This window comes from Gracilinanus agilis, chromosome 5 (genome assembly GCF_016433145.1).
Source record: "Gracilinanus agilis isolate LMUSP501 chromosome 5, AgileGrace, whole genome shotgun sequence".
NCBI classification, from domain to species: domain Eukaryota; kingdom Metazoa; phylum Chordata; class Mammalia; order Didelphimorphia; family Didelphidae; genus Gracilinanus; species Gracilinanus agilis.
This window is the reverse complement of record NC_058134.1, coordinates 143,357,056-143,429,144: the sequence shown is the minus strand read 5'-3', so window position 1 is coordinate 143,429,144 and position 72,089 is coordinate 143,357,056.

Sequence of the window (72,089 nt, the reverse complement as noted above, 5' to 3'; positions counted from 1 at the left end):
TGATTAACCGGTTGTCAATCCAAGCTTTCTTCGACTTTGTATTCATTTCCTATTAATTAGTTTCATAGGCATTTTTCCTAAGATCTTTTAGGTGTTTTGGACTATCTGCTCCATTATCAATTCAACATTTCTTTATAGAACACACCCATTTTGTAGTTTAAAAAAAAACCCAAACTCTTTTTGTTTTAGAATTGATACTAAGTATTGGCTCTAAGTCAGAATAGTGGAAAAAGGATAGGCAACTGGAGTTAAGTGACTTGTCCAGAATCACACAGCTAGAAAGTGTCTAGGGCCACATTTGAACTCAGGACCTCCCTCCCATCATCTCCAGGTCTGACTCTTTATCCTCTGAGCCATCTAGCTGCCCCTATGTAGCTGGTTCTTAAGAGCATTGCAAAAAAGGATAAGATTTCATCCTTGCCCTCAAGGAGCCCTCAATCTAGCTGAAGAAATGAGCTCTAAAGCAGGAATTAATAATACAAACATCAGCTGTTGAAATGAGTGATGCAGAGAAGTACCTCCAAAAGGAATTCAGAGAAGAGAGAAATTAATGTGTGTGAACATAGTCAGGAAGATTTCATGGAGGAGGAATGATCTGAGTTCTGCACTGAATGGGTTGGTTCAGGGAAGGAAGGAAGGCATCCCAGGAGAAAGAGATTTATGCAAAGGTACAAGATTGGGAATTAGCAGAGCATTTTTTCTTTTTAAATGTTTCAAAGGTACACTTATTTTTTCACAGTATTGTCACTTCCCAGTGATTCCTCCCCTTTCCCTCTTCCCCCCTAAACCCTACCTTGAAACAAATCAGTATAGTCAAGGCAAACAAATGATTACACTGGCCATGTTTGAAAACGCCATACCTGTTGCTCCACCACCTCTCTCAAGAGATTTCTGGAGGAATTATAATGGAGCAGTGACAGCAAAGAGTCTTTGCTGGTACATGAACAGGTTTTGTTTTAGGGATCAGGCTGGCTAGGAAAGGCAGTGAGAAGATTGCTGAACATTCTAAATACCAGATTAATTTCGCAAATTATACATTATTTGCACTGAGACATATATTTAATGACTTGAAAGTCCATTATATTCTTGTCTTATTTTATATATATCCTTAGCATCAGATTTACATAATGGCTGTTTTCACCCTATCAATTAATCTTCCCTTGTTTCAGGCAACTTTTTGCATGTTTTTGACCTTGCTATATTTATTCAGAAGTGACAATACTTAGGGAAAGCTGGGTGGCTCAGTAGATAGAGAACCACGCCCAGAGACCAGAAGTCTTGGATCCAAATCTGGCCTCAGATTCTTCCTAGCTTCATCACCTTGAGCAAGTCACTTACCTCCCACCTCCCAATTACATAGCCCTCATTCCTCCTCCTTCTGCCTTGGAACCAATATAAACTATTGATTCTAAGACAGAAGGTAAGAGTTTTTAAAAAAAGTGATAGTGCCTGCTCCAGGAAGCATGCTAGTCAATTCTGGCATCATCCTAGGATATCTTAATTTGGCTGCTTGTAGTGACTTCCAAATATTCTTTTTTTCGATGTTCTATCGGAATACCTCTTTTTTGCAATGATACCTGTTTTAGTCAAGAAATTTATTTTATTTAGCTTCATTTTCTTTTTCCCCATCAAAAGGTAATTTTAAAAATTAATACAGTTTTGGAGATACAAAAATATCTAAGGTATTGTATTTTTTATTATTAAAGCATTTCCCTATCTGCTTAGACTCCTCAAGATTTATGGTTCTGTGCCTCATCCTCAAATATTCATTGAGCTGCAACTGCTTTTGTCCATAGGCATCCTGAGGGTGGCAGCAAAATTGCAATTGATGAAGCCCATAGCCAAAGGTTTATACATTAGTCTCTGATAATTTGAATAGAGGAAGTGATGGGAACAAAGAGCTTATGACATTGACAGGCACTGTGCTAAGCACTTTACAAATACTACCTCATTTGATCCTCATAACAATCCTGGGAGGTAGGTGCTATTATGACCCCTTTTCCTCTTCTTTTGCAGTTGAGGAAACTCTCTGCCATGACCTCCATTTACTATAGAATTTTTATTTTAGCCCAAGTTTTGTTTTCATTTTTATTTTAATCTTGGTCCTCTGACTCAACTTTCAGTGTTGTTTTCATTAAATCACACAAGTTGACTGAATTAGTAATATTTAATCTAAATTATAACATGTTAAATTAAAGGTTTGCAATTATTTGATTCTCCCCTCAAAAAATATTTGAAGTAGGTGCTGTTATTTTCCCTACATCCTAGATGGGGAAACTGAGGCTCAGAAAGGCCATGCAATTTCTAAGGGTCAGAGGATGGATTCAAATCCAGTTCTTCCTGACTCCAAGGACAGTTCTCTTCCCATCTTTACTAGACTTCTTCCAATTTGTGAATGAGTTAATTGATAAGGCGAAGGACTGGGTACTACATAGATGAATAGGGAAATTGAAAACTCATTATAAACATGTAAATATTTTAAAAATCAGTTCTATAATTTGATAAAGTAATTTTCAATCCAAACCTTAAATTTCATATGCGCACTCATATACATAATGAAAGATATGTTTTCGTATTAATCCTAATGCCACATACTGAGCCTAGAAATCTCAAGTTATACAAATGGCAAAGAAAGAAAAAACAACCCAAGTCTTTTTTAATGGTCAATGTTAATAAAATACATTAACAGAACCTATGACCAAGGACTAGAAGGAATAAAGTTTGGCTTAGTTGCTACCCTTTAAAAAGTTTAAAGCAAATAATTTAGCAACTAATTCATGAAGACTTTCATGTACCTGATCAAAAATGAAAACTACTACCATGACTTCCTCTATAGAGATACATTGATTTTATTTCTGCAAAAAGCTTTTCACTTTGACAAAATTAATCTTTTTTTTTATATGGTTTGTTGAATAGAGTCATCAGAAGGAGCCACCTTACCCTGACCTCACCTGATTCTGCCTTACCACCCACGGTTGGGGCAGATCTTATGTTGTGTCTCTGAAAACTTTTGATGTTAAACCTGGAGTCTGCTGTTCTGATCAAATGTCACCACTTTCCAGGGTTTATGAATTTTGTAAAAATTTCTGCCATACTGTTTTCTCAGAAATTCTCATCAAATAGGGAATTCTTTACCAAATAATTGATAGTCTCATCTTTTTTCCATATACTGAATTATGAGTAGTTCAATTGTTTCTGATTCTTCTTTATCTACTATGTTTCACAGATCTTTCCTACATTTTAGTTATTATATTTTATTTACTGTGCTCCATTGATACTTTTCTAATTATTAACCAGTACCAAATAATTGCGATTACCTTACAGTATAATTTGAGATATGGAAATGTTACTCCTGCTTCATTCCTTTTATATTTCTTAATTATTTCCCTTGAGATTCTAGACTTTTTGTTCCTCCAAATGAATTCTTAAAATTGTTTTGTCTTCTTATATAAAATTTTCCCTTGGTACTAGTATCTTCATTTTTATTTTATCATCAGATCCTTGAGAATATTTTCTCTCTAGTGCCTAACACAGGGCCTGGAAAATAATAGACATATGTTAAGTGCTTATTGATAGATCCAAGCAGGAGAAATTCTTCATTTCTTTGAGGAGTGTTTTGTAATTGCAACTATAGAAGTCTTGGGATGCCTGGGTAGATGGACTCTCAGATATTTTTTGTTATTTTGTGGTTAATTTGAATGGAACTTCCTTTTCTATGATTTCCCTCAAGGCTTTTGTTATGGCCACTATAAAAGGGGTACTCCAGTGAGGTTTCAGCAAAAACTGAAGACAGAGAAAGGCAAAGAGAAATGCTTTCAGATGCAAAATAGTTTCTTCCCCTAAAAATAGGGGTAGGTTTGAATATCTTGATTGAATTTCAGATGATCTGAAAACCAATTAATATTTCTCCCAAGCCTAAACTCTATTTACACAGTTGTCCCTAGCCACTCATCTATATAAGAGCCTCCAAAGGAGTTTGGAAGGTTAAAAAAATAAAAAACTAGTTACTCCCAGTGGAACCGACTTGCTGATGGAAGGAAGGGACTTTTGATTAAGGAAGAATTTGTCACAAGCAAAGGTAAATCTTCTCCCATCTCCCGTGTGAGATGACAGACAACCCTAATCCTCAGGTTCTGAGGAAATCAAAGGTAAGCGGTTGTCTAACTAAGGTAAGACATTTCTGTAGGCTGAAAGAACTTTTCTAGTACTCCACCTGAAAAGATCAAGGTCCATACTCCAACCAAAAAAGCACAGTACTCTCCTTAGCCCAAACAGTAAAGGCAGGTGCCCATTAAAGAACAAGCCCATGAGTCCAGGAGAATAACCAGCCCAGCAGAGATGTAATGTCCTAAGAAGAGACCAGTGGCATAATGGCCTGTCTGATCCAGTCTGGCAACATCTGCCCCTAATGGACTGGCACACCTTTCATTGTGTCCAGGGCACTACTCAGCATTATTTGGGAACAACTGCCCTGTGACTGCCCAATCCAATCCAGCAGTAGAGAAGCCTGGTCAGTGAACAAGTGCCCTGCTTGACCCAGAACACCTACAGAATAAATTAGCCTATCTAGCTGAGACACTGACCCTATACATTCCAAGTTTCACTGAGCCACTACCAGTCCAGAGGAGACTTTGCACCTTAGGAATAGCCCAACTGAATAGTGGAGCAACTTATAGTGAACTTGAGGAGGACCTTCTGGAGAGAGAAAGGACATTAAAATCCTACTCCAGAATTATGAGTGTTCTTGGCCATTTGGGATTCTCCTTTAAATGTGCCTCACTTTGGGATTTTCCTGACCACTTTTCCTCTTCTTGGACCTTGAGTATATTTGTCAAAGACTGCCTCTGGCATTGAGGAGAAGAGATGTTTTATGATTACTCTTGTTGCTATGCCATTTGAGTAAATGCTTTTATAAAAGAGCTATCTGAGTCTAGGGAAGGACATCCACCACTAGAGGTTCATGAATTATTATTTGGAAAGATCCCAAGAACCCTTGGAATAATAACAGCAACCCCTCTGGAAACCCAACTGGTCAATAGATGAGTTGGGTGAATGAGGAGAAAGCAAACACTATGTAGAAATGCTATTGATTGTTGTGGAATGGCTTTGTATCCTGTTTTATTACTGAAGTTAATTGTCTCAATTCACTTCTGCTTTTCCTGGAATTTTCTCAATAAACCATCATGTCAACAAATAGTTATAGTTTTGTCTCCTTTTTGCCTATTCAAACGCCTATACTTTACTTCTATTGTTTTATTGCTATCACTTGCATTTTGAGAGCCATGTCAAATAACACTGGGGAGTGGAGATATTCTTGTTTTATTCTTGCTTTTATGGGGAGAGGCTTCTAGTATTTTCCCATTGCAAGTTATGCTACATTTTTGTGTGTGTGCATACATATATGTGTAGACAATTCTTGCTTTTCATAAGCTGACTGTTCTGTAGATCATTACCTAAAATAATTTTTACATAATGCAAATTTTCCCCTGCCCACTCACTTCACTTAGCCTATATAAAGAAGACAACATACATAAAATAATACAAAAATCATAAAATGTGCTAAAAATGAAGAAACATTGGGTACTATTATAATAGTTCCTCTTCTCCATGGATATGACTTTCTGTGGTTTCAGTTATCCATGGTTACTCCAGGGGAAGGAGGAAAGCAGGAAGGGGTTGCTGTTGGATGAGAGAAGGGACTAGCACATAGTTCAAGGACATGTAGAGGCCAGGACCAAATGCACAAAGGTTCCTTTTCTCTATGCTGGAGGTCTTCCCTGGGCAGCAGTTTGCTCTTAGTAGCAGATCAAGTCTTTTGTATTCCCTTGGTGGTATTTTTTTTAGTTTTGTTTTTTTTTTGGAGGGGGGGCAGGGAGATGAGAGGCTGCAGAGCTCTAAGCTAAGGGCAGGTGGGGGAGAGATAACAGTACTATACAGGAAAGTTCACATAGATATTAAAAGCAAGAACTATCTGTGGTTATAGATATCCACTGGGGCTATTATCCCCCCACAGATAAATGGGGGACTACTGTATAGTACTATATAATAATGCATGATGTACTTTATTATTACTATAACACTAGTAATGTCTTCCTCTGTTTAATTTATTAATTAAACTTTATTATACATATGTATGTTCAAGAAAATCACATTATATATAGTATCAAAAGGTATTTGCCTATATCTGTGGTTTTAGCCATCCATGGTAGGTCTTGGGATATATCTCCTATAAATATGGGCCCTACTATACCATGATATAAACAGAATTGTGAAATGAAGGGTAAAGTTAATGATAAAATTTGCACAGTACTGTACAGTAAACAACATAGATGTGCAGTTTTGTTGCACCCAGGTCCCACCCACAGCACCAAGTCTTTATAAATGGAAGTTGGTTGCACAACTCTGAAGCTATGGAGAAATGTTTGGACAGTGACTCTCTTTTTTTCCTTATGTATCTGAGAAAAGCAAGCAACATTATCCTCAAATAATCTTTGAACTTTAAAAAATCTTGAGTTATTTGAATTCATCTTTTCAATACTAGAAAAAAAATTCACTTGAGCAATGAAATGCTTCCATTGTTTTGCTGTGAACCCTTTTGGTTTGATCTCAGGTCCTGAAACTTCCCTTTCTGCTATAATTTTTGCAGCTAGCAGCTCAATCAAATTCTCATTTGACAAATTTTCACCATAACTCAATCAACTCTTCATCATTCTCATCTACACGAAGCTCCAATTCTTGTGCTAATTTTATAATCTTGTTACTCACTTCAAAAATTTCTTTTGTCAAATTCCCCAAAGTAGGTACTGCTGGCACACTTTCCCCCAAGCTCTCTTCATACATAGTTCTATTACATCTTCCCATACCTTGGGCCACTACGTCCCAGACTGCATGGGACATAATAGAGGATTTCCAAAAATCTCTCAATGTCAAGTCCTTATTTCTTTCCAAATCTGTATTCACATGTGCACCACACCTTGAAATTTGCAATCATTCTTTGACCCATAGATTGTAATAATGAGATAGTGTTAGGTTAGAGGGAAGATAAAATACTTTCCCCTTTTCATTAAAATTATCCAGATAGGAGGGTGACCTGGGCCATTATCCAATATTGGTAGAATCTTGAAAGGGATGTCATGATCATTACAAAACTTCTTGTTCAAGGAATGAAACAGTGCATAAACCATTGTTCAAAGATCATAAGGGTTATCCATGCCGTTGGATTAGTAAAATAATACACAGATAATGTTGTCTCCCAGATTCCTTTCAGTGCTCTTGGGATTTTCTAAGTGGAGCACAAGAACAGGTTTTTAATGTCCAAATCCCAGATTCATTCCCTCCAAGTAGAAGAGCATTTTTTGAAGCTTTGTGTCCCAATCATAGTTTTTTCCTCCTCCAAGATGTAGGTTCGAGATTACATTATTTGACAAAATAGGTCAGCTACATTAAAGATTTGCCCTGGAAATTTAATAACCTTTATCTATTATTACTATTTTTAAACCCTTATCTCCCATCTTAAAATCTATATTGTATATTGGTGCTAAGGCAGAAGAGCAGTAAAGGCTAGGCAATGGGTGTTAAGTGACTTGCCCAGGATCGCACAGTTAGAAAATGTCTGAGGCCAACTTTGAGTCTAGGACCTCTAGCTTCCAGGCCAGACCAGCAATCCTCTGAGTCCCCCCATTGTAGGAAAATATATGTAAGGTAATGGGGTCACCAGGGATATTACAATAAACTAAGTGGTTTGTGGGAACACACTCTAGGATTTATGAGAGACTGGATCAGGGTGAAGAGACCAGAGTTTTTCTGGATCTCCACAGGAATGGCAGTTGATCTTAACTGTCACCCAGCTTCCACTAGACCAGAGTATAGTAACAGGCTAACAAGGTAAAAGGGACTTAACAGCTTTAATTATGTTAGACTAAAAGGTGGGAAAGGATTTCTGTACTTAAAATCTAAGGGATAAAACCACAGGGCAATGGGAGGACTTATTCTACTCTTATCTAAGTGATCTAAACTAATAGGGCCCAAGGAGCTATAAATGGAGTCTCTGGGTTTTTGCCTCAAACCTGAAACCTGCCAGGCTTGAGTACAGCTAGGGCTTTTGTGGCTTTGGGATTCTCACTGCAATCCACTGATGATCTCTGGATGCCAGGAGTCAAGATGATCTCAGGTACCAAGTAGAGAGGGTTCTGCTTGAAGCACTGTCCTCCAGTTTTCAAACTTCTCCTCCTCTCTTGGCTCTGTAGATATGGCCTTTTCTTAGATGCCACACCACACAGGATCCCAGGGGAAATCAGGATGCAGGGTGTCCTTTGCTCTGAGGTCTCCCAGGCTGGCAACAATTTTGCCCACCACTAATGGAGTCCACACACAGAGCACAGACAGACTTCCTCCTCCTTCATTCCAACCTGGAATTCCCAGCTCCAGCTCCTTCCTGCTAGGTACTTCCTAATCAATACATAATCAATACCTAATAACCAGCTAATTTAATCTTACTCATAACACCATCTATTATTTTTTTCAGGAACTCTGGGAATTTCTTTATTGCTTCAATATCTGTACCTGCAGCCTCTCCTGACACTTGCATATTATGAAATTCTGCATGATTTTTTAAAATTTATTTTAATTTTGTTGATTAATTATGAAAAATTTTCCATGGTTCCATGATTCATATTCTTTCCCTCCCCTTCTCCCACCCCACCCCCCTTCATAGCCAACATGCAATTCCACTGGGTTTTACATGTGTCATTGATCAAGATCTATTTCCATATAATTGATATTTGCAGTAGGGTGATCGCTTAGAGTCAACATCCCCAATAATATCTTCATCGACCCATGTGGTCAAGCAATTGTTTTTCTTCTGTGTTTCTGCTCCCACAGTTCTTTCTTTGGATGTGGATAGTGCTCTTTCTTATAAGTTCCTCAGAAATATTTTGGATCATTGCATTGTTGCTAGTGGAGAAGTCCATTACAATCAATTGTGCCACAGTGTATCAGTCTCTGTGTATATGGTTCTCCTGGTTTCTGCATGATTTTTAAATTAAGTAAAACCACTGCTTGTCGTAAATACCTGGTTCCCTTTGGTGTAACTTTACTGTCAAATCTTCAGAGGCTTTAAACCTTGAATCAAGCTTAAAAGAACATTCATTTGAGTCTGGTCTTCTGTCCACATTGTTCATTGTTTCTCCATTTCTGGAATAACACTTTCTCTTTGTTTTGATAGATAAGTTGACTTCATGTAAGCACTGTCTTTCGTGTGCTGGATTGGGTCATTTATCATGGTATTTACAATCAACAGTGCAAAATCAACTTCATATGCTATCTGTGATGATTTTCCCCCCTCATCCACCTTTACTAATTATTTTCATTTTTGTTTCCAAGTCTATTGGCTTACGTTTATAACATGGTTTATATTTCCCTCCTTGAGAGCACACTTGTGGTGAGTCATGGTAATATAAGTATAACTAATATATATATATGATAAATATAAAATAAAAAGCACTATTGAACACATTAAGAAGCATAGTATCACCTATTGCAGACATGAGAGAATTGTCTTAGAGATATTTTCACAACTTCCCACCATCATTAAGCAGCCCACATTGTACATCAGAGGAGGGAATTTTCTTCTCTTTTCTTTTCTTTTTTTGGAATGAAGATTTCTTTCAGAATATTTTTACATAGTCAAATTTGCATAATGTGAATTCGTGAAAGATGAGAAATACATATATATACACACATATACTTTTATCACATTAAAATGATATTTTTATATTTATTCTTTGTAGGATTTTTAGCATAAATGTTATACTGTGACAAAGATAATTTCTGTATCTATTGATATAATCATGTGGTTTGGGTTATTTTTGTATTTAATAAGTTGAATCCAATTTGATTATAATGAATTATTTTTTGAAAGTATTGCTTTAGTCTTTTTGATAGGATTTTATTAAAAAATTTTAAAATGGCCTACATATGGGTTATTTAATTTATATTTCTCTTTCTTTGCTTCATTCACTTTTTTTTAAACTCTTAACTTCTGTGTATTGGCTCCTAGGTGGAAGAGTGGTAAGGGTGGGCAATGGGGGTAAAGTGACTTGCCCAGGGTCACACAGCTGGGAAGTGTCTGAGGTCAGATTTGAACCTAGGACCTCCTGTCTCTAGGCCTGACTCTCAATCCACTGAACTACCCAGCTGCCCCCCTGCTTCATTCACTTTTGACTTAAGTATGTCTCAAAAAGCATTAAAGCATTTTCTTTCTCAGTTCTTTGAGAATAACTTACATAGTAAATGTTCTTTAAACATTGACAGAATTAACCTGTAAATCCATTAGAGCAAGGTTTTGTTTGTTTTTTTCTCCTTTTGATCTTCTTTTGCGAGAATTTCAAATTCTTTTCCTGAAATTGTACAGTTTAAGATATCTATGTATATTTTGTTAATTTCTTGTCATACATAGAATACATATTTGATATATATACACAATACTTACCCAAATATTTTAGATAAACTGCCATTTCTTTTAAATAATTCTAAGATTTGCTGCTTTATAATTATGAATAATGGCTCTAATATTTCTTTTTGTTCCTTCTCTGTTAATTGTGATTTTACCTGGTTCATTTTTATTTGGGTGATTGTATTTTCTTCCTATTGAAAGTGTTATGTATATGTAAGCTGTTTTATATATATATATTCCTTATCAAGTGGAGCTGAAGAAAAATGTGGAAGCCGAGAAGAGTAGGGGGTGTCTTGCTGAGACAACTAGAAGGAAACGGTTAAAAATCAACTTGCAAAGTTTCTAAAGCAACTCTTTCCATGAGTTAAAGGGAGGCCCAATCTCTTTCGTATTAAATAATAATCAGCAGCTCATTATTAACACAACCCCCCCAAAAACCCCAAGATTAAACCACAAAAAATGATTAGACAGCCCATAGCCTGTGATATTGCCTTCTTAGCAGCCACCTAAGTACAAAAATGGCCTCCTCTGATTTTGATGCTTCTATACAAGTGGAGAGAAAAGTCTTCATGCTCCTTTTCCTCCTGATTTAGACATCTGTACATCTGATAAGTGGGTACTTATCAGTCTAGTTTTCTCCATTCTTTCCTATTCTATGTTTCAATCAGCAGTTATCAAGATGAACTCTAATTAATACACTGGGAGGTTGTGGTTCTAAAAATAGGCTCCCAATCTCCCAGAAGGAGGGGGACAGAGAAATTTGAGGAATCAGGGGACATCAGCAAACCTCTCATCAGCAGAGTGGTTCTTCAATCATCTTGGATGTAGCAAATTTGTTCTTGGGGAAAAAAATAGATCATGTCTCCAAGCTGAGGCTGTCTCCTGGGTGTTCTAGATTTCAGGGATCCTGCATTTCAACACTACTTAGTCCTTGTGCATAAGTCTAATGATTCCTCAGTTCAAGTATCTATAAATTATTAAGGTCAGTTAATTAACACATTTTTCTTCTGCAGAGGTAATTAGACAAATAGCACATTTGCCCCGCCTTTTTTTCCCCAAGATCCCCTGGCTGTGGCTTGGGGTGGAGTAGAGGCAAACAACATATTGTGGTACAGATGCTAAAGGAGAAAGTTATTGTTCTCTTCCCATTTGCTTTCTGAAGCATCACCCTGTAACTGAAGACTGTATTGAGGAGGGAAGTAATGGAGATAGAAGTTGGAAGAGAGGTGGTGCAGGGAGGGCAAAGAACTACATGCCTACATTCTACAGCCATTCAGATGTCCCTTCTAAGGATTCATTTTTTCATTAGTCATTTCATCTAATTTTAGACTTTTTTTTTTGCAATTTCTGCTTTGGTCTTAAATCACTATATCATTTATGCAAAGGTTACCCTAGATCACACTTATTCATATGAACACTCCGAGGCCATTTCCTCACCACACTAAATATTGCCTACATCAAAATATTGCTAGAATTCAGAAGTCATTTCATTTAAGACAGCTTATTTATCAGCAATGAGTCCTGGTAAGGCAATATTTTGTTTCCAAATTCTTGAGGTTAACACAAATAGCCATCCTTTGCTTTTCTGAGAGTCTGCTCATGTGTCATCTTCTACCTTGGACAGCCTAAAACTCCAGGCACTGCCTACATTAATCAGGTGTTTCTCAGACCATGAAAACCTATTTGGTCAATTAAGGTAAGCCTGCCAAGTAATACTAGTGGCATGGCATGTGGTGCTATTAGGCCAGGATCTTGGGCAAACCTAGCTTCTGCCTTCATAGATTGTCTGTGGCCTATCAACTTAATTATCTCTCTGCTTTCTTTTCACATGTGAAGAAACCAGCACTTCTGAGAAGGCCAGAATGTAAAAATAACTAGGAATTTTGTTGTAGCCAAGTCTTTACCATAAAAGCAAGGAGGCAGAACAAAGGAGCGAGAGAGAGGCACATCAGATACCATGGTGATGTAAGAAACAGAAAATATCAATACAAGCTTCCTTAAAAAAAAAACAAACCCTTACCTTCTGTCTTAGAATCAATACTGTATATTGGTTCCAAGGCAGAAGAGTGGTAAGGGCTAAGCAATAGGTGTTAGGAGACTTCCCCAGAGTCATACAGTTAGGAATCTGAGGGAAAGAAAGAAAGAAAGAAAGAAAGAAAGAAAGAAAGAAAGAAAGAAAGAAAGAAAGAAAGAAAGAAAGGAAGGAAGGAAGGAAGGAAGGAAGGAAGGAAGGAAGGAAGGGAGAGAGGAAGAGGAAGAGAAAGAAAGAAAGAAAGAAAGAAAGACAGGAAGAAAAGAGAAGTCCTGCTAAGCTCATATAAACTTTTGGTTTTGTCCCTAAATTTATTCACATACCTATTCAGAAAAGCCTCGTAGACCCAGATAAAATACAGCTTGTGTGAGGTTTTGTTAGACAGGCTACCCTAAGTGTTTTGGGGTATAATTTACAAGAAGGGATTAACAGGGAATTTTCTAATCGTGAGTTAAATAGTTGTTTGGGGCTATTGATTTAAACACAGCACAGAAGGCAGGTTTAATCCTTGTCCAAGGACTTCTCTTGGCCTTATCTCACTTTCTGGCTAAGTACAGTGGATCTTAAACCAAGGCAATGCACTGAAAATGTCAGGGAAAAGCCACTTGCACCCCTTGCAAATGGCAGGGTAAAAACTCCTGATGAGGATGAGTAGTTGAAGCCCAGAAGATGGTAGCAGAGAGCAGCTTGACAATGATGAGATCAGTGGAGACACCTATGGGAGATGATGTAATACATACAGAGACAACATGGCTTCTATCAGAGAAAAGAGATGCAGACAAAAGAGATCCAATAAAGCCTCACAGATGTTGTGTAGGATCTTCGCCTATGAGGCTCTTCTGAATAGTATGTAAATAAACTGAGGGGAAAAAAACCAAGAAAGCTACATGAGCCTAGCAGGGCTATGCCTTTGCTTTTTTTTTTTCTTTTTAAATATGATTTTATGCCCATCAGAAAACAATATATGACCAAAGGTCACCAAATTCTGCAACATATGTGGCCATGAGTAAAGTCATATTACCCATCAGTATCCTCATCAGATATTAATCTGGATTGGTAGAGAGTGTTCCCAGATAGAAGTCCCTGATATGAATGAAATTTAAAAATCCAGCCCCAAAACCCCCAAATTCTCTGAGGTGCATAATAGGTGAAAAATAAATACCTTGAGTCCTTCTTAAGTAAAAAAGAGATTTAAAAATTTTTTGTTTAATTTTTTTAAATATGCATGTATGTATATATATATGAATAGCCTTATAGATTGAGGGAATTGAGGAGATTAGAACAGCAAGTGGTAGTGTGAGATTTGAGTGAATTATACTGACTCCACGTTGTGACTCAATTCTGGACCAGCTCAATTCTCTTTCTATTCAGCTATGGGTCTGGTCTAATTTCTCGTTTGTGAGAAAACTTTATTCAATTGTTGGAACTGTGGGGAAATTCTTACTGCATTGTTTGAAACTAGCCCTGCTTGACTGGGAAGCTTGACCATCTATCCCTGATGCTTTGGGATCTTTAACTCAGGACCTAGGTTATGCTGATTATAAACCTGGTGAGATCCAAAGATTGATTCAAGGAGTTTTCTCACAATTGCACATCATGTCTTATCTGAAAACGATCCTGTACTGGTCTATAAGTTATTGTTTCTATGTTCCTTTGATTGAACAGAATCTTGGGGGGAGTGGGACATCTCTTTCCAATTTCAGGGATATCTAATTTTAGTATATGTTTACTCTCCCCTTCCAAACATGAAAAGCCTTTGATCTTTCCTCCAATTAGAAATCGGATTACCTAATTTTGTATCCTGGTTATTTGCTTTTTAAAAATATAATTGACTAATTTAATTATTTTAATGTAAAAAAGTTTGTCTCCTCCCTTTATTTGGAGTCCAGTGCCAAAGCCGAGGTGGTCTGGTCCTGATTTTGGAGCAACTAGCATGTATTGCTTAACAATATGCTTGGAAGCTCAAACTATATTTCAGAACTCTTCTAAACCTCCCTATTATGAAGGATAACACCATCTTCTCAGTAGCTTAGCTTCACAGCCTCAGTGTCATCCTGAAATTCTCATTCTTACTCATTCCATATTTTGAATCCGTTGTCAAATTTTGTCATTTCTACCTCTCCAACATCTATTGTGTATGCATCTCCTCTTCCCTCACACATTCATACGCTCAGAACTTCTTGCAATTGCCTCTTAATTGAGTTTCCTGCCTCAAACTTCTTCCTACTCTAAATCATCTTCCACACCACTGCCAAAATTATTTCTTTAAAGCTAACGTCTGGCCATATCACCTCGTTTCAAAAAACCTCCAGTGGTTCTACTACCTCTGTGATCAAATATAAATTCCTCTGGCATTTAAATCTCTTCACATCCTGGCCCCAAGACTCTCTCTAGCCTTATTATATATTATTCTCCTTCATGTATTCTTAGTGCCCATCCAATTTAGCTTTGTTGCTCCTCATGACATTCTCTTTTGCATCTCCTTGCCTTTATATTGGCTGACCTTCATGTTAAGGATGCACTCCCTCCTGATTGCGTGGCTCTTGAAATCCATGGTTTTCTTCAAAACTCAGCTCATCAACTTCTGCATGAGACCTTTCCTGGTTTATCCAGCTACTGATGTCTTCCTTTCTCCCCCAGAGTTTATCTTATATCTTGTGTTTACCTAGAATTATCTCCTTTTAGAATGTTAGCTCTTTTAAAGCTGACTTGTCTTGGTACCCTCAGGACCTAGCATGGGTATTTGTCCTAGAGAAGATGCTTAATAAATTCTCACTGATCCATTTATTATCATGGGGAATTCATCACCTATATTTCAGTCCTCCCTCCTTTTTTAAAGAGTTTGAAGGGACTTTAAAGATCATAGTGCTGTATCTTCAGCTTTCTTTTTAAAAGTCTTATTTTGGTATTGATGTCTTTTGTCATTACATGGTAATTATTTCTAAAAAAATAACAATTTTTGTTTCTCTTGAGTAACTCCCTCCCTTGTAACAAGGATTCATGAGGCCAAAAAAAAATTCCAAACCTCAAATAGTGATTATGTCTGACACTAAGTATAGCAGTCTATCCTAATAGACACATAGCCTTTATGTCATGCCAAGGAGGCATGTTTTATTACTTGTTCTCTAGGACTCTTATTTCTTTTTCAATTATTCAGAGTTTTCCTTCTTTTAGTGAGCTTTTCATTTACCTCAGTGAAGTCATGCTACATAATATTCTTTGGTTGTCTGCTTATTTCACTCTGAATCAGTTTATTTAAATCTTCCCCACATTTCTTTGAATTCCTAATATCTGTCATTTCTTGTACAATAAGGTTTCCTAACAGAGACTATATATATATTTTCAGCTACATTAAGGAAACTCATTTTGTTTTTATTTCTTGGTTGTTTCATAAATCAGTCACTGGGAGGATAGATCTGAGCTAAAGCTTAAGAAAGAAAAGGATTTAAGTAGACAGATATGTGGAAAGAATTCATTTTCAGGAATGAGGAATGGTCTATGTAAATGTATAAAGATCTAAGAGCAGAGTGTTAGCAATATAATTAGAGAAATCCCTCAATCAGTCAGTAAATAAGCACTTATTAAGTGCCTATCAAATACCACAGGTATTGTGCTAGCACTAAGTGCTAGAGATATAAAAAAGGCAAAAGACAATTCTAGCCCACAAGAAGTTCACAGTCTTAGGGGAAAGACACCAAACAAACACATAAAAATAAATAAGCTATGCACAGGATGAATGGGGTAAATTAATGAAGGAAAGCACTAGACTTAAGAAGGATAAGGAAAGGTTTCCTGTGAAAGATAAGATTTTAGTTAGAACTTTGAGGAAGCCAGGGAAGCCGAGAGGCAGAGATAAGTAAGGAGAGCATTCTGCCATTGGGGACTGACAAAGAAAATGGCAGGAGCTGAGAGTCTAAGTGTCTTGTTTGTGGAATTGTAAGGAGGTCATTATCCCTGGACTAAGAGCATATAAGGGGTTTTAAGATGAAAGAGAGCTCTGTTTGTCGATGCTTCCCAGTGAATGTTGTCCTGGTTAGGATGTTAACTGGTTTCCACGTGCTTTAGGCATGGTTCTTGGGCTTGTGCAGTCATCTGACACATTCGAGGGTTCTGTGATGAGGCTTATTGCACAGATAACAGTCTGGGAACCTGGGAGATTAAGTTTGAGATTCTGTATCCTATGAGATAGCCCTGAGATCCTAACATTTAAAGTAGACTGGAATTCTGTCACAACATGACCAATATGGAATTATGTTTTGCATTGATCGTACATGTATAATCCAGATCAAATTGCTTACCATTTCAGGGAGGGGGGAGGAAAGGGAGGGAGAAATACAAATTGGATCCTATAATTTCAGAAATGTATGTTAAAAATTTTTACATGTAATTGGGCAAATAAAATACTATAAATAACTAAATATAATAGACTGGAGTAGGGAAGCAAGGTAGCTTAGTGAATAGAATGCCAGACTTAGAATTAGGAGGATCTGGGTTCAAATCTGACTTTCCTAGCTATGTGACCCTGAACAAGTTACTATACTGCTCTCTCTTGCCTTGGATCTGATAGATTCTAAGATAGAAGGTCAGTGTTTAAAAATAAACAAATCAAGTAAAGTAAACTGGAGGATAATAGAAAAGTTTGGATGAAGGTGGACAACTGAATAAAGAGATTCACTATTATCCCCAAATCTCTGACTTTTGCAAACATTCTGACATAATTTTTTGTCTGTTATTTTGAATAGTTTTATCATTCTCTGCCTCTCTACTTTTCTTTCAAATCCCTACCTTGCACCTGTTCTTGTGTTGACATCTTTGATTGCCTGATTAAGGTTTAATAGGGGCGCATCTTGTACCCCCCAAATATGGTCTTCTTTATCACTAATGCATATTATATTAATAAGTAATGATATTTAAATGTTTCCAAATAAAAATCTTAAGGAATTGTTGCTTCTTAGCAAGCTTCATACATTCCATTTAGAACTGTATTTGTTTTCCAGAAGACTATTAAAAATTAATTGACCTTCTACGTCATTCATAATATAGATAGACATGACTCTTCAGCTTTATTGAACATATTATTTATATTTTCCTAATTGAATTTTCATTGTTACTTTTTATTGCTAATAATAGTATAAGGATGTGGTTAGAAACATTAAAACAAATTCACTTAGAGATACTTCTAGTCTTCCCATTTACTTAAATAATAAAGTATTCATAAATGTGTTTAAAAAACTAATTGGCCTAATAATTTATTATTACAGTGGCAAGAATAATGGATTTAGAGTCAGAGGACCTGAGTTTGAATTCTGGCTCTGACACTACATGGTAACCTGGGGCTAAGTTATTGAACTTCTCTGAACTTCAGAACAAATCTCTTTTCTCTGAATGTTACTTCCTTATGTGTAGGGTTTTTCAGCATTAGAACAAGAACTCCTTAGAGGTAGGCCTGTCACAGACTGTGAGCTCCTTGGGAGCAAGGAAGACTGTTTTTTGGTTTTGGTTTTATCTTTCTTTGTATCTCTAGCACCTAGCACCTAGCAGACATATGATAAATGCTTGTAGGCCTGACTTTTGTCTTTGTATCACCAGTGCCTATCACAATGCCTAGCATGCACATAGTAGGAGCTTAATAAATGCTTTTTCACAATTCACTAATCTGTAAAATAAGGGGATAAGACTAGATGACTTCTAAGGTATCTACAATTCTAAATCTATAATTGTATGATTACAGATGTTAGACTTACACCTTACGACAACAAATACTAGGTTACATATATGCATATATATTTAATATCTTTTATGTGAGAAATTGAGAGAGAGAAAAGGAAAAACAAAGGGAGACAGAAAAAGAGAAGCAAAAATCTAACACTTCTGCTCCAGGAGTAACAAGTTAAAAAAACAAAAAAAAGAAACCATAGCTAGACATAGTTTATGTCCTGAGAAGTCATAGAGGTAGTTTAATAATTCTAGAGCAGATTTTAATACTTAATATATACCATGAAAATATGTCAACTGTATTTATTATTTGAACAATTTTCCTTCTGATGTCTGTATTTCAAGGTTCAAAATTTCAAAAATTTCTCATATCATTTAAATGAGTGATTAGGAAAACAGATTCTCACAGGTTTACAGCAAAAGCAACTTAGAGCCCTATCAATTTGTTTCCTTGTTACCATGAAGTTAATTTGAATAATCCATTTTTACAGCTTAATAGCTTTCAAGTTCTGATCCCACCATGCAAGTAGAGGATTAAAACCACCTGTGTACTCATTACATTGGAAACGCCTGTGATTATTTTCCACCTTCAACTCATTAGGTTCCTTTACTTCAAAAGGCAATAGGGAGTTCCCTTATTATCAGGCTAGGATCTGCTCTTTGGGGACAATTGCTTGAAGTGACATAGCAGTGAGTGCTTATGACTATTTTGAAGAGTGGAAGGAAGACCTGAAACACCACTGAAACACTCCAAAGGTTTAAAGATGAGCATCAAACAGAGCACAATGGAAAATAACATGAAGATCATGAACAATTTGCAACAACTTCAAGCAACAAGAGTAAAGAGGAAATGGGCTGGTAACCTGGAGAGTATGAGAGATGACAGGTGGATTGTCCCTTGGTAATGCTACAGAAAACAAGGAAAGGAGCTCAGCATAATAAATGGACCTCCTCTGACAAACTTTGGCAGAACATGGATGAGAGTTGCAATGAATCTGTAAATAAGGATGGTGAACCTCAAATTGATGAGATCAGATCTGTTTAAGAACACACACACACACACACACACACACACACCTCTTCCCTCTCTGTCTCTGTCTCTCTCTGTCTCTGTCTCTCTGTCTCTCTCTCTCTCTCTGTCTCTCTCTCTCTCTCTCTCTCTCTATATATATATATATATATATATATATATATACATATATATATATATACACACACACACACACATTTATTAATATGAGGTTTGATTAAGAGTCAGTAAGGAATTTTTCTTTCCTGGGATCAGAAATTGGGAGAAAGTTTGAGTTGGCTATCTGAGGCAGCAGAATAGGAGTGACTCAAAGGCTGCTGTTGCCATTCAGGGGTTTTATCCTATCAGAAGATGCTAGCATTAACTACTTGAATAGATCAGAATAGTGGAAAGATTTTAGCCCAGTGAGTCTATATATTTTATGGGCATCAGGACCACTTAGCCTAATCAGTGTCATATTGGAGTCCTATCACTGTAACATCAAACAATATAAAAATTACAATGAACACAATGTATATATGCGTTATAATGTATATATTTAATATATTCCCAAATTGTTTTCATGATTATGCTCATTTCTCTCTGCATCAGTTCATATAGGTCTTTCAAGGCTTCTCTGAAACCATTCCTTTCATCACTTTAAAATAATGCAATAGAATATATGTAGATAAGTATATATTTAGTACACACTTATTTATTTTATTTCCCATTAGAATATAAATATCTTGTGAGTAGGGATTATTTCATTCATTGTATCTATATTCCCAGTGCCTAGAATAATTCCTAATTCATAGTAGATGCTTAATAAATACTGAGTTGATTAAATTATTATTCTAAACTGGTATTGCCCTTGGCTACCATATCTTTCATTGTCAAAGAAATAAAATATTTGCTCTCTGAGGTATTTTCTAGCCCTTTTAGAAATCTTTGTAGTTGATTTACATTGGTTAAATTTCCTTAAGAAATGATAATTATTTCTGTGATGATCTCTGTTCTTTACCCATTCACATTTTTCAACACAAATAACTTGGTTAAGCAGATCAGTTTAACTGATTTGCCTCACTGATTTGCCTTAATTACATACCATATCTTCATTTTTATTCCTTGTTCTAATTTGGTATTTATTTTTATCTAGTGGTTCAGTCTTATTATACACTCCTTATTCAGAAATGACTACCATGTTGGAAATTAGTTTCCTCTCTGTTAAAGTAGAATGCATTTTATATTTTGTAATGTTATTTGCAATGTTCAATACCTCCTTTGAATGTTTTTGAAAGACTTCCAGGAGCTGAGTTGCTGCAAATGCCTGACTACCTTTGTTTCTTTAAATTTGAGTCTACTCTTTGCAGAGACTTTGTACATTCAAAGGAACACTAGTATGAGGTGATTAACTGCTAAAGTGTCCTTTGCTGGTTCTTAAAAAGTTCATGAGCTCCTATCTTGGTTAAAGAGAGTCAATTGCCTGTTACAGAAGAATTAACACAAGAAATGTGGGTACCAGGTACTCCAGTTACATGGTTGTCCCTTCTAGATCATGCAGTCTGTAGTAGTTCTTGCATCATTTGCCATCAGGAAGAAAAAGATGCGTAGAGATGTGTTATCCCTTTTATATGTGAATTTAGTTCTATTTGGATAGTTCCTAAATCATTGCTTCTTCTGACTCTATAGTCAATTAGGAAACTTTTCATTCCATATTGTACCGACACCTAAATCAAAGTTCTTGGATTAGAAACAGACTAGGAATGACTGTATACATATGCTCCTAATCCACTAGGAAGGCAAGTCCAAGCATGTTTTACCGATTTGGATCTAATTGACCAGTCCCCTTCCCTTACACTTATTTTGTGAAAGCCATAGTTCATAACCAAATGGCCAACCCACTAGTAATGAACCTCTTTGTACTTGGTGGCCATGCTGGTCCTTGGAAAGCAGAGAAATTCTATTACTAGAACACACATGAAGCCTTTTGAAAATAACAGTCATTCTAGTTCTTATTGTCCATTAATGTAGTCCTTTAAGTACCAGAGACATTTCTATGTCATTGGGCATCAAGCACCTTTGTGGGGTCCTTTTTCTCCTCTAACCTCCACTCCGTGTACCATTTCTGTTCTCTTATATTCCTGTGGGTTACTTTCAGTCTAATTATGGTGATGATATATACAATTCTCAAAGAAGCGAACTAGTCTTCCCTCTTTTGCTTGCACATTGTAGCACATTGTACACTTAACAGTAACCTTCCAGAAACAATGTCTTACACCAAATAATAAACTATTGTAGGATAAACTTCTTTTTGATAGCAGACTGAGTAGAGAGATATATTTGGTCAGGTGGTGCTGTGTGGTACTCTTAAATCCCATATGAAAGTGGCTGTCAATTCTCCTGTTCAATCCTCTATAGCTATAACAACAAAAATGCCCTTGCAATGAAGAAGTTTTCTGGTCACTAACACCATCCGGAAATTTACAATCAATGTAAGAAAATGCAAATTAGCAATTAAAAAAATAAACTCTACCGCAACAATCCAAAAAAAGCAATTTAAAAATATGTTTCCTGAGCTCCTAGGGAAAGATATAATCTTTGCAAAATCCCCAAAATTTACCCCTTAGCAAGATTTCAATTTTGTCTGGTTTGACAGCTAGCTAACTCAATGACAACTAAGCTCCTGTTTTGGTTTTTCACTAGGACAGCTAGAGGCAAAGAAAATTTGGGTGTCATCCAGGTATTTGTGGCCTCAAGTGACATGGCAGCTTAACATCTTCCCCCAAAACATGATGGTAGACTTTGGACAGGAGCAGAGATTGTTGGGGGCCTTCCCATTCAGGTCTTATGTTGTAAAAAATAGGAAAAAATACTAAACAAAGATTCAGGAGACCTGGGTTTGAATCTGACTCATCCTGCTAACTGGGCAACTTCAATCAAGTCCATTGATCAATCAGGTGATAATAAGGCATTTATTAAGTTCCTACTTTGTTGCCATCCTCCGTGCTTTCTCTGAATTTCAGCTTTATCATCTATTTTAAAATTTCAATTAAATATTTTTACATGTCAATACATTTATAATAATCATTTTCTGACATTTTGCAATCCATATTCTCTTCCTGCCTCTTAACCCTTCTATAACCCAAAATAGCAGGTTATAATACGGTAGAGGTTATTATATATGTGCTATCATGCAATATTTTCCATATTCATCATGTTGTTTAGCCCTATCAACTGTAAACCAAATACTACCTGGCTTACTTCTCAGGATTGTTTTAAGGACCAGATGTGATATGGATTGTGAACCTTATTTCCAAGCCTTAAAGTCAAGCAATGTCTACAGTTGTAGAACTCCATAGCCAAAGCCCAAGGAAACATCTTCTGGCTAATAATACAAAAGGCAAAGGATATCTTTAGAATCATCACTATTCCCTTTTTAGGAAGCTTAGTGTGTCAGAGTGAATAGCATAATAGCTATTTCGTATCTGGGTCTAAAAATTTAAATGATTTAGCTTCAGGAATCAGGGCTGGCTGGCAGTTATTGCTGAATGATTAATCTTTCTGAAATGCTCTTTTCATTATGTCATTCCTCTGTTTAAAAATTCTTTGCTTTCCTATTGCCTATTTGAAATGTGTTAATGTGGCATTCAAGGCCCTCTACAATTTTGCCCAATCCTCCATTACTAGCTTTTTCTCTCCTAATTCACCTACATCTATCTTTCAGTGCAGTAAGACTGGTGTCTCTTATCCTGAATATATCATGTCAATTTTGTACATTTTGTTCATTGAATTCCTTCTTCCTAAAAGATCTTCCTCTCTTCTTCTCTGCCTTTCTAAATTTTTTCCACCCTTCAAATCCAGCTTTCCTAAGTCTTTGAAGGAAGATAAAATGGTGATTTTAAGACCAAAATAATGCATGAAATGATCTATAAGCACTGAATGAATTAAGTACTGGGAAAATTGGAAAGGCTCTCTGGAAGAGTGTGTTAGATTAGTAGCTATTTGGAAATTAAACTTGTTCATAAAAGAACTCTCTGGAAAACAAACAAAACAAACAAAAGCTTGCAGTTATATAGTATTTTATAATTGCAAAGTGTGTTTAGTGATCTATCAATCAATCAGCAAGCATTTATTAAACACCTACTATGTACCCCTAACTATCTTATGTACTAGTGATAAAAATTTTTAAAGTGAAACTCTCTACTCTCAAATAGCTTGCTTACCTTTTAGCCTCAAAACAACTCTGTTAAATAAGTAGCACAACAATTATGACCTTCACTTAAAAAAACTTGGGGCTCAGAGGAACCATGATCTACCTAGAACGAAGAGACCAAAGCACCTTTTCCAACTTTGGGGAGTTCAAATATTAACAAGCCTCCAATTCTTCTGTCTTCCTTTCCCCCAACTACCATGAATTAGCACCAGTCCCCCAGTGCAGACTCTTTACTCCCTTCTATCTATATGCTTGGTCTTGCTAGACCCATCTAAGAACCCTTTAAAAATCTACCAGGTTTTACTGGTTGGGGAGAGAGTGCCCCATTCCTTCTGGGATCCCAGAGAGTTTTCCCTATGTCCATCCTCCCTAACCTTCCCTTCACTGTATAAGCCTTTCCACTCAATAAATCTAGCTTTACATTTTGGCCACTTCAATACTGGGCTCCATTTTCCTCAGTGGTGCTAGACCTCCCAATTATACCAATTCTCTCCTTAAAAGCAAGAACAATCATTCAGGGCTGTGACATCTAGTTTTAGCAGCTGTGCCTAAATTCCAGTTTTTTTACTTAGGGAATGTAGAAAGAAAATGCTGACTTGGGAATTGTGGGTCCTAATGTTAGGGCTCCTCCCTTCCTTGACTCCAAAGCTATTGGTAGGAGCACTTCCCTGAACTAAATAACCTCTACATTTTTCCCCCTGACAACACAAGTGGCACATAAAGGAGACTCACCTTTTCCTGTACTGGACTGTGGTATACCAAACTTCCCTGAGACCATGTTAAGACAGACACTGCCCAACGTCACAGAGCTAACAATGAACAGAAAAGAGACTCGAACCCAGCTCTTCTCACTCTGTTGTGTTTTCCTCCACACAATATTATTAAATGTAAGACTGGATCTCACATGGTAGCTCTAGATTAAAGATGATCTCTCTATGGTTGTCCAAACCAAAGCACATGCCTCTGGGGTAATCCAGAACTGAGTTGAGCAAAGATGTTTGGGAAGCTAAGGTAGCCAGCTAGATGCTGGTCTGCAAGGCATTTCATTCTAGCCTGATATTTGTGGGTCATTGAGTCCTCTGGGAGGTGCTGTAATATTGGAAGTTCCTTTTTCAATTATTTGACTTTTACTCATTTCTCTTTGCTTGTCTCTTTTCTATTTTCAAATCCTTTTCAGCCACAGGCACTGAAGAAACCAAATCGAATGCACCTGTGGCCAAGGGCTAGGAGAGGTTTCGTGTTAAATAAAAATGTTTCTATGTGTTGACAGCTGGGTACATGATGCCATCTGATAACCTGCAGGCACAGCTATCATTGGGAATGTCTGCTAGGCACAATTAAACCTTCTTGATGATCTAGCTATCAGCTCCTGCAGCTGCATGCATGGGCAAAGAAGAGTGGTCACATGAGGTATAAATCAAGGACACCACACTGTGACTGTTTATACAGTCCCAAGTCTCAGGGTGTGTTCCTGACCTGCCAGAGACCCTTTTCAGAGATAAAAGCCCAAATTCAATACTTGGCACTCAACTAGAATGATTTTTAAATCCAGCTATCCAAAGGTCATGGAAATTCCATTTCCATGGACACTATGTAAAAGCACAAGATACTAGCAGGCAATAGTACCATGAAGAATGAGTCATGCCAGGTTATTTGGGTTGAATTCTCTGCTACAGGAGTCTCTGGGACACCTGAGTCTCAGATACAGGAGGATCGGTTGCTTTTGATTTGTTTCTGCCCTGGGTGAACTAGTTATGGTCAAGAGAAGGAAAGTATACTCATAGGGCAATTATTGTTAACTGGGGATCAACCAGGATACCGGTAAAGTGAGTCTGAGCTCAATGGGTAGTGTCACGGTATGGGAGAAAGCTACATTCTTAGAAAGTATTAAATTAATATGACATATTTTCAATTTTTATCTGTCCTTTGAGAGGTAATGTGATATAGTATACCTTGGAGTTAGGAAAATATGAGTTCATGCCTCACCTCTGACTCTTATTAGCTGTGTGACCCTGTGGCACTCTGCATCACGCAGCCCTCAAAGACTATGCTCTGAGTCTCACTCTCTCAAAAACTCCATTCCCTTGAGCAGGTCATATTCCCAGAACTCAGTTACTAGGTTTCCCCCTTTGAATTCTAGGGGTATCCCTGAGGAATTTAAAGTTATTTTCACTCATGCTATAAATATAGCTCATGAGCCCCCATTGGTATGCTCCCCACAATTATCAATTTATATCAACTGGACAGTCAGATTTAATTAACTCTTAGAAATGGGCATTTAGCAAGGAAGTACAGTCAGAAAGAACATAGGTACAAAACATTCTTCCAAAGTCTGACACACTCCCACAAGAACATATAGAGTCCAGATGAATGTGGATTCAACCTTAGAGACTGAATATGACAAAGGGGTAATTCATATGTCCTGGTTCCTGGAAGTTTTTTTCACGCTTCATGGGGCATTAATGAAATTTCCCTTAGAAACTTGGAGCTTTCTGTGGGGTTCCTTGTAGAGAGAATACTGAAACTTTTTTTCTGTGTATCCAATTTGTTCTGAACTCCCCAAATAGGTAAAGCCCTCAACTATTGCTTTTCTAAAGAGGCTAAGCAATTGCTAAGAAGTCCAAATTCTTCAATCCTCCGAACTTCACAAAATTCTTTTTTATAAAAAAATTACTTTCTCCCAATTATGTGTAAAAATAATTTTTAATATTCTTTTAAAAAATACTTTGAGTTCCAAATTCTCTCCCTCCTCTCTCCCTGAGATGGTAAGCAATCTAATAAAGCTTTAACATGTGCAATCATGTAAAACATCTTGCTAAATTAGTCTTTTGTGGAAGAAAATGCAAAGAAAAAATGAAGAAAGCAAAATATAGTATGTTTCCGTTTGCATTCAGATTCTATCAGTTCTTTTTCTGGAGGCAGTTGGCATTTTTCATCATATATCTTTTGAGATTGTCTTGAATCATTGTATTGCTAAGAATAGTTGTTATTCACAATTGTGCATTGTACTATATTGCTGTTCAGTGTTCAGTGTTCTCCTATTTCTTCTTATTTCACTTTGTACCTTTTTATTATAAGTCTTTCCAGGTTTTTCTGAAATCATCCCTTTCATCATTTCTTAAAGCACAATAGTATTTCATTACAATCATTTTTAGCCATTTCCCAATTGATGGACATCTCCAATTTTCCAGTTCTTTGCCAATACAAAAAGAGTTGCTGTAAATATTTTGTACAAATAGGGACTGCCCCTCTCCCTTTTAAAAAAATCTCTTTAGGGTATTTCTAAAAGTAGTATTGACACAGCTTTATGGCCCTTTGGCCATAACTCCGAATTGTTCTCCAGAATGATTGGATTAGTTCACAACTCCACCAACAGTGCTTTACTTTTCCATTTTGTCCCCATTTCCTTCAACATGTGTCATTTTCCTTTTCTGTCATGTTATCCATTCTGATAGGTGTGAGACATTCATACCTGGAAGTTGTTTTAATTTGCTCTAATCAAGAGTGATTTAAAGGAGCAGCTAGGTGGTAGAGTGGACAGAGTGCCAGACCTGGAGTCAGTCAAGGCCCTGGGTTCAAATCTGGTCTCATAAAACTTTTTAGCTATGTCACCTTGGGCAAGTCACTTACCTTGTTTGCCTAGTCCTTGCCCTTCTGTCTTAAGAGTTGTTACTAAGACAGAAAGTAAGATTTAAAAAAAAAAAGAGCTAATTAGAACATTTTTTATATGACTATATAGCTAACTAGCTTTGATTTCTTCCTCTGAAAACTGTCTGTTCATATCCTATGATCATTTATCAACTGGAGATTGACTTGTACTCTAATAAACTTGACTCATTTCTCTATGTATTTGAGAAAAGAAGTGTTTGTCAAAAAAACTTGATGAAAAATTTTCCTCCAGTTCTCTGCTTCCATTCTAATCTTGGTTGTATTGGGTTTTGTTTGTGCAAATGCTTCTTAATTTAACATAATCAAAGTCATTCATTTTATTATCCTATAATGCTGCCTCTCTTTTGTTTCGTCCTAAATTCTCCCCTTATCCAAAGATATGACTGGTAAATGCTTCCATGTTTCCCTAATTTGCTTGTGATATCACCTTTTATATCTAAATCATATACCCATTTTGACCTTATCTTGGTATAGTCTGTGAGATATTAGTATATAACTAATTTTCGCCAAACTATTTTCCCAGTAGTTGTTTATCCAATAGTGAGTTCTTGATCCCAAACCTTGGATCTTTGGATTTATTAAACACTAAATTACTATGGTCACTTACTACTATTTATTATTCGATTCCACTGCTCCATTACTCTATTTCTTAACTAGTACCAGATGGTTTTGATGATTCCTTCTTTTTAATACAGTTTGAAATCTGGCATAACTAGGCCACCTTCCTTCACATTTTTTTCCCTGATTCCCTTGATAGTCTTGATTTTTTGTTCTTCCACATGAATGTTATGATTATCCTTTTAGCTCTATGAAATAATTTTTGAATAGTTTTATTGGTATTCCACTTAATAAGTGGACTAATCTGTATAGAACTGCCATTTTTATTATAATGACTCAGCCTACCTATGAATAATTAGCATTATATGTTATTGTTTATATGTGACTCTTTGGATGAAAAATGTTTTGTAATTGTGTTCATATAGTTTCTGGGTTTGTTTTAGCAGATAGACTCCCAAGTATTTTATATTATCTAAAATTAATTTAAATTTAATTTCTTTCTATCTCTTGTTGCTGAGTTTTTTTGGTAATATAAAGAAATGCTGTTGATTTATGTATTTATTTTGTACCATGCAGTTTTGCTATAGTTATTTATTTCAGCTACTTTTTAAGTTGATTCTCAAAGATTCTCCAAGCATACCATTATATTATATGCAAAAAGTGATATTTTGTTTCTTCATGACATGTTTTATTTTTGAGTTTCTTTTTCTTTTCTTATTTCCACAGCTAGGTTTCTAGTACAATAATGAATATGAGAAGTGATAATGATCATCCTTACTTTACCTCTGATCTTAATGGTTAAGGCTTCAAAGCTTATCTTCATTAGAGAAAATGCTTACTGATGGTTTTAGATGAATACTATTTATCATTTTAAGGAAAGTTCCACTTATTCCTATGCTCTCTAGTATTTTTTAACAGGAATGAAAGATTTTGTTGCAGGTTTTTTTTTTCATCTATTGAGATGATAATATAATTTCTAGTGTTTTTATCAATATGGTCAATTATGTTAATGGTTTCCTAATTTTGAACTAGCCCTGTGTTCCTGATATGAATCTTGCCTGGTCTTAGTGTGTGACCCTTGTAATATATTGCTATAATCTTCTTGCTAGTATTTCAATAAAAAAAATTTACACCAATATTCATTAGGAAAATTGGTCTTTAGCTTTCTCTCACTTATTTTTGCTTTTCCTGGCTCAGGTGACAGCAGTATATTTGTGAACTAAAATGAATTTAGTGGGACTTCACCTATTTTTCCAAATAGTTTACATAGTATTGGAATTAATTGTTCTTTAAATGTTTGGTAGAATTCACTTGTGAATCTATCTGGCCCTGGAGATTTTTTCCTTAGGGAGTTCATTGATGACTTGTTCAAATTCTTTTTCTAAGTTGGGGTTATTTAAGTGTTCTATGTCCTCTTCTGTTAATCTGAGCAGTGTATGTAATATTTTAAAGTATTCATCCATTTTGATTAGGGCATCAGATTTTCTGGAATGTAATTGGGTAAAATGGCTAATAATTGCTTTAATTTCCTCTTTAGTGGTGGAGAATTCACCCTTTTCATTTTTGACCAGATGATTTATATATATATATATACACATATATATATATAATAAAAAATTAACTAATGGCTTATCTATTTTAGTTTTTTCACAAAATCAGCTTCTAGTTTTATTTATTAGTTTAATGACTTTCATACTTTCAGTTTTATTTATCTCGCTTTTAATTTTCAAGATTTCCAATTTAGGGTTTAATTGAGGATTTAAAATTTGTTGTTTTTGTTCTTTTTTTTTTAGTTGATTGCCAAATTCATTGATCTGGGTTTTTTTTCCATTTTATTCCTGTAAATATTTAGAGATATAAATTTTCCCCTAAATACTGTCTTAGCTTTAATCCATAAATTTTAGTATATTGTCTTCTCATTTTTGTCATTCTCTTTAATGAAATTATTGTCTCTCTGATTTGTTCTTTGATCCATTTATTCTTTAGAATTGGATTCTTTAGCTTCCAATTAATTTTTAATTTCTTTCTAAGGCCCTTTATTGATGCAATGTTTATTGCATTATTAGCAGAAAAGAATATATTTAATATTTCCACTTTTTTGTATTTGGTTTTAAGGTTTTTATTCCCTAATACATGGTCAGTTTTTGTATAGGTGTATGTACTACTGAGAAAAGGGTATATTCCTTTCTATTCCCATATAGTTTTCCTCAGAAATTTATCATATTTAACTTTTCTAAAATTCTGTTCACCTCCCTAACTCATTTATTTTTTCAGTTGGATTTATCTAGTTCTATGAGGGGAAAATTGAAATTCCTCACTATTATCATTTTACTATTTTCACCTGTAACTGTAACTCATTTAACTTCTTTAAAAATCTGGATGCTATACCATTTGGGGTGGATGTTTTTTATATTGATATCATTTCATTATTTTTGGTAACTTTTAGTAAGATATATTTTTCTTTCTTACCTTTTTTGCTTAAATCTATTTTTGCTTTTGCTTTCCCTGATATAATAACTATTATTACCTCTACTTTTTTTGCAACTTCAGATGAAGCATAATAGATTCTTTTCCAGCCCTTTATCTTTATCTGTGTGTGACTCTGTGCTTTAAATGTGTTTCTTGGAAACAGCATATTGTAGGGTTCAGGTGTTTAATCCATTCTCTTATCTGCTTCTATTTTATGGGTTAGTTCATACCATTCACATTTAAACATATGATAATTATCTTTGTATTCCTCCTCTCCAGCCTATTTTCTCCTATTTATTCTTTTCTATTTTTCTTCTTTCACCCTGTACCTCTCTTCACAAAAGTTTTACTTCTGACCACTGTCAATCCGCCTACAACCTGTCCCTTCCCCTTCCTCTTATTCCCATCCTTTTTAACTCCTCTGTAGGGGAAACTGAGTGTTTATGTTACTTCTTTTAGCCAATTTTTATGAGAATAAGGTTGGAGCATTACTAGCCAACCTGCCCATCCCATTTCCTCCTTCACTGTAATAGCTCTTTCATACCTCTTTTATGTAAGATAATTTAACTTCATTCTATTTCTCTCTCTCTTCTTTCTCCTAGTTCAATAATCCTTTTTCTTACTCAATTTTTTGGATTATTATCCCATCATATTTATGTCACATCTACACTTCTGTCTTTGTATATTCTTTATAATTGACCTAATAGTGATAAAGTTCTTAAGAATTATGAGTATCATATTTCTGTTGTAAGAATATAAACAATTTAACCTTATTGAAATTCTAATTTTTTCATTTTCCTGCTTACCTTCTTATTCTTCTCTTGAATCTTATGTTTTAAGGTCAAATTTTTCTTTTCAGCTCAGATCTTTTTATTAGGAATGTTTGAGAGGCCTTAAATATCTTTTTTCTTCTGAAGGATTATATTCAATTTCTCTGTGTAGATGATTATTGGTTGTAATCTTAACTCTACCTTTCAGAATATCAAATTCCAATTCCTCCAATCCTTTAATGTAGAAGCTGCTAAATCATGTGTAATCCTGATTGTGATTCCATGATATTTAAATTGTTTCTTTCTGGCTGTTTCTCCTTGGAGCTCTGGAATTTAACTATAATATTCCTAGGAGTTTTCATTTTGGAATCTTTTTTAGGAGATGATTAGGGAATTCTTTCAATTACTATTTTACCATTTCATTCTAGGGTATCAGGATATTTTTTCTTAATAATTTTTTGAAATATGATATCCTGATTATTTTTTTATCATGGCTTTTAGGTTCCAAAATTCTTAAATAATCTTATTATTCTATTTTTCAGGTTAACTGTTTTTCCAATGATAAATTACACACACATTTCTATATTTTTATTATTTTGGTTTCACTTGATTATTTCTTGATGTCTTGTGGAGTTATTAGCTTCCATTTGCCCAATTCTAATTTTCAAGAATTATTTTTCTTCAGTGAGCTTTTTACCTCATTTTCCATTTGGCCTTTTCCACTTTTTTAAGAAGTTATTTTCTTAGTTGAAGTTTTGTATATATTTCCCCATTTTTGTGCTTCTTTTACTAAGATGTTGGCTCTCTTTCAGGCTTTTCTGCATTAGTCTCATTCCTCTTATTTGGTTTTTAATGCCCTTTTTGATCTCTTCCAGGAGGTATTTTTGTGTTTGATAACAATTCACGGTTTTTCTTTTGAGGCTTTGCATTTAGTTATTTTGACATAGTTGTTTTCAAATTCCCCTTTTTAAAGAATAGGGGTGTAAATCAAGATCAATACTAAAACTAAGGCACTTTCTGCCTTACCTTCCTCCTGAACTCCCATTAAGTGATTCCTTCTTAAAGTCTTGACTAGAATTGCTCTCTCTCCTCTTCACTGCCGGACACTGCAATACTTGATTACAAAATACCTTGCTAGTTCTGTATGTTACAAGGCTATTATAAAATAGTCCCAACCAAAAAGGCAAAAAATAATCTCATTATTTTAAAGACTCATTTGAAATTTATGATAATTTGGAGGCAGCTTTGGCTAAAGTTCATTATTTATGTTTTATTAAACAAATGATAATAGCATCAAAGTTCCTTAACTTAATTAGCAGAAAAACTATTTTTTTGCCCTCATGTACATTAGGAACATTATTTAAATACATATATTTGCTATGCTAATTAAAGATCATTTGTATCTCTTTTGCTAAAACAATCCTCATAAAGAAATCTATTAGTTAACACTTTCATTTATTTGAAATAAATATCTACATTTCTTGTTAAATAGACTGCATTGTAAACATTTTAGCAATTGCTAAAACAATCCTCATAAAGAAATCTATTAGTTAACATGCTTTCATTTATTTGAAATAAATATCTACATTTCTTGTTAAATAGACTGCATTGTAAACATTTTAGCAATACATCCTGTCTTAAGTTTGTTCTAAATTATTGAGATGGGCCTAGGAAAATTCCTTTAAACAACTACTTCCTGTTTTCAAGCTGTATCTTGCCTCTATTAGTTAATGAATTTCTACTTGGCCAAGCAATCATATAGGCTATGTCATCAAGTTTCTTCAAAAGCTTTCTTTTTCTCATTCCTGCCTCCCATCCTATATTACCCATCAACATGGAAGTCAAGAAGTCATGTGTTAATTCCTTTCTTGCCTATAAATTCTGAAAAGATTATCCTTTTCCTATTCATTTCTGGGCTCAACTCCATGATCCTTCAATACTTGTTCAAGATAATCAAATCAATGTAACTAATTTAATGAATTGTACATTCAGCTGCATGTTATAAACTGTGATCTATGGATTTTTTTTTATCAACTTTGTTTTTAAATGTGGATGGCTAGACAATGCAACCTTCTTCCTGTTTCTCATATATGGCACTGCATTTACTATTTCTGTTCTATTCTACTAGATATCTGCCATCTTTGGAATGCATTTGCTTCTCATCTTTGTCTTTTAGAAAGCTTCCCTTCAAGACTTTGCTCAAATATCAACTTCTAAATGGAGTCTTTCCTGATTACCCTAGTTGTAAGTATCTTCCCTCACTTAAAATAACCTGGTATCTATTTTTGTATAAATCTATGTTTTACATGTTTTCTCTTAACATAGAATGTAAGCTCATTCAAGGTAAGTACTATTTTGCTTCTGTTTTATTTAAGAAATGTAAATCGGCAAAAGTCCTTTAACAAATATATATATATATATATTTGTTAAAGGACAGTATATATATATATGTATATATATACTTTCCTATTTAGTACTTTAAATATTGAGAGATATTGAGCAAAGTTGTCTTTGGAATTACATCTGTTACCGAATCTTATATAGTTTTTGACAGAGGTAAAAGATATATTTTCTGAGGAGAGTTTTCAAGGCCACATGTTGCTTATTTGTTACTTAAGAGATTTAAAGAAAATATTTAGTTATATATTCTATGCTCCAGCCAAATGGTCCACAATTTAATATCTACTATCTGGGTAAACTTCTGCACAAAATGGAAGTATGGAAAATTAATATTCAATTTTGGTATAATTTCCTCTTTAGTCCCTTCCCCCCCAAGAAGAGATTGATTTTCAGGCTGAAATAGTTTTTCCCCACCAGGCTGTGAAACTGGGTTAAGTCTTCCCTTCTTTTGTTTGGATCTTGGAAGGATAACAGGATTAGGGGCAGAGGCCAAGCAACCACTTGATCCACTTGAGATATTAAATTAAGTCACCAAGCTCTAGCCACCATGCACTAGGCACCCATCTTGACCCAACCGCATGGTTGGGAGAAAGGAGCTTCTTAGTGTCCTTAATACCTCTCTCTTCCTGTGATAAAGTAATGAGACAGGAGTTGGGGTCTCTAGGTCTTCCTTCTCAGTGACAATTTTCCATTCAGAAATTTCTTGGGGAGGGATTAAGTGATGATATCACAAGGGATTTATATTGTCCTGGACCCAAGGAAATTACTCTCCTTTGCCCCTGTCTCTGACCACACAGACTCATTTGTCTCAGCTCTCTTTGTCCAGCTTTCTATGGCCCTGTGGCATGCTTACTGGGCTTATGCTCCTTGGCATCCATTCAGATTATTATTAAACTACTAGCTAGTTTAGATTTTTTTAAAGTAGCTGATTAATAAATTATCTTAAATTTAGCATATACTGCCTTTTGAAAATTTCAATTGTTACAGAAAACTGTGAAAAATAAGGTCTATTTCCCCCCATATAGAGCTGACTTTCAGATGAATAGAGGGATGGGGAAAAGTGTATGAAAGGCCAAGGTGAGTCCAATCCATTTTGCTTCCTAGAAGCCTAGTACACTCTGAGCTGATGCCTGATACAGGCTAGGCTATACATTGTTTCAAAGATCTCTCGGGAAACTGTATTCATTCCAGGCTTCCTCTAGTAGTAGACCAAGGAATCCAATCTGGTTTTGGACCCTTTGTTTGGGATCTTATGACACCTCTCAACTCTGCTTATTAGAATCTCTAGTTGTCTGCAATATTCAGCTCAGGGACTGCCTCCTACATGTGACCTTTCCTTTTTCTCTCAAATTTTAGTTCTCACTTCTTCCTCATATTAGTTTCTACTCATTTTTTGCATGTTTTATCCAAGGATTGAACCAATTTTATTAATTACCTACTGTATACTAGGCACTGTGCTTGCTCTGATAGGTCTAAAGAAAAAAGTGAGAATTCTTACTCTCATCCTCTACAATCCAGTGGTTCTCAAAGTTTGGTTAGAAACTCATGGGAGTCCCTGCCTAGGACTTTTGGAGGGAATCAGCAAAATCAAAACTATTTTCAAAATAAAACTAGGACATTTAAATTCTAATATTACAAATATTGATAGGTATAGCCAACATACACAAAAGCTCCTAGGGGTCCACAATAATTTTTAAGAGTATAAAGGGGAAGGGGAAGCTGGGTAGCTCAGTGGATTGAGAGCCAAGCCTAGAGATGGGAGGTCCTAGGTTCAAATCTGACCTCAGACACTTCACAGCTGTGTGACCCTGGGCAAGTCACTTGACCCCCATTGCCCACCCTTACTACTCTTCTGTCTTGGAGCCAATACACAGTATTGACTCCAAGATGGAAGGTAAGGGTTTTAAAAAAAAAAAGAGTATAAAGGGGTTTGAGAACCACAGTTTTATGTGCTACTGAAGAAAAGCAACATATTCACAGATTGCAATATATATGTGTGTGTATGTTATACATATATATATGTATATATGTATATATGTATACAACATAAATAACAAAATTGCAAGATAGATACAAAATAAATGCAACGTGTTTTGGGAGTGGGTGGGCACTAAGAACTGGGAAAATCAGGAAAGTCATTTAGAAGTATGTCATATTTGAAATAGATTTTCTCTTTTTTTCTTTTTTTTCTTTTCTTTCTTTTTTTTTTATTTTAAACCCTTTAACTTCTGTGTATTGACTTATAGGTGGAAGATTGGTAAGGGTGGGCAATGGGGGTCAAGTGACTTGCCCAGGGTCACACAGCTGGGAAGTGTCTGAGGCCGGATTTGAACCTAGGACCTCCTGTCTCCAGGCCTGGCTCTCAATCCACTGAGCTACCCAGCTGCCCCCTGAAATAGATTTTGAAAGGCACCAGGGATCCCAGGAGGCAGAAGTGAGGAAGGAGAGAATTTCAGGCAAGAAATAAAGCTTGTATAATGGTATAGAAGCAGGAAATAGAAATATTAAGGACAGAGAACGAAACAGCAAGTAGGCCAGTTTGTCTGAAATATTGAATGGGTAATGCACAATAATGTTTGATTCAGCCTGGAAAAGTAAACTAGAACCAAATGGAAACTGGTATAACATAAACTCTGAGGTCGAGTACTCTCTGGGGTTTTGTCTTTGTGTTCTAAATGTCTGGCACAGTGCCTTGAACATATTTAGGTATTTAATAAATATTTGTTGAATTGACTTGAATTGAATCCATGAAACAGAGCAAAGCTTGGACAAGTAACCAAGATTGAGTAGGATCCATTATACCTCCCCCTCTCTCTTTCCCCCAACCAAATTTACCTTGAACATTCTTCCCTTGTCTGCCACCATATCCAACACTCTTTAGACTAGAAGAAAAGTAAAAAGTACATCACCATCTGCTCATCTTAAAAGGTGCTGCACATAAAATTTCAATTAACTTCAAGTAACACAAACAACTTATCAGTAATTCTATCAGAATTTAACTTCAACATATTAGTATGCATGTCAGATTCATTTCTATTCTTCCTTTGCATCTTGCTGAACTCATCTGATCCACAGCTCTCATTGATTCAGATGAATTCTGTAGGGCAAGGGAATTGGATGAAAAATGGGCTCATAATCTATATTGACCCAGGAATTGAGATGCTACATTAATACAAGTAGAAGAATCATTGGGGAGCTATGAAATAGCTTCAAAGGAGGTAGTGCTAAGCACAAATACACTTATTTCCATTTGTAGATTAATGTTACACACTATAATCTTCCCTAAGGAACCATTATGGTTAATTAAGGACAGGTTAAGTGTTGTAAGATTGTCCACAACCAACACTAAACTACACTGGTTGGCAAATTGGCCCAAACACCAAGCTGCTTTCTGAAAGTAAAATGAACTAATTGAAAAGTTTGTATGAGCTTATAAGATTGCTCGCCATTTTGCTTGCCGAAATTGATAGCAAGTTTCTTATGAAAGATTCTTAAAGCCAATAACTTCTAAATGATATTTGTTGAAACTTTCTATAAGTTTCTATAGCCAAATACTTAAGTAGTTTTTGAAAGTTTTTCTCTTAGTAAAAAAATCTCTAAAGGAAATGAAATGATGACAAGAAAAGTTCTATATCTGTATCTGTGTTTATATCAACCAGTTGACTGCTGTATAATGACTTTTTCAGCTACAGTAACTTTCAAAGATTGCATCTATTCAGTTATAGGAAGATTAGGGTCTGTGTTAATGAAAATTTATCACATTGAGGAAATTACAGATTTTTGAAGGATATACATACATATATATCTATAGATCTATATAATTGTAGCTATTAACTCATATATACATATACATATGCATATAAATCAATGTTCGTATATATAAATATAAATATATATATGAAGACAGAGAGAACTAAAGAGGGTAGTAATGAAGAGATGTGGTATTGCTATGATGGTGGAAAGTTCTAGACACTTCCTCTTCTCCTTTCCCCCACACCTTCATGTGGACAATCACTTTGCCCCTTCCTTTCAGGTGTGGTTTTCTCTCTAGTTACTTACTCCCCCTGACTCAAATGGGAAGGAAATAATAGTGAAGTTATTATCTCTACTACTAGTCATAACTTCACCCAACCAAAGCTATTGACTCATTTCTCGTCTGAAAAAAGATACAGGTCAACATTTTTCTCTGCCTACATGGAGAAGTTAACAAAAACATAAATCTTTAATTTCTTTTGTTTATTTAACTCAAGCCCTTAGCTTGGAAAAATATTGCTCTGGCAAATGTATATTCCAGTTGTGAAAATCTATTTCTTTCCCTTTTTCTTAAATATTCTATTCCATTGCCTTTCCTTTATTGCATTGGAGTAAAAAAAATATAATATCAGCAATGCAGTGGTTAATCATATTTACCTGAGAAAAGGGATGTGGATAAGAAATGAACCTGTGGTTTCATCAGTAAGAGAAACTCCCTCCACCAGTTCAGAACAACAAGTTCTCACTTTTACAAGGGTGGAAGCAGGAGACAGTAGTAGCAATTACATGATTACAGGTAGTAAAAATTTAGGCAGTACTGAATACATAGCAAAATTTCACTTGATAGCAAAAACTATATATCAGAATCTTGGTATCTTTCACAGACCAGAAATTCTTATACTAAAATTAGAAACCTTAAAATATCCCTTAAAATTCAACAAATAAGCCAAACTGGATCTCACGCATTATCATACTCTAAAACTATTGCCCTAAATTTTAAGATTACTATATTGATCCATAAAAATTTAACAATGCTTTTAGATGTTGCCATACCAAAAAATCATGATCTCAAATCAAATTAAATGAACTCTTTCAAAATATAGAGATCTGTTGTATCCCCCAAAAGAATAGAAAAAGGAAGATGACACATATGTACAAAAACATTTATAGCAACTCTTTTTATTATGGCAAAGAATCAGAACTTGAGAGGACGCTCATCAATTGATGAATGGCTAAACAAATTGTGGCACAGGACTGTGATAGAATACTATTGTGCCCTCAGAAATTAGGATGATTTCAGAAAACCTAGGAACATATATGAACAATAATATGCAAAATAAAATGAACAGAACCAGAGGAATATTGTACACGGTAATAGCAATACTGTAAAAATAAAGACAGCTCTATTGATGAATACAATGATCTGAGATAATTCTGAGGCCTTGGGATGAAAAATACTCTCTCTGGAGAAAAAATTAATAAACTCTAAGTATGAATTGACACATAATTTTTAAACTTTTCTTGCCTTTTTTTTTTTTTTTTGCAAAATGGCTAATGGGATGTGATTTCACACGTATACTTTGATATCATATTGCTTGCTTTCTCAATGGGCAGGAAGGGCTGGAGGAAAGGTGAAAATTGGAACTCAAAATTTTTTAGAAATAAAATTTAAAAAAAATATAAAGAGACCTTTTAGAAGAAATCAAAACCAGGTAACAATAGGATGAAGGACATATAATTTCCGTCATTCTACTACTAAAGTTGCCCTGAAGGTGTTTTCAGTGAGCCCAAACAATATGAATAAACCTTTCAAAACTTTTATTCAGTTACAAACAAATTATTTAATCTACCTATGCATTAACCGGCAGCATATTCTTTTGTAAAAATAATAGCAAGATAGCAACTTCTTCTGTGATTTCTATCTTAACTCTATCAAAAGAGATGAGAAGAACAAGATGTCTCATCATTACAATAAACGATTTAGTCTAAGCTATTTGATGAGCAAGGCAAGTGTGCCCTGGGGAATTGTTCTCTTTTCCCAAATGGATGACCAGAAACTATATAGGTGACTGATTTACTGAAACAGAAGCTGGCTAAGTGATACACTGAAAAAGTCGATACAGTTTTATACTATGTTTTGCCATTAAGTATTTGTGGACTTTGATCAAGTTGTTTGGTTTCTCTGGGTCTTATTCCCCTCATTTCTAAAATGAATAGGGTCTTTTCATTGATCTCTTAGTTTGATTTCTAAGGATCTCTTCTGACTTTACATAATTTTATTGTTCTATAGGCCCCTCAGCTTTTGTAAGGATCCAATGTAACAAATTGCATTTGTAAAGTGCTTAGCACAATGCCTGGCACATAGTAGGTGCTGTATAAATATTTATTCTTGTCCTGTCTCTTCTTCAGGCTTTTTAGGGCAGCTCAGTACTAGGAATAGAAGTCAGGAAGAGCTGGATTTAAGCCCAGACTTGTATATTTACAAGTTGTGTGACTGGGCAAATCACTTAATATCTTTGTGCTTCAAACTCCTAAGCTGTAAAATGTGAATAATACTAGCATATACCTCCAAGGGTTGTCATGAGGATAAAATGAGGTAATATCTTTAAAGTGTTTAGCAAAGTGCTTGACACATAGTAGGTGCTTAATAAATGCTAATTCCTTTTTTTTAAAGTCAAGTTTTTTATGAAAATTAGATTTTTGGGCTTGCACTTTTCAGTTATTTTTGTTACTTCATATAATATAGACCTTGGCCTTATGGTGAAGTTAAATTTTTATAACAATTCTGTCCTTGATTTGTGAAGTTATCTTACATCTCAAATTTTTAATGTTGACAAAAGGAAGATAGTAATGCCTTCTTTTGTGACTATGGAGGGAGTTCAGTTCTGCATCTTAAAATATTCAAAACTTTTGAGAATTGTGTTGTCATTCATTTTGCACTGTATGAATGACTAAGTTGTACTTTAAAATTTTATTTGAAATTTAAATGTTCAGAACACATTCTCCTTCAATTTATTTTGCAATTTATTTTGTTCTTTAAAAGAGTAAAAAAGGCTTTGTCATTATTACAGATTCAAATTTTTTTTTTGTGGTTCAAAAAAATTTAAATCTGTTAGGCTCAGTGTCCTAGTAGAACTTTATATTTCTAAAGTACTTTACTAGGGAGGTTTAAACAATTAGAGCGAGAATTTGAAGGCTGAAATAAAATCTTCAGATCCGAAGCTTGACTTATAGCTGTCTTGCTGTGATTGATGCCAAATGGTTTTTAAATGACCCAGAAAAATAAATTCCCATAGAATAATCAAAACATTGCTATAGCTAGTGAAGGACATTCAAGACTGCTAAAACCTATAATCCTTCAGCAAGGTGAAACAACTGAGCTTAGGATCTAGTTTGCAAAAATAATTAGTTAAAATAGAAAGTTACCAAATGACACTTTCTCCTTATCCCTATCCTTGTGCCTTTCATTTTAGGAAAGCTTCTCCTTGATTCTTGCTCTCTTTTCTGGCACCTGCTAGTGGGGGGCCTCAGAGTATCCCAGGGTGGCCTGAGATCTCTTTGTCACCTCACCTGAATATATCGTTCAACAGTTTATTTAAGGACTTGCTGCTTGCCCTACAACACATTTTGTGGGCTTTGCTCAAAGTGTCTAATTCATTACTTGTGGCTCTGATTATTAAAACATTATTTTAAAAAGTTTTTTCACTCAGATTGTATTTATAAAGAGAAAGAATGCTATGTCTGTCTTTTAAGTAAATAAGGAAGGCATTTATTGCATTAAAAAAGTGAGACTATCTTATTACATCATTTTGGTTTTCAATATTAAGATTTAAATAAGTTATTGTACTGTTTGGAACTCTATTAAAGAACTGAACCAAGTTATTCCCCAACTCCCTCCAAATAGAGGCTAATTGACCTGATCATTTGTGAATTGCCCAACCCATTTACATTATTAGGGAGTCTGTAACAAATGCACATTTAACATTTCTGAATGAAGTTATTTATTAGGTAGTTGTATTAACTATGAATTAGAATTTGACTAGTAGAAGTAAAACTGAATAGCTATGTCTATGCCCAGTTACTAGTGTATAATTAGAATCTGCTCCCCAGGACTCTAAATCCCAGCATCCCATTTTCATTCTTACCTAATGTCCTTACAATTTTTGGAGATAAAGTTTGTGTGTGACCCTGACCCTCTCTCTTGGGGAGAGGTTGAGAGGCAGGAGAGTTTTACTCAGGTTTTACTTCTATTTCTTTTTTTTTTCTTCTACTTCAAGTGATTATTAATAAATCTTATAAAATATAATACTTGGAATTATCAGATATTAATTTAAATTTTACGCTAGGGAATGCCTAGTAAGTGACCTTGGGAAAAATTACTTAACCTTTTATTTAATAACTGGCATAGCATTCTAGACTTGGCATCTGGAAGAGTTGAATTCAAATCTTGCCTCAGACAATTATTAGATGTGTATAGTCCCGGTTTAAATGATTTAACTTCTCTCAGCCTATTTATTTATATCTAAAATAGGTGTAATAATAATAAATGATAATGCTTATCTCATGGGACTATTAGAAAAATCAAATGAAATTATATACATGCATATATATAAAAGTTTGCAACCTTGTAGTATTCTATAAATGCTAGTTATTGCTAATTCAGAAATCTTACTTGTGAAATTTAGAGTACAGATACTTTATGACTTATAAATACCTGAATTATGAGTGTCTCACACATTACCTCTAGTCTAAACAGAGATGGGGGCAAGAGTGGCTCTTCCCATTAGCAAGAAGTATTTTTTAACCCAATAAGTTCCCTTGATGGCATATAGTTGGGATGTGAGACAGGGAGAAAGAGGAGGAAGAAAGAGAGACTATCAGAGAATGAAGGAAAGGGGAGGAAAATGTTATATTATTTTGAGGAGGCTTTATGAATAAAGTCTAGACTTTGATCTTGTAGTTTAGGGTAGGATTCTGGGCAATAGAAGAACTAGAGCAACTGTTCTTAACCAGGGCAGTCCATGAACTTGGATGAGAAAAACATGTTTTTATTTTCACTACACTTTGGCTTGTATTCTTGTATATTTTATTTTAGGCATTTAAAAACATTACTCAAACTTCAGTAAACTGCCTATAATGTGAAATGTTAAGAACCTGTGGTCTAGAGCCTTAGAATCCCATTTTCTTGCCTAAAATTTCAAAGCCCTTATCAGTGCTTTCTGAATTCAGTGTTAGCAGCAGTGTTTGGAATCACCAGAAGTGAGTAGTAGCTATCAGGTTTTTGTTTAGGGAATTATTTTCTTATACTGAGTTGAAGTCTGTGACTTTGCACTTTTCAGTCATTGCTTGTAGTTTTGTTAACTGGGGCTTATCCTTTTTTAATATTGTAACTTTTCAAATATTTGAAGATAATTATCATGTTCTCCCTAGGTCTTCTCTTATCCAGGATAAAAATCTTATATTTCTTCGACTCACAAGTAGTTAGATTGGTGGAAGTCTGAATAGTAGAATAAGAACCAGGAGATAAATGTACCATTAGAAACAAAGAAAAAAAAAGACTGTAAAGTTCCTTGAGATAAAGGATTGTCTTTGCCCTTTTTGTATCCTTAGCACTGAGCACCATGGCTGGAGCAGAATAGGTGCTTGATAAATACATACTTAGTTACTGGGAAAGAGTTTTAAGAAGCTTGTTGAAGTGAAGGAGTTAGCAGTAGAGTAAAAATCTATAGAAACATCAAGGATGAGAACTGAGAAAAGGTCATTGAATGAGGTAACCATGGAGAGAGCAATATTAAAAGAATGATAGAAGATAGATTGAATAGGAGTAGGTGGTCAAGCTTTTGGTTAGAAAATGGAGGCAGTAAGCATATGCTGTTCTTTCTAAAAATTTAAAAGTGAAGGGGACAAATATAGGATAATATTTTGATTAGGGTAAAAGGACAAAAGAAAGGCATAAAGATATAAAATAATCCAAAAAAATTTTTAAAGACTGTTATTAAAAAGAAATGATAAAAGGGTGATTTAAAATGAAAGAGGGAATGGTCAACCAAATTATGACCCAGATCAGAAAGGAGAAGATGGGATCAAAGGCAAAAGTAGTGGGGTTAGTCCTAGCTAGGATGAGGGCAGCTTTATTCACAGATTGGAGGGAAACAGAGCACAGGTAGAGACATAATGTTAGTGTCATGGAGGGGAACTTTCTACAGAGATCTTCCTTCTTGATCCCTTTTCCTCTATTTCTATGACATTGCTATCAGTTGGTTCCCTTAGTACTTCTCAGATGTCACTTTCCTCCCCATTGAAGAAATTATAAATCTTTATCCTGAAGAAGAGAAGAGTTAAGGTTTAGGGTAAACATAATACCTTTAAGTATCTGAAGAGCTGTCAGAAAAGTAGAAGTTCAGATGACCTGCTGAGGGACATGGGAATGGGAGTAGAATTGGAGATGTCAGGAAAGAAGACTGGAATAGTTGCCATGGGGAATTGGATATGGAATTGATTTAAAGTCACAACATCGAAGCCTTAGAGTTGGGATTGGTAAGGGTTGGAAAAAAGAGATAATCACTAGCTTTGTTCATATTTCCCTCCCATTTAGTAGCAAATGCTGTTTTCAATAAATGATTCTTGTGTGTGTGTGTGTGTGTGTGTGTGTGTGTGTGTGTGTGTGTGTGTGCATGTGTGTGTGTGGTTAAATCAGTAGAGAGGACAGGAGAAACCTCTTGTAAAACTTACATCACTAAAGGAGATTAGAAAAGATTTTTTATGACTGATTAAGGCATCTAGACAGCTAGAGATGAGGGATGCTAAAAATCTTCAAGGTGGGCCTTTATTAGATATTTACACTGAGTGTCTTTGGTAACAGACCAATTTAGGAGAGTATTGCAGCACAACGATAACTGTAGTTTTCTTTTTTGTATAAGAACAGCCTTATCTTAGACGTGTCAGTCATATTCATCATTTTTCCTTGCTTCCCAAGGAGTTCTAGGACAGTAATTGATGGAGAAAGAAAATTTTATTTTTGTTTTTTTTTTTTTTTTACTTCTGCTCCCAGATCTACACACTGTGATCTTTGAGCTCTGTGTTGTTAGGCAGAACCAATGAGAGAAAAGGAGAAGGGAGAGTCTTATACTCTACGTACCCTGTGACTATGTAAATATATTGGACTTATTCTTATGGATATAGGGTCCTTCTATAATGGCCATAAAGTTGGACTCTGCAATATTAATCTTTAAGAGATTCACCCCTCCACAAAGGCAACCCTTTATCTCATAAAAGTCTTTATGTCAAAACAAAGATGCCATTAAGTTTATTCATTTCCCAAATTCCTGACTTGTTTCTTAACTTTTTGACTTTAAATTCCAAAACATGCCAGAGGTGCAACAGACAGGTTAATATTCAATCAGGGTTCTTTGTTCAGCACTTCATATATCGGAGTGCTTTACATTTATGAGATGGAACAGCAGGCAATCTGCTGGGAGCTAGAATAAGCTCTATAATACCCCCTCATTTTACAGATGAGGAAACTAAGACCCATAGAGAATAAGCAACTTGCCCAAAGCCACAAAGGTAGAGAAGGAAAGATCCAGGCTCATAATGAAAATGAGCCATGGAACAAAATACAGTCAATTCTGTTATAATGTGACATACGCATTTTGAAAAAACTATCACATATGCAAAATCGTACAATTAAAAAACTACAAGGCTTATGGGAAAATGGAGTTGGGGTGCAACTCTCAAGAACTTCATCAGTGACACACAAAAAAGATAAGAATGTAAATAAAACAGTAGCACAGTTTTGTACTTGTGAAATAGTTAAGAAATACATAAACATTACAGTAGAGAGGGATGGCTCCCCAGTCTTCTGGACCCTCCCTGGGTTTCAACTTCAGGACCTCCAGCCATGGTAGAAGGTGGGGGAATATGGAAGGGCAGACCAGTCCTCCTCAGCCCCAGCAACTACCGTACCAAACAATGGTCAACAAATATGGAATTTTACCTTGAATATGAACTGAAGTTGGAAGTGGATGTCTCAACGTGGCAGCACTTGAAGCCACTGCATCTGCCAACACAAGGAACCCTGACCGTGATGGGACTCTGGTCGTAGACTATGCTAGCTGCTGCCCCATGAGTGGGATCTCCCTATAACTAGCTACTTGAGCCCGGTGGCACAGCCTCTTCCTTGAGATGTCCAGGATGCCAGGGCCATTTCCACAAAGGTGGTGAGCCATGCTTATCTCTGGCAGGGCTTTTCCCTGGGCTAGTGGCTGGGTGTGTTGGGGGAGTCAAAGGGGGTGGGTCATTGTCACATTGTTTCCCGGGGTAGCCCCTCCCCTACCCCTCCCTCACCCCTATCTCATAGACTTCTAAGCAAACTCAAAATTCAGGTTATACTCAAACTGTTTCCTAACATATCAATTTGGATGGAACAAAGTCAGGTTTTTAAAGAGAATTGATGAATGGCATTTGATGTCCCAGATTTTGTGCTTATGTCATCAACTAGTTATGCAAGTATTAATAGGTCAAAGCAGGCTAGGAGGGACTAGCCTAGGTAAGTGGGAGGTCTTGGAATTACTGGGGGTCTGTATGGGTCAAAGTCAGTGAGGTTAGGCCATAAAGAATCACCAAAGTACTGTGGACGTAAGTAAGAATGGAATATGGAGTCCGAAATGTCAGAAGGTCAGAAGGAGCAGGTAGGTTGTAGATGAGCCAAGTTCAGTCTGGGAATGTCAGTGAAGGTAGAAGGCAACCAAAAGACCAATAAGAGTGGCTTTTGACCTCTGATACTATGAAAGAGGCTCTTGATTCTCTTTTTTAAATTTATGCTTTCTTTTATACTAGTGAGCAAAGGTTTTCAGGCAAATGTTAGAACCAGTTATGAATGTGCTATAAATTCTTATTATAACAGGACTATAGGCAAATAGTTCTTCTAGACAGTTCTCACAGTACCTATACTTTTGCTAGAGGGGATCCTCATCCTACTTTGGGACCTAATAGAGCCAGAATAGGTATGGTGGAAGATTTATCTATTTTTAGGGTCATAAATATGATGCACTTGTTTCCCAAATCATAGAGTTCTAGGATCATACTTTGGGAACTAGAAGGGAAATTTTTAAATTCAACCCGCTGATTTTTACAGATGAAGAAAAATCTCTGAGGAACTGAAGGGACTTGCCTAAAATCACATAGTAAGTTGCATGATTTGGAAGATGACTCCAAATTTGATTCTTAATCCAGTACTTGGCAGCTCTCTGAATCAGTCAGACAATACAAGAGACCCTGGATTCTCTTGGAATCTAAGAATCTCTGGACTTGATCTTTCTCTTCTTGAATTATCAGTTGGAGGACTGTGAGGGAGGAGTCATAAGGAATAATGAATTATCCAAAAAAAGCATAGTCTTTTTCCTTGGGAAATTAGGGAGAGAGTATGGAAGATGGAGTGAATTTTAGAAGAGTCAGGGAAGAGTAAACTTGAATGTAATAAAGGAAATCTATTAAAGGATGGTGGATAATGATAATAATATCTATTATTTAAATAGTGATTCAAAATTTGTAGATTGTCTTAATAGAATCTCATGTTATCCTCACAACAACCAAACCTAGGAGGTAGTGGCTACTATTGTCCCCATTTTATAGATAAGGAAACAGAAGCAGAGAGTGGTTAAGTGCCTGACTTGGGGGCCACACAATGTGGAAATATCTAAGGCTGGATTTGATTTTTTTTTTTTTGTCTACCAAGTTTATAGCTACTTCACCCTTAGCATGCTATTTATTGTTGACCAACCTTTGCCAGAGGGCACCCAACCTGATGATACCTGACGGGATGCTAGATCCTGTCACTCAGGGAAAAAGACCTTTTTGGGGTGGCAGTCTGCTTGGCCTTTCTAATTTTGTTTGGCTTTCTGGAAGGGTTGGGTCAAGGTGGTGTAGATGAGACAGATAGTTACCTTAAGTGGTGGTTTTTGGATCTAGGAGGAATTTGGAGAAGACTGAAATTTCTTGTTCTGGTTCTGCCAGTAACTTAGTTTGTGGGTAAGTCACTCTCCCTGTGGATCTCTGTCTACTTGCGTGCAGGATGAGACAGGTTGGACAAAATGTTATCTGAAGTTCCTCTAGCTTTAAATTCTCTAACAATGAAATAAACCCAGGATATAAAGTATAAAACTTGCTGCTTTCTCTGAAAGTGAAGGGAATTAGAGATTGCAAACAGGGCCTCTGGATATCTTTTCTTTGACAGGAAAAAAAAACCCACCTTCCTTAGGACCAAAGAATTTCAGATTTGGAAGAAACCTCAGTAGTCATCTTGTACAAACCTTTACTCAAAGCAGGAAACTCTTTTCTAAGTGGTCATCTGGACTATGGGAAGACTTTTAGTAATAGGGAGCTTCTTCTTTCTCCTCTACTGATATGTCTCATTGCTCCATGACTTTAGCTGACCAGTGTCACAGAATTGGATCGAAAGATAATGGCCCAATAGAGCTTTTGGTCTTAGTGAGCAAAGGACTTTCATGAATATGTTATAAGTGGCTTGGGAGAGGTAGGGTACTGGTAGTGAATGGCTACACCAGGGTCTGGGCAACTGTTTCTTCCAGGGAGTTCTCATGAAATCTCCCTCTACTTCTACAAAGATGGTAAGAGGTAGAATGCAATTCTGCCATAAAGCAGGTAATCACCAGCTTTCCCCCGGGATATTCTTTTTGTTCAGACATGATAGTTTCTGGAGGGATAGTACAGAAATGGGACTATGGATGGCTTCTTCCTTTTGTACTTAGGAGAATCTAATATACACAAAGGGGAGAGCTAAAGCTGACCTAATCATAAAAATCAGAGAATGAGAATTTGATTTGCTCTTTTTATGTGCTGTTTTTCCAAGAATGTTCCCATATCATCTTTGTTTCTTAAAGCTATTTTTATAAGGTCTTCATTGCATACTAATTGTCCAAATTTATTTTCTTTATTTCTCCTGTTGAAGACAAGCAATAAAAATGAGTTTAGTTTTCCAATTTGAATGATCATTAATTTCATGGCCTTCCTCCATTATTAGGAAGGCATGTTTTCTCTAGTCATTTCTTCTAGATACATTTTGAAAGTCCTTCTAAGTCCCTTTAATCTCTAGACTTTCCAACCAATAACTTTCCTTGCAAGCTTTAAATGCAGTAGTATAATTTGGTTTTATTCACTTTCTCCTTTCCAAACTATATTTCTCTTTTCTTTTTTTCTGTCCTTTCAAACTCTTTGGTCTGTGCAACCTAAAAGAGCCTTAAAATCTGCTTGTCCTTAATTTATTCAGATGAACACATTGTAAACTTGGACAGAAATTGTTATCTTTATTTTGATGCTCTCCTCCCCCACCTCCCTGCTTCCCAGGACACACCATAGTGATCGATACAAAATAGGTGATTTTCTGTTATTGATTATTCTTATCTGTGAAATAGGGGAAATAATAACCTCTGGTACCTGGCTCACTGGGTCAAATGAGATAAGATAGAGAACATTTTGTAAGACTCAAGCTGCCAGGTAGAAGATCTGAATTCAATTCCTTCCTTAGGCACTCATTAGCTACGTGCCCCTAGGTAAGTCACCTAACTAACATCTGTGTACCTCATCTTCCTCATCTAAAAAATAAGGGAGGTAGACTTTTTAGCCTCCCAGGTTTCCTTAAACTCTAAATCCATGACCCTATATAAATGTTAGCTACTGTTATCAATAATTAAAATATTTTCAACTTGTCAACTGACTCAATTATCCTAAAATTAATCATACAACTGAACTCCACTCTATTGGAGAGTCCCAAAAGTCTTAGTGCTGTGTTAAACTAAAAATTGTACTAAGACTTTTGAGATACCTCATATATGTCAAAATAGCCTCTGACATCAAAATTTAGATGAAAATTTGGTCATTTCATTCCCTTCTTTTATATATGTTGTGCCTGCTTGAATTGGTTTTGCATGAGCATTGGTCAAGTGGCACGAATATTTCAGGACCTATGAGCTCATTCCAGGTCCCTCTAAGCTCCCATTACCATTGGCCCTCTTGTCCCCAAATCCAATAAGCCCAGGAAATGCCACCTTGGATTCACCATTTGCAGAAGCACTAACATAGTACCTTACATAAAGTAGGTGCTTTCTCACTGTTTGGGGGTTATTATTATTCTTTCTTTCCATATGCCCAGCACTGTGTTTATCAATGTAGTACATATTAAGAAATGTAATTTAATTCAACAAACATTTATTAAACGCCTACAATGTACCAGGCATTGGATTACACGTTCAGGATATGAAGATGAAAAGTTGACATAGTTTCTGACCTCAGGGAGCTTAAAACATAATAGAGGGAAGATAAGACGCATAAGTATGGCATAAGGTAGAATGTGATACGGGCAAATGAGAGCTCCAGACAAAATGGTCTGAGAAAATATGAGGAGAGTTTGCTTTCATCTGGAGGGATCATAAAGGTTAGGATTTTAGCAGGCAGGGACATGGAGGGAGGGCATTCTGGGCATTTACACAGGCACAAATTTTGTCAGTAGAGGGCAACAGCTGGCAATCTAAGTTGATTAGAATGTAGGAAACAGGAGGAAAGAAGTAGGAAATAAAGATGGGAGCCAGGAGGTAAATATACACTTATATTAAATGAAACATAAAAGAAAATATGGCAAGATATGAAGATTTGTTACACATAGAAAGCCACAGACTGATTGACTGGCTATACATCAACATCAATTTGAGATAAAAACAGTAACTAGACATTTGCTTCTTAGTAATTCATTAATCTCTGGGGCTTTTCTTTCTTTCTTTCTTTATTTGTTTATATTTTATACATTTATTATTTTTAAATTTCATACATTTTTCCTTATTTTGTGTATTTGATATCTAGTTGCCTTAAATGCTAATAGGATAAAGAATTCCTATTGTACCTTATAGGTGTGACTATTAAGGGGATGATGTAGTCATCAGAGTTGACCAGTAACTCCTATATATGCGTTATTCTACTATTGATTTATTTCCCAGTACAATTGCCTCTTCTTTAGCGTGGGAAGAAGTACAAAAGATTTATAATTCTCTTTATTTTTTTTTTGTTAGTTCTGGGTCTCCGGACATATACAACTTTTATTAAAAACCATTCACTGTTAAATGCATCTCTCTCTTCTCTAGGGATATTTCCCTGTCATTGCTCCTTTCCAATTATATTCCCAATAACTACGCTCCATCCAGAAAACACCAGTGGTCAATTTTATTTGGAAAGACAAACTTTTTTCTTTTATAAAAAGAAAGGTAAACAGACTTTCACTGTACTCAGAGAAGAAACCCCTAAGATAGAACTCTATGGGGAAAAGGAGATAACAGGATTACCATGGCAAGGTCGTATCATCTGATGGGTTTCACAACTTATCTTCTGTCCTAAAACACCCCATTCTGTAAGACAGGCAGGTGGTACAATGCATTAAAGACCAGACTCAGATTCAGAATGTCAAAATCTGGCCTGAGATATACTTATTATGTGACCCTGGACAAGTCACTTAACCTCTATTTGAATTTGTTTCCTGATCTGTAAACCAGGGATTGGATCTACCTCTAGGAGCTGTTGTGAGAATGAGATAAAATTTTTAATATCCTAAGCAAACTTTAAAGCATTATATAAATGCTAGCCTTTATGCTTTCTTTGGAACAGTTACCTCTGACTGTTTCTATTCTCCCAACCCCACATGGCTTCTTATAACTATTCTTATAACTGGTCTATTTCTTTGTTGGTCAGTCATTTCAGACTCTTTGTGACCCCATTTGGGGTTTTCTTGACAAAAATACTGGAGTGGTTTACTATTTCTTTCTCCAGCTCATTTTTCAGATGAGGCAAATAAAGTTAAGTGACTTGTCTGGGGTTACACAACTACTAAGTATCTGAGGTTGGATTTGATCTCAGGAAGATGAGTCTCCCTGTCTTCAGAGCCAGCACTTTCTCCACTATGCTCACTGCTTAGCTACCCATGTTCTATGGGTCTATAATTTGATTTGTCTAGAGCTAGGGTCCTTTTCATGTCTATCTCCTGGACTAAGTGGACAGAGTTTTAAAGGTCACCAGAGTTTGGCCTATCCTTCATCATTCCATCTCCTTGTTCCCTTTCTAATTCCTTCAAAGGAATAATTAGCACCTCATAAAGAGATCACTTGGTCTTGTAGAATCCTTTGCTGTTAGTTTAACAACTTCATTGTCAGCCCCTTTTCTGTAATTAGTTCTGAGGCTCTCAGTGACCCATCTCTTATGCTGCCAAATGGAAATAATATGTCATGGTTTTTTTCTCCTGAGTAACTTCAGGATAATTGAAAGAGATGAAATGATAACTAAAAACAAAAGGCACCAAATGATTCACACCAGTAGCGTGGTGTAGACAAATGTTAAAGGGGTTCAGAGTAAAAAAAGTCATCATAGGCTAGTGTCAAGAGAAGACCATGTTAAGGAAGCAGAAGAGAAGAACATTAAAGGATGGGTAGAATATCTGTTAAAAATTCTGGACACTCTCTTTTGTTGACATGAGAACTCAGTGGTCAGTGAATTACAAACTAAAATGTTCTTGGACACTCAACTCTCTCTCACACTGAAGTTATATGATTTGTAAACTGCTCTATGACTATCAAATTTAGTAGGTTATTATATTTGTCCTGGCAAAAGGAATGTTATACATACTTAAACTAGGAATAACATGAGACCTATTGCAGAGTTAGAATTGAAGGTCCTTGGCCACTGATTGGGTATGGATGAGGGTATGAAATAAAATCCTTCCTCCAAAGAGAGGTAGATTGTTTGAGAAAGGCCTAGATGGATGGGAGATGAGAAACACCCACCTATAGACCTTCCCAGCAAAGCACAAAATCCTTGGGCCTTTGGAACCAAGTTTATTTTGTTAATTTGGGTAAAGGGAAAGGGTAGGAAGAGTCCTAAAACTACAGATTTAAGCTCCACCCAACTTCTACGCACCTTGCTAGAGGTTGCTCTTTCTTGCTTCTATAGGCCCTGCCTATCCACTCCCTGCTTTTACTTACACCCCAAACACTATCTGACTATCTACTACTCTAAATACCCAAATTGTCTTTAAGAAGGACAAGGATAAGGAGTCTGGGGTTGGCTTTCTAGGTAACCCAGAGTCCCAGGTGAAAAACCCTTAGGATTACCTTTAGGCAAATGGATCTCTGACTGGTAGCTCTCCAACAGGTGATCTCTCTGTACTCCAGGGAAAAGACAGTCTGCTCCAAGGCAAATTCTCCAACCTAGGAATCCCTAAATCTTTCCACAAGATTAGGTTTCCCAAGAAACCAAGAGCAAAAATCCCCCTTCCAACTCAGTGGAAATGTAGATTAAGAGTGACAGTTAAAATCAGTCAAATCCCAAGATCCTCCTCTCCTTCCAGAATCTTTCCTCACAGGGCTCGTATCAAAATTCCCCTCTTTTCCTCTTAAAGACAATACATGAATTCCTCCCTACCCCTTATCGCTTATCCTTACAGGTAGATAGGGTGAAGATTAAGGAAGATCAATGATGGTTCCCAGGTTTTGAGCCTGATTGACTAGGAAGATGGTGGTGCTATTTTCTTAGAAAAGTTAATAGGAGTACATTTTGGGGAAAGATTAGTTCATTTTCACTCAATCTGAAGTAGGGGTGGGACCTCTAAATGAAGATATTCAAAAGACCTTTGGAAGTTTAACACTAGGGCTCAGGGGAAATGTTGAGGCTGAATCCATAGGTGTGGGCATCTATTAAAATAATAATGAAATTGATAATTGATATTTTAGAAGGAGATAAATTCACTAAAGATCATAGAGATACAAGAATGGAAAGACTGAGTTAGAGCCTTAATGAATACTCATTGGTATATTAAATGGAAGAGGATAAGGGGAGCCAGAGAAATAGATTTTTTAAAATGTTCAGAGAGATATAAGACGTGTCAGAATATCATGTCAGAAAAAGTCAAGAGAGTACATAATGCTAAGGAAGAAAGTGTGATCAGCAGTGAAAAATGCTGCAAAAAGGCCTGTGAAGATGAACCTTAAAAGACATTATTGGATTCATTCATCAAGAAGGTGTTAGTTACTTTGGAGAGAACTATTTCAGAAGAGTGATAGGAATGGATGTCTGATTGAAAAGGGCTGATGAGTGAGTGTATGGATGGAAAGTGAAGGTGACAAGTATAGACCACTTTTTCTCAAAGTTTGACAATGAAGAGGAAAATTAGAGCTATCATCTGGGGAAGTAGCAACATCAAGGGGAAATTTAGTGTTATCTTAAAGATATTGGAGTAATGAATGCAAATGAAAGAAAAGACTCCATTAGGGATGAAGAAAACCTTAACTAAAATAAAGAGAAAAGAGTTTAACAAGACAACTGAGGTGAAATTGAGATCAGCAAGGAGGCCAATCAACTCATCCTCTGACATTGAAGTCAATAAGGAGAGGATGGATGAAGTCAAGAGTGGTTTCAAGGTCTAGAAGAGGAGAGTGCAGAGAGTTCATGTCAGATGGTCCAAATCTTCTCTATAAAATAAGAGATAAAGCCACCAGAATAAAAAGTAGGAAATTGGGAGGAAATTAGAGAAAAAGCTTTAGAAAGCAATGAAGAAGTGTTAAGGAATCCATCAAGGTTCCATAGAAGGATTGCTGTATATCAGTGACGATCTGATTACCTAACTAAATGCAGCCCATATGAGCATGTTTAGAATGCTTAGCTGATGTATTCCCCTTGTGTGCTTCAGAGAATGCAAAGCTTTAATGATTTGAATGCATTCCCAGTCCTAGATCAACAGCGAGGCATAGACAGCCTTCTATTATACTGGAGAAAAGGTCAGATGGGTGAGATGCTGATTCTAGGAGTATGCTTTCTTTGGGGCTAATCTTTGGAGGCAGATTGATAATCTGGCTTCTCCCCTCATTCCTCAAGGAGAAAGCTGTCTCAAAAGCCCTTGTCCTCCTAATAGGCATCCAATTCCCTACTGGTATTAACAAAAATCCCACTAATACTTCCTCCAAAGGGCTCACCCAACAGGCTCCTCTAGGACAGAGGCTACCTAGATGTTTATCAGTCTTATTCTTGGTTCCCATGGTTATGATACTCTTGTGCAAGGATAAATGAAATCTGTTTTCCTCCTACTGTCTCCCTCTCTATTTCCTCTCTTCCACACATGTAGCTGGTGCCCTTCAATGCCCAGCAAGTTCCCCTGGAAAGCACAGTGTATAATGATATTTTAGTGCTTCAGTTCATACCTTCCTCATTATCTCTTGCAGAGAGGGAGAGATTTAGAAGATCACTGGCCCTTGCCAGAAGGGAGCTTCAAAATAATTTATTCTAACTTCCTCATTTTATACAGGAGAGACTAAAGCCTAGAAAGGTCAAACTATTTGCTTAAACTCTCAAGGGTGGTAAGCAGCAGAGGCAGGATTGGAACCCATGTTCTCTAGCCCCAAATCCTAGGCTTTTCCCACTTTAACACTGCCCCCGGAGAAGTATCTAATAACTAACATTTATTTAGTTCTTTATTCACAATCACCAGGTAAATCAAGTGTTTTAAACTTCTCTTCTCCCTATTTTACAAATAAGGAACCTCAAGCTTCCAGAGATTGACTGACTTGCCTAACGCCACTCATCAAGTAAATGTTGGGCAGAATAAGAACATAATTCTTTCCTGATATGCCCAATTCCTTTTCTTCTGTGACTTGTTACCCTTCACCTTATCCCACATGAATTGATATTTTGATTCTGACACCATGAAGATGCGACCTTAATCTCTGTCCTGCATAAACTTGAGTTTCATGCAGGTTTTCGTTTCAGCATAACAAGAATAACTTTGTAGGACCTTAGTCATTTTCCAAAATGCCTTGAGAGAGCCTGTATAATGGATCACACTTTATGTCACTGAGTAAGCAAACAAATGTAGTAAAACAGACAAGGGCACTGCATCGCTGTGAATTTGCCTGATTGCATAATGAGAAAAATACGGTTACAAGCTACCTGGGATATGCACTAATGGTTTGAATGGTACCGTACAGAAAAACCTCATTAACAGACACCACTGGACTTAGTGATAATTCAGGTATGCAGAGCAGGAGTTTACCTTCATACTGTGAAAAAGAGGATTGCTGAGAAAATGAATCATATAAACGAGAGAAATATTTAGCCTACCTAAGTGAAGTCTGCCAAACTGTTCTTATGCATTTGACAAACTGAATAGCATTTGTGTAGTAGTAAAAAATGTGCTCCTCCACCAAATCCCTGCCCTGTGGTCATTGTTGTGATGTAGAGGATGCCCATGGATACTTAAAGGATATGCCTATGGAGTGAAAGCTGCACTAAGTCAAGCACAGATGCCCAGAAAGAGATTGTGTATCTGTTTTACTAAGGACCAACTTAGTTAATTTAGAAGAGGATCATCTCAGAGGGATCAGCCACCAAGTAGTGATTGATTTGGGAGGGGAAGAAGGAGAAGGCACAGAAAATAAATCTTTCCATTATCTACTAATGTGCAAAGAGGTCATGACCTGCATGAATAAAAAGAAAAGTGGGTCAGATGAAATCTTAGATCCTTTAATTAAGCCATAATGGATGGCATGATTTATTTTTCCTATTTATTAAACTAGGCTTGCCTCAGTGTCTGCATCTGTAAAATGAGCTGGAGAAGGAATGGCAAACCAATCTAATATCTTTGCCAAGAAAACCCCAAATAGGGTCATGGAGAATTGGACTTGGCTAAAAATGACTGAACCGTAACAACAACAAAAAGTTAGGTGGGCCAAAGTATTGGACTTACAGTCAGTGATTCCCAAAGTGGGTGCCACCATCCCTTGATGGGTGCTGCAGCGATCCAGGGGGGCAGTGATGGCCACAGGTGTATTTGGGGGCAGTTAATAACTGTAAGGAGGCGGTGATAGTATGTGACAGGGGGCACTAAGTAATATTTTTTTCTGGAAAGGGGGCGGTGGGCCAAAAAAGTTTGGGAACCACTGCTCTAGAAGGTCTGAGTTTGAATCCTGTTTCAGACTCTTCCACCTATGTGACTCCTGGGAAGTCAATTAAAATTAAACTCTTAGAAACAGCTAGCTGGTGTAGTGGCTAGAATGCTGGACTTGAATTCAGGAAGACCTGAGTTCAAATGTAACCTCAGATACTTTCTAGTTGTATGACCCTGAGCAAGTGACTCAAACTCTTTCTGTATCAGTGTCCTTTATTTGTAAAATAAGGATAATAACAGCATCTACCTCTCCCCAGTATCATATAAGATAATATTTGTAAAGTGCTTTGCAAATCATAAAGCATGTAAATGCTAGCTTGTGTCATTATTATAATTAGTCTTTTCAAAGATTCATGATCTCCTTGATAATAGGTACTTCTCTTAACAATGCAAATTACAACCTAGCCATATCTTCTCATTTTGTGGAATTCATTTTATAAGCATAAGTTGTTGTTTTTTTAAACCCTTAACTTCTGTGTATTGGCTCCTAGGTAGAAGAGTGGCAAGGGTGGGCAATGGGGGTCAAGTGACCTGCCCAGTGTCACACAGCTGGGAAGTATCTGAGGCTGGACCGAAGCCAGGACCTCCCGCCTCTAGGCCCAATTCTCAATCCACTGAGCTACCCAGCTGCCCCTAAGCATAAGTTTTTCAGAGAGGATCTGTCCAACACAGCTTGGAGACCTTCATCTATGTTTCCTTCCTAATTCCTGGGTTTCAGTATGGTTCTCAGAATCTTCACTTTGGGGACCACCTCAACAAAATGCCTATTTCCAAGATGTAACATGTAAAAATAATCAGCAATCAATAAGCATTTATTAAGTGCTTTCTAAGGACCATGCATGATGCTAGGCATGGGGATATAAATATAAAGAATGAAACAATTCCTACTTACAAAGAGCTTACATTCTGTCTTCAGAGACAACATGTACATATAAGTGGATATACAGAATAAATGAAAAATAAACACAAAGTAGTTAAAGATAGTTTGGGAGGGAGGGGGCTAGCAGCTGGGGGTATCAAGAAAGGTTTCATATAGAATGTGGTACTTGAGCTGCTTCTTGCAGGAAGGAAGATTCTGTGGGATGAAAGTGAGAGAGTGCATTCCAGGTATGGAGAAAGGCTAAGATGAAGGCTTGGAGACAGATGATAGATTATATGTTTGCTGTTCATTCTTCATGATCTGAGAAGACCAATAACATCAGGATATTGGCATTGGGGTACATACAATGTGCTTGACACTGGCTGATCAGTCAAATTCGAGTTCAGAAGGCACAAGGTGGATACAAATAGTTTGTTAGAACATTTGGGATGGACGGGTCTCTAGATTTGCACAATTCACATTCCATTTGTACTACTGTGATTCTGCTTTGCTCATAGAGTACAGCATCTTCTTTAATGTGGGTATACCATGCTGGGAGGTCCTGTGCCAGCTCCTGCTAGGTCTTAAATCAAATAAATAATATAGTTGTTCAGAGAGACCTTGAGAATGTCCTTGTACTGCTTTTTCTGGTCTCTGTGTGAGTGCTTGCCTTGTGTGAATGCTCCATAAAATATTCTTTTTCTTTTAAACTTACCTTCCCATCTTAAAATTGATCTGTGCATTGGTTCCAGTGCAAACGAGCAATAAGGGCTAGACAATGGGGGTTAAGTGACTTGCTCCCAGGGTCACACAGTTACAAAGTATCTGAGGTCAGATTTGAACTCAGGACCTCCTGTTCTCTGGACCTGGTTCTCAATCCACTGAGTCACCCAGCTGTCCCCTATAAACTTGTCTTTTAGGCATCCAGGCTACATGGCCAGTCTATTGGAGTTGCACTCTCTGCAGTATAGGCTGAAAGCTCAGCGGTTGAGTTTGAGAGCACTTCAATGTATAAGATAATTCAAATGGAAGTGGTTTAGTTTTCTGGAGTAGCACTGCTCTACTATACAGGTTTTACAGGCATACAACAATGAAGTTGGCATAACTTTTCTGTAGACATTCAGCTTAGTACCAGCCTAAGACCTCTTGTTTCCTCCACTTTCCCTCCAACCCTCCTTAAGCCTGAGCTAGCTCTGGCAATGCATGCACTAACCCCATCATCTGTGTGAAACATCCCTGGAAGATATACTGCCATGTTAAATTTAAAATTTCCCATTTTACTGTAATCAATGATTCCATGCATGGATTGTGTGGTTCCAGCTGGCGGAGAATCTCTGTTTTCTTGGTGCTGATAGTCAGGTCAAAATTGGCATGTGTCAGAGAATTGATCCATACTCTGTTGCATCTCAGTCTCAGAGGCTGCATTGAGTATACAGTTATCTGCAAATAAAAAGAGAAGACAAATTTGTCTGGAGAGTGGAGTGTAAGATGGAGAGTCGTGTCTAATTTAACCAGCCCTAACTTCCTGACCTCACATCACCAACTCCCTATTGCACATTTCAAGCTGATTATCCCATAGTCACCTCAAACTCAATAGAACCAAAATAAAACTTATCTGTTTCAAAACACCTTTTCCCTTTTCCAAATGCCCCTTTTACTGTCCAGGGCACCACTATCCATCCATTCACCTAAGTTTGAAGCCTCAGCGTTATCTTCAACTTGCCTTACTTGCACTAATCCCAAATATGCAATTTGTTATCAAGTCTTGTTATATCTATTTCCCCATCATCTCTCCTATATAACCCTTTCTCTTCACTTACCAGCTACCACTTTTCCCTCATTACTGGACTATTGGAATAGCCAATTTGGGAAGCTGGCCCCCCCTTCTTCAAAATTCTACCTACTTCAGTCCATCCTCAATTCAGCTGTCAAAGTGATCTTCCAAGAGTGTGTGTCTGACCACATTACCTCACCATTATTACTCTCACTCATTAAACTTCAATGCTTTGCTCTTTAGATCAAATTTAAATTCTCCTCTCTTAGCTTTTAAAGCCCTTCATTACTTGGCTCTTTCCCACCTTTTCAGGCTTCTTACACTTTACTCCCTTCAACATAGTCTACCATTAATTGTTTATTTAGAATATTTTTACATAGTTACATGATTCATGATTTCACCCCACCCCCATTTACCGTCCCCTCTCCCAGAGCTGATAAGTAATTCCACTGAGTTTTACATGTATCATTGTTCAAAATCTATTTCCATATTATTAATATTTGTAATAGAGTGATCCCAATCATATCTCCATTGAACCACATGATTGGTATGTTTTTCTTCGGCATTTCTGCTTGCACAGTTCTTTTACTGGATGTGGATAATGTTCTTTCTCATAAGTCCCTCTGGATTGTCCTGGATCATTGCATTGCTGCCAGTAGAGAAGTCCATTATGTTTGACTGTGCCATAATGTATCAGTTTCTGTGAACAATATTCTCCTGGTTCTGCTCCTTTCGCTCTGCATCAATTCTTGGAGGTAGATACAGTTCACATGGAATTCCTCCATTTCTTTATTGCTTTCAGCACAATAATATTCCAACATCATCAGATACCACAGTTTATTCAGCCATTCCCCAATCAATGGACACCTCCTTATTTTCCAATTTTTTGCCACCCCAAAGAATGCAGCTAAAAATACTTTCGAACAGGTATTTTTCCTTATTATCTCTTTGGGGTAAAAACCCAATAGTCTACCATTTGTTGTTGCTTTTCTTTGCAAATTATAATCCATCTCCTGATTTTAAGGATTTTCACTGCCTGTCTTCCATTCCTGGAATGTTACCCTCCTCACTTCCATCTCTTGGCTTCCTAGATTCTTTTAAGACTCCACTCAAAGACTATATTCTGCAAACAGCCTTTCCCAGTCACCTCCCCATCTTCTTATCATGCCATTTCTCTGAAATTACTTCCCATTTATGAAGATAGGATTAATTCTCCCCTGGTCTATTTTTAGCTAATCAAAACAAGAACTTAAAGTACCCCTACTTGACACTAAGTAAGAGAGTTCCAAGTCACTTACTAGAGCAGGGGTCAGCAACGTATGGCTCTCGCGCCATATCTGGCTCTTTTGAGGGCCAGATATGGCTCTTTCTGCAGGAGCCATAAAGTCAATTTTTTTTCAGGCACTGTTACAGGAGCATGCACTGTTACAGGAGTGTGCACTGTGAGCACTGTACGGCTCTCACAAAATTACATTTTAAAAAAATATGGCATTTATGGCTTTCATGGCCAAAAAGGTTGCCGACCCTTGTACTAGAGTAAGCTCACACCTCCAAAGGTCACTGTCCCCCTCCCCCTCCCCCCATCTTGGGCAGTACTAGGCAAATTGAAAGACTGCAATTGGTTCCCTTAAAGTCAAGGAGTGACAGGAAGTGACATCAAGAAAATTGCTTTAAAAAGACCAGCTCAAGGATTCAGTCATTCTCTCTGCATTGGTGAGCCAGACTGGAAGAGAAGACTCTTTCCTGAATCCTGCATTGGCTCTCACTGGTGAGTGAAGTGATTCCTTCTTTGGTTCTTCCTTGAGGAGACCCTCTCTGCTCATTGGTACTTCAGTGGGACACTCCCTTCAGCATGAGTTCTGGTGAGATTCTTGACAGTCTTAGCCTTGTGTGCACTGAAATTTCTCTTTGGATTCTTCAGAGTCTCATAGCTCTTCAGATTTCAGCTTCCTAATTAGGACTTTGGATTCTGGTGAGGTTCACTTTCAGATTTACATTTGTGATCTGGAGACATTAGGATTAAATGTAGGGTTTTTGTAGCTAGGCAGTACTTTCTGTCTCTTTATCTATATTTTTCCACTTTCACTCTTTCCACCTCTTTGTAAATAAAGCTTCTAAAAGTCATTTTGACTTAAGCTGTAATATTTTCAAATCAGGGACCACAATATTACTTTAGAATTTTCATATTTAGCATAAAACCTAAATTTAAATTCTTACACATTTATACTATATATACTTTGCATATAAATAGTTTTTTAGGACCACACTCAACTCTCCAGACTTCACCAAGCTTCAGCTGTCTTCTCTCCCTAGAATATCCATCTTGGCTATTGGAGGCAGGAGGGAAGAGGGAAGGGAAAGAACATGAATCATGTAACCATGGAAAAATATTCTAAATTAATTAAATAAAAACAAACAAACAAATAAATAATGGAATATCCATCTTTCCTTCTAGTCTTCTCATCCTGGATGATCTCTCTTCCACTGTGGACTTCTCTCCCTGGAATATCCCTCCATCCATTAGTGAGTTCCTCTTGTAGTCTTTTGAGAAAATGCCCCAGTCAGTCATGCCCAGTCCTTCTCTCCTCTCCTAGATTTACTTCTGACTTCTTGGACTGTTCCAACATGCTTCTGAATGAGGATTTTCTTCCCTTTACCTCCCCACTTTTTAAGCTCTTTCTTCCATTAGAATCTAAGCTCCTTGATAGATCTTGTCTATTTCTTTTTTTGCTTGTATTTGTAGTCTTAGTGCTTAACAAGTTCCTGATGCATAGTAACCACTGAAGAAATGTCTATTGACTTGTGCTATTTGTACATAAGTATCTCTTCCATTAAAATCTGAGCTCCTTGTGGACAGAATTTGTGTTTCTGCCTTGCATTATGTCCCTAGCACTTAACACAATTCCTGGAATATAGTAAATGCTTAATAAATGTCTGTTGATTGACTAATAAACTAATAAATAGAATGGGACCAGGTTGTGAAGAGTTTATATTTGATTCTAAGGGCAATAGAGTTCCTGGAGTTTATTGTATTTGAGAGTGACATGATCAAACCTGCACTGAAGAAGAATCATGTAAGAATGATGGAAATTGTATCAAAGATAGAGTGGGCAGAGGCTTAGAACAGGGAAAAAATAAGAGGTCTTGCAAATAGTCTAGACAAGAGGAGATGAAGGTCTAAATCAAGAAGTTAATTTGTTACAACTTACTTATCTCCCCCATTCATCTTTGCATTTATTATATCCATAATTCTTATTTTTTAATAGTGGTGTTTTATGACTAATTTTTTTTTTACAAAATCTTCTGGCAAATATAGCTCCATTTTCCTTTCTATAGTACTTGTAGTCTCAATGAAGGTACTTTAAAAGCTCTAAATAATACCAAATTTTTGTGTAATTGTTTTAACAGTCTTCCATTTAGGGAAATTAAGAGAGATTTTATGCTGTTTGAGTGGCTTTGTCTTGAACTTAATAAACATGAATATGTGTGTAGAATATAGATGGCTTATTACTTAACTGTTTTTTTACATGAATCTTTAACTTTATGAGTTACTGAACAAGCAGATGTTTACATTATATATACATCTAAAATGACTGAGTGTTGGTTCAGTACACTGAAAATCTTTAAAACTATATTTCACTGAAGTTAACTACACAAAGCCTGATAAAGTACATATACAAATTCACACACATCAAACTACCATCTCTTTAATATTATTATATTACATCATTGCCTTCTATTTTCTCTGGCATCTTATGACCCAACCGTGTCTTTTGGTCCTTGGTGGATAAAACCTTTTATTAATTAGATAAAAGGAACAGTTAAGAGCAACCATGCAGCAAATCATGGCCATTGGGCTGGTTTTAATTTCAGTTAATTAGTGAAAGATATAAGTAAGAAAGTCAATATCAATGTATTCCAAAGAAGATGGATTGGATTGTCATCATGCATCAAGAAGGAAATGGTTTTTTAAAGTTCTTATGGGGAAAAAATCTCAAAAACAATTTTCTTCCTTTTTGAACTAATTAAGTAGGCTATTAGGAGCCCCCAAAATTGCTTAAAGAACAAATTTTCCTATAACAACTAATAGATATTTTTATAATTTACAGTCTAATTAATGTTTTCCTGGTATTTAATTGGCTAATGTCCCTACCTTCACTCCCATCTGTAAGGATGGGATTTGTGCAAGGGTGATGGGACCAAAGGAGCAGTCATGCTCTCATGGTCTAAACTGTCAGCAACTGTCAACAACTGTCAGCAATTTGCCTTCTCTGGCTCCTTTGGACAAATCCCATCCTTACACACCCTCACCTAGAACAGTATCCTCCAGACTAGACCTCCAGAAACCTTAGTTAGGGGAATAGATACTTTCAGCTTTCAACCTTAGCCCTGGGATTGAATTGTCCTCCACTCTTACAAGCCCTGTATCTTACCTTGCTCTCCTTCCAACTCTTGCTTTAAGATATCTGTTGCATACTACCATTGGGACATCATTCACCATTCTTATGACTTCCCAAATAAAAAGGGATCTAAGAGACCACCTACTATAACCCCATCATTTATTTTATTTTATTTTTCTATTTTTTCGATTAGCATGCATTTTCCCCCTCTCCCTCCTGCCTTCTCCTTATTAACAAAAAAAAACACAAAAAAACAAAGAAAAACAACACATAATAGCTAGGTATAGTCAAGCAAAATAAATTCCTACATTGACCATGTCTTAAAATGAATCTCTCATTGTATATTTTGATGTCAGGAGGCAGGTAGTATGCTGCATCATCAGTTTCATGGAATTGTAATAGATCATTGTATTGATAATAGTTCTTAAATTTTTCAAAGCTGTTTGTCTTTTCAATGTTGTTAGCATTGTATGAATTGTTCTGGTTCTATTCATTTCACCCTATGTCAGTTCATTCAACTCCTCCCACGTTTTTCTAAAACTGCCTTTCTCTCTATCTCTGTCTCTGTCTCTGTCTCTGTCTTTGTCTTTCTCTCTTTCTGTTTTGCTTTCTTTCTTTATTTCTTTCCCCCAACCTTCTCTCTTAAAAATGATACTAAGTATGAGTTTCAAGGCAGAAGAGTGGTAAGGGCTAAAATCAGATTTGAACTCAGAACCTCTTATCTCTAGGCCTGGATCCCTATCCACTGAGAAATCTAGTTGCACCATCCCCTTCCCCTCCATAGTTTCTTACAGCATAATAGTATTCTGCTATATTCCTATACCATAATTTGGTTAGATATTCCCCAACTGATGGATACTCCCTTTCCTTATTTTTCTACAAAAATAGGATTACCATAATATTTTTGAAGTAGTTAGGATGCACTGAACCTGGAGTCAGGAAGATCTGAGTTCAAAGTCAGACTCAGACATTGTATGACTCTAAATCACTTAACTTCCATCTGCTTCAATTTCCTCATTTGTAAAATGGGAAAATAGCACATTCCTTTCAGGGTTGTTATGAGAGATAACAGATAATTACCTGTGTAGTCTAAAGTTATACAAGTAACAGTGGTAATAAAGCTAACATTTGTATAACATTATAGACCTGGAACTGTGCTAAGTGCTTTACCATTATTATCTCATTTGATCCCCCAATAAATCTTGGAAATAGAGGTTTTTACTGTCTTCATTTTACAGATGAGAGTTAAATATCAAAGGTAGGATCTGAATCCAATTCCTCTGACTCCAAAGCTCAATCTTGTTCTTTCTTGCTGCACTCCCCAGTAACAAGGTTGAAGATATTTATTTTGCATTTAATTTTCATTTTATTTTTTCTTAATTACATTTGACAAAAAAAATTTTACATTCATTTTTGAGTTTCAAATTCTCTTTATCTTTCCCCCTCTCTACTCATGAGAAGGCAAGCAAGCAATTTATATAAATTATACAGGTGCAATCATGCAAAAAATTTCCATATTAGCTACGTTGCAAAAGAAAATGCAGATCCCCAAACCAAGAATAATAAAGAGAGCAAAATAAAGTATGTGTCAGTTTGCATTCAGACTCCATCAATTCTTTCTCTGGAAGTGGACAGCTTTTTAAAAAATATAATCAATCGTTCCAGATTTTCTTGGGTTATTGAATTGCTGAGAATAGCTGTCATTTACAAGTCCATTATCTTTCCACTGTACCACACTGCCTGTTCAAGTTGCACAGGGTTAGTCTCAGGTTGGAAGCCAGCAGAGAGAAAGAGACACAGAGAGACAGACAGAGAACTCCAAGTAACTACAATCTGCATTCAACAACATCAGCATTAATCGAACCAACCTGGACAATATACAACTCCCAGTCAAACACATAGATGAGGCAGAAGATGCAGTAGAGGCCAGCCAGTGGGGACCTTGGCAAGGCAGAATTTCAAGTAGAGACATGTTGCTAAATATTTAATAAACTGTCCCATCCTACCCTCCAAGTCCCCACATTGTACCTACAGCCCACTTTTTAAATTTAATCTGAATTATTCACATTTTGCACCATCACTTTCTTAAGACCAGACAATCAACAAAACAATCCAGTTAGCCCTGTTCTGTAGCATTTACTGATTTCTGAGGCATAAATACTCACACTGAAAAACAGAGCATCCAAGAAGCTGACCACTTGACTTTAGCACGCTGCTAATTTTGATGTTGTCTGTAGGCTGAAACCAGGGGCTGCAGCTGTTCATTTGTGTGTGAGAAATTCCTTCTTGGGATCCTCTTGACATGCATGATCCTACTAATGTCCCTAAAGTAAACATAGGAATTTGTGAGCTATGGCTTCCTCTGTTAGCCTAATTTTTCTAAATTGGCTTTTTTATTCCCTCCTGATGATCTTTGTAACTTTTCAGTCATGAGTTCCTTCTATCTTCAGAGGCTGTGGGGGGAACATTGCTGGCCTTCCCCTTTCTTGAGGCGATTTCCTGCTTGTCTTATTTTTCTTAGTTCAGTCCTCTCATTCACCCAAATCTCTTTTCCCTTTAACTGTGACTATGTCCTGTCAAATAGCCCAGTTCCTTTTATTTTTCTCCATTAGCTCCAGACTATAATCTTGTAGCTAATCTTCTAAAAGTGATAGGATCATTAAGTTTTTTTTGGTTGGTTTTTCATAGATGTGTGTTTAGAAAAAAAATCTGATCTGTAATTGTGTTACAGTCTGAAATCTAGCCTTATTTTGACAGGGCCAATATTTTTTAACATTCAAAACTTTTTGAAAAATCTGACTAAAATATGTTTTCCCTTTTTTCTGACCACAACCTTGGGTAGGGCAGTGATGAACTTGGGGGAAGGACACCTGAATTTGAATCCTTGTTCAGACACTTTGCTAGTTTAGTGATTTGGGTCACCGCCTAACCTGTCTCTAAACTTCAAGTTCCTCATCTGTAAAATGGAACAACAATATTTATAGGACTTTCTTTTTTTGTTTGTTTTATTTAACAAACTGGCTCCTGTCCCTTCCCCCCTGCTCCCCACAAATATACCCATACTTTAAAATTTAATCTACATTATTATCATTTTTTCCATTAATTACCTAACACTGGACTATCAACAAAACAACAAACCTGTCTATATACTGCTATATTGAAGTATGCCATTATTTGGGGACATTGCGACAAGCAGGGAGAAGATGGACTTATACACAAGGAATAATGTGGAAAGGCAGTGAGTGGGTGAGGGTTTAGGCATGGAATTTAAATAAGTCGTTTATCTTTTTTTCAGCCAGCAGCAGCCTTGTAACTTTAGACCTGGTTTGACTAATTATTGTGGGAGGTTGAGTGTGGAGAGAAGGCAACGTAAGGTAATAATACATGAGTTTACCATATTAGAAAAGGATTATCCAGTCAAATTCATGCAGCCTTCCCGCCTATTGCATGTTATGTGTTAAGAAGCTTTTGAGAAATGTATACATTCAGGGAATAATGAAATGGTCTCTAAGTTTTCAATCTACAGTTCCTTCTTTCCTCAGAGGTTAGGATTTGGTCTATACTTTCAAGATGCCCAATATCACATAAATTCTGATTGGCTCCAGAGAGTGTAATTAGGAGCAGAGGGCATAAGAGACAAATGGGGGAGGGCTAGAGGAAATTCTACAGTCACCAGCAGAGCTCCTGCCACACAGAAAGTGCTTAATAAATGTTTGCTCCCTAATTGGCTGACTGAGGCGCACAAGATGAATAACTTCAGTTTGAGAAGACCGATAGTATAATTACTAAAAGTCCTTCCAGTTTCAAAATTCCAAGATGCTACTCTCAGGAGAAAGGCTAGATACTGGGAAAGTTTTTCCCATGAATAATTGTAACTTAGGTGCTTAGTCCCTAGGTTCCCACACATATAGAAAACAGGAGGGAAAAAACTAATACCTTGTAGCTCATCCCCATTCTGGCCCAAAGATGGGGAGCACTAAGTTGGCAGAAAGAAGGAGGATTAAAGAGATTCACTTGACTTTCCCATGGAGAGATAATTTTCTTTTTTGGACAGAATTTGGCAGTAGAATTCAGAATCCCCAATTTCTTAAGTCTAATTTGACTAACCTTTTCTATAGAAGTTTTCTGGTCCTTAAAAGATATCTGTGTCCGAAAGCCTTAACTCTTTTTGTCTCTTTAAAAATGAAAGTAAGAAAAAGAGCAAATAAAAGTTTGTTCTGCTTTTTCAATCAATCATCAACATTTTCAGAATGGGCACCATGGCAACAGTATATTATAGCTAGGGAGTGAGGAAGATCTGAGTACAGATCCTGCCTCAGGCACTAAACAGCTGTGTGGCTCTGAGAAAATCAGCCTCTCTAAGCCTCTTCTATTTCCTCAGTTTCCTCATCTGTAAAAAAGAGAGGAATTGATCTAAGGTCCTTTCCAGCTTTCAATCTATGATCTTACGGTTACTAGTCATGGTTTATGGCATGGCTAGAAGTAGGAGTTTGCCCGGAGTAAATTTAGTTGAGCTTAGGAAGAGGATAGTGGGATGTGGAAGGAGACCAGTGGCTCCAAAGGATAACCCTGTTATAGGTAAAGCCACGCCAGGAGAGGGACAACGTCTCTTTCACTCCCACAAGGATTGGGTGGGCAGGGGCCCTAGGAAAGGGCACCATGGTAAGGGGTCAGGAGAAGGTGGCTCAGTAGTGTTTGCATCATTGGTGAGGAGGAGGGAACTGGCAGAGGACTGGGGCATCAGCCACCCAAAGACCACAGTATCCCCTTTCAGCTATTGCCCCACTGGGCGAAGCTTCATTCACCCTATGCTAGTGATAACTCCAGACTGTGCCATCCTTTGAGTTTGTAGACCAGCCCAGCCCAGACAACAGCTTGATTTTGAAGTCCTCTGAGGGCAGCTTCATAATTTGGCCATTTTAATTACTGTACCTAATGCAATATGCAAGTAGAGGTGCTGGAACTTTTTCTGTTCATCTGTCACTCTAAACCATTGTTATAATATGAATTTGATGTCAGAAAGTCATAACAATATTTATTTAATGTCGGATAATTGGCATAACAATGCTCTTGAGTGACAATTGGAGTGAAAGGAAAGTTAAATTAAAATTGATATGCTTATCTGTCTCCTGAACTGTCACTTCAATACAAGCTCTTGTTGCCTATTCAGGGTTGTCTGTCAAATCTTTAGGGAGCTGACTACAACCATTAAGAAATCTTTGCTGCATTTCAGAAAGAAACTAGATTTTATTCTGTTTATTTCTCTTATGGTATTCTCAGAATTCTCTAAGATTTCAGAATTCTTCAGTTCAATAAACAATACCCAGAGGGGCAGCTAGGTAGCACAGTGGATAGAACCCCAAGCCTTCAATTGGGAGGATCTGGGTTCAAATATGACCTCAGACACTTCCCAGCTGTATGATCCTGGGCAAGTCCCTTAACCCTAATTGCCCAGCCCTTACTGCTCTTCTATCTTAGAATTAATATTTAGTATGGCTTCTAAGACAGAAAGTAAGGGTTAAAAAAAATAAAGAAACCTATAAACAGGGCAGTGTGCTACAGGGGGAGATAACAAAAGTTCATAAGATATGATTCCTGATCAAAAAGCTTCCAGTCTACTAACTTGGTATAACATATATATATATATATGTATGTATATATATATGTATGTATGTATGTATACGTATACATATATACATACATGACTATAATATAATAATAGCTAGCAAATTATTTATATAACATTTTATGGTTTGCAAAGTGCTTTACAAAAATTATTTCATTTTATCCTCAACAAACCTAGGAGATAGTTATTATCATTCCCCTTTTATAAGGAAACTGAGACAGAAATTGATTAGGTGACTTACCCAAGGTCACATTGCTAATTAGTTTCTGCAACTAGTCTTGAACTAAGTTCTTTCTGATTCCAGGCCTGGGGTTTTACCTACTAGGCCACCTAGCTGCTAAGGAGATCATGAAAAGCACACAAGGATCCACCCCCCCTCCCAAAAAAAAATGTTATGTGACTGAGTTCTAAGGAGGGGATGAACAATTCCATCTAAATAAATGAGGGAAAGTTTTATAGATTTTTACAAAATAGAGCTTGACTTGCAAGAGACCCCAGAGGACATCTTATTTTACAAATGTGTAAACTGAGGTCCAAGGAAGTTGAACTACTTGCCCAAGGCTGTACAGAGAGCATTAGAAACAAGATTTAGACCCATTTCTTATGACTCCAAAGCTGGTGTTTTTCAAGTTGAACCTTAAAAGGTAGTAGGTAGGATTTCCAAGAAGTCTCAAAATCCTTGAACATAAATAGATAAATCAACAGGAAAAACATTAACAATGGAAGGAAACATGAACTCCAGATCTAGTAAATGAGTTCAGGTATCTATGAATAAATACTATAAAATGAAGGGAAATGATGCAACACTTATTAGCAGAGGACCTTGTGGAATTTGAGAAGAACATGGAACTACAACATACTGTTCCAGGATGGTTTAAAAGAGAAATAAGAATTATAAGAATTGAATTCATGTCCTGCACAGCAGAAAGAAATATAGAAAAACCTAAATCTGCTATGGCAAGCTTTGCCAAAGAAACAAAAGAGAGAATGACAGATTGGGAATACAAATACACAAAATAAAGGACAACCTAGAGGAAGAGAAACAAAAAAAGAGCATTAAGAAAATGTTCATTACATGGATCTCAAGGACAGAATGAATAGAGACAACCTAAGGATCACAGGTCTCCCAGAAGAACATTATAGGACAAAAAACCTTAACACCATAATGAAAGATATAATAGAATTGCCTAGAACTTCTAAACATAGATAATGAAATTCCAATCAAAAGAATGCAGAGATCATCTTCAGAAAAAAAACCCAACAAACCTAAGATTGCAAACTTCAAGACACATAGTTGTTAAAGTGAACAATTCAATTCAGAAACAAGTTCTGCAAACCATAAGGTAGAAGACCTTCAAATAAAAAAGAAAGGGGGACAAATGAAAGTCTGTTTCACACTCACTAGAAAAATGAGGAGGGAATGGAATGTGTTCAAAGAGCATTAGAGCTCAGGATGGAGCCCAAAGTGACCTTTCCTGAAAAATCAGGATACAGCATAAAAGATGAATATTCAATTATAAAGAGGAGGTAGAAATATTTTTAGGAAAAAAAATCAGATCTGAAAAGATTATTTGAACAACTCCAACAACAAAATTGCAAGAGAGGTAAATAAATGCAACACAGCAACAGTTTCTAAATATATAGCAGGAGATAGGGCGAAGGTGAAAATATGGTAGAGGTAACAGTGAAAAGGCAAACACCCTGTCCATAGGTGAATGCTTCTCTTGTGGAACTACATTATAACACAGTAGAATACCTGAAAGGGAAGGAGAGGAGTAGGGAGATAAAAAGGAATGAGGGATGTGATGAGATCAAATCAAGGACTAGCAATGAAGAAGAAATGACTTATATGGTCTCAGAAAGAGAAGAGCCTAGAGGGGAGTGGGTGAGGAAGAGGGACGGAAGATTGGAAAAAAGGAGATGAGAGAAGGTCCCACTGATGAATGCTCCTCTGGGTGAAGGGTGATGAGGACTTTATCCTGTATAAGGCCTGGAGAATTTAGACACTAAAAAAGCCTATTTGTCCTAGGAGAGGGGAAGGTAGAACTGGAGAAAATTGGCACCAGAAGGAGTGAGAGAGCATGGATACAGCGAAGAGATTTCCAGGTAAATGTAGGGAAAAGGGTCAAGAGATTTTACATCAGTGGGGGTGAGGAGAGATGCCCTATTATAGTGCAGAGTCTTCTCTGACACCTGAAATAATAAGTATTCTAAGAGTGAGGCACAAAAGAAATGGGAAATCGATGGGCTAAGCCCTACAGAAAGTGCCTAGAGAGCAAAGCTTAGAATAGTTATCTTGGAAGTTTTGGCTGTATGTTGTTCTTCAGTAATATTGTCAGTTAATAATATGATCTACAACACATTTAAGCTATGCATATCAGGCTGACTCAACTATTCTGCCCTGAATTTTGTTGTTATTGCTATTCAGTTATGTCCAATGGGGTCTTCATGACCCTGTTTATAGTTTTCTTGGCAAAGATCCTGGATTGGGATGGGGTGGGGAAGCTAGATGGCCCAGTGATTTGGGAGCCATTCATAGAGACATGAGATCTTGGATTCTGACCTCAGATACTTCCTAGTTATGTGACTCAACCCCCATTTCCTAGTCCTTACTGTTCTTCTGCCTTAGAACTAATACTCAGTATTGATTCTAAGATGAAAGGTAAGAATTTAAAAAATTTTTTAATTAAAAAAAAGATACTGGAGTATTTTGCCATTTCCTGCTCCATGAGGGATGAGGGAACTGTTCCATTATAGATGAGGGAACTGACTCAAACAGGGATAAGTCACTTGCCCTGGGTCACACAGCTAGCAATTATCTTGATTCCAGACCTGGTACTCTATCCACTGTGCCACTTAACTACCCCACAAAATGAGCTTTGGACATTTGCAAATTACTGCCCCCAACTTGAATATAATTCAAAATGAAAATTTATAAGAAAGCATTTTAGGCAAATGATAGAGTAGGATTTTTCCCCACTTAGGATTTAACCTTAATAGTCACTTTTGAAGTTTTCCTTTTTTAAGTTCTAAGTTTAAAAAAGATGTTTTTGGATGATAGATAATTTTATTAATTTAGTGAACTCTTGGTGTAGAAACTCCCTCTAGTGATTCAGAAGGGCAGTTTATCTGGAATTGCCAATCTGGGAAAATTGCCAGGGAGGGCTGAGAAGTTAAATAACTTGTGGATGGTCATAGGTCCAATATATGTCAGAGGTGAGATTTGAACTCTGGTTTTTCTGACATCAAAGTCAGTTGTTTCTTTAGTCTGAAAGCTCTAGATTAAAAGTATTAAAACAGACTTCGCCTTTCAGCCCTTGCCCTTCCATGAGTCTCTTGTTATTTGTAATCTTATTTGAAAATAGAAGATTTTGGTTTCCTCTTCTGGAATTTGCCTACAG